The 71,883-nt window shown below is 43.5% G+C and overlaps 2 protein-coding genes across 2 annotated transcripts; one reads left to right on the forward strand and one right to left on the reverse strand.

Annotated features, from left to right (window-relative positions):
• The first annotated feature begins 15,476 nt into the window (after positions 1 to 15,476).
• Positions 15,477 to 49,843, forward strand: LOC125436714 (methylthioadenosine phosphorylase). The gene is made up of 8 exons (XM_048503943.1): positions 15,477 to 15,605; positions 28,084 to 28,170; positions 29,357 to 29,415; positions 31,973 to 32,140; positions 35,676 to 35,778; positions 40,206 to 40,445; positions 44,644 to 44,766; positions 48,419 to 49,843. The coding sequence occupies exons 1-8, from the start codon at positions 15,573 to 15,575 to the stop codon at positions 48,455 to 48,457; spliced, it is 852 nt and encodes a 283-aa protein (XP_048359900.1). The 5' UTR covers positions 15,477 to 15,572; the 3' UTR covers positions 48,458 to 49,843.
• Positions 49,844 to 59,534: 9,691 nt separating this feature from the next.
• On the reverse strand, positions 59,535 to 66,854 carry CDKN2B (cyclin dependent kinase inhibitor 2B). The gene is made up of 2 exons (XM_048504728.1): positions 66,735 to 66,854; positions 59,535 to 59,924 (listed from the first exon to the last, which is right to left on the reverse strand). Exons 1-2 carry the CDS (start codon positions 66,852 to 66,854, stop codon positions 59,658 to 59,660), a joined length of 387 nt encoding a protein of 128 aa, XP_048360685.1. The 3' UTR covers positions 59,535 to 59,657.
• Between the last annotated feature and the right edge of the window lie 5,029 nt (positions 66,855 to 71,883).

Below are 71,883 nucleotides of genomic sequence, written 5' to 3' on the forward strand. Positions count from 1 at the left end.
CATCCCCTTGGAGCTACGCTTCTGTCGTAGACCCATTCTCAAGGTTTTCCTAATCACTAAGACCACCCCTGATATCAATAAAAGGCCCTTTCAACATTTGGTACATAACAGATTAAATGTTCATGTTGAAGGGGATATGATCTAGGGTGGAATCTGTAGCAACAAGTTGATACTAGTGGGAAAGGTGAAATGTTAAAATGGTTAGGGGAAAGTACAATACATTTTATAAACAGCCCCAGACACTTGAACAAATAACATTAACATTTCACAGGCATTCCTATAATAGCATTTATACTGTACCTAGCAGTATGTGCGTTGTTCAGTTCATAAAACGATTCCCTGTGCATGCAGAAACTCTGATGCATGGACAAAGTGCCTCCAGGAATGAGTCAATGGAATAGAGAGCAGCATATTAGTGCACATCCCTTTGGGTTGCAGAGAAGGTTCCTCCCTACAAAATAAAAAAACCTGGAACTTGGGTTGTACCTGTGGAGATCTGAACTGGAATGACTGTTTTGCTCAAGACAGTCAGTTTCTGTATGAAGTGCAGATCCGTTTTATTGGCTTTGACCACTTTCAGAAAGAACAAGGATCTGTTGCTGAATAGTACTCATAAAACCATGAGTATTTTATCATCACAGTACTTTTATTAGGCATTTGTTACAAACACTGAAAAAACACATTTGTTACAAACACTGAATCTACAGTACTGTGTAGCTAGTCCCTTTTATATATGTATGTATTTATCTATCTTAAATAGATAACACAGTTTGATAACACAGTGTTCCTGTGTAGCTATGCGTGTTTTGCCGGAAATTTTTAAAAAGAGAAGTACTGTATACACTCGCATATAAGTCGAACTTTTCAGCACATTTTTGTGCTGAAAAAGCCCCCCTCGACTTATACACGAGTGAGGTGTATTTTTAAAAAATATTTTAGTGTTTTACTTTGTCAGCCACCAGGGGGCGCAGTTTTTAGGCTAGCAGCACCAAAATTTCAGAGATTTTTCAAGAGACTCTCCTGATGATACCAGCCAAGTTTGGTAAAGTTTGGTTTAGGGGGTTCAAAGTTATGGGCCCCCAAAGGGGGTGCCCCCATCCCCATTGTTTCCAATAGGAGCTAATCATAGATGGGGCTACATTTTGAGAATCCATAACTTTGGACCCTTTGAACCAAAGTTCACTAAACTTGGGTGGTATCATCAGGATAATCTCTTGCTGATACTAGCCAGATTTGGTGGTGTTTGGTTTAAGGGGTCCAAAGTTATGGATCCCCAAAGTGGGTGCACCAATCCCTCATTGTTTCCAATGGAAGCTAATGGTAGATGGGGCTACCCTTTTGAGGGTCCATAACTTTGGACCCCTTGAACCAAACTTCACCAAAACTGGGTGGTATCATAAGGAGGGTCTCCTAAAGATACTCTAAAATGTTGGTACTGCTAACATAAACATTCCTCCCCTGACCAAAAATCCAGTTTTGAAGGATTTTAACTCTTGTGTTTTTTCTTGGTTGCTGATTGAGCTAAGGTTTTTGTACTTTTAAAGAGTTATTTATTTGAGACCATATTGTTTTTAGTTTTGACCCTCTTTTCCACTTACATGTGGAGCTAGTGTACTGTTTTTCTTTGAAATAAATATTCAAAAACATTTAACCTACTGATGCCTCAATTAATGTAATTTTATTGGTATCTATTTTTATTTTTGAAATTTACCAGTAGCTGCTGCATGTCCCACCCTCGACTTATACGCGAGTCAATAAATTTTCCCAGTTTTTTGTGGTAAAATTAGGTGCCTCGACTTATATTCGCGTCGACTTATACACGAGTATATACGGGTATCTCTATGTGAAGGGGCGACAGCAACCCAGATTGTTTCCATGGGCTCCATTCACTTGCCTGCACAGGACGCCTGTGAATGGACAAACAGGAAAATTGATTCCTTCATCACAACTGTAACCAGTTATACATCAGCTTTGCAGAATTGGTTACAGCCCTATCCAATGAAGACTGTCATACTTTTGTAATGGGCTTTCACTGCCTTTTTGTGTGGGCCGGTGTTTCTGTCTCTCTAATCATTAGTCTCTTCCACATTGGAAATCCTCTGTAAATGACTACCTGCCACATTCCATTTGCTTTGATCTCTTGTTGCTCCCAGTTGTCATAGAGGAAACTGGACCCCATTTCTGAAAAGGGCATTAATTCCTCATCTAAAGCCCTGGGACACAATAAAAGCAGCTCTCTGTGTCTATTACAAAAGGTATGGATCAGGTCAGATTAGGTAAACTGATTTGTTAAAAGGCTGCCAGGTAGAATTCTTCTGTTAAATCCGAACCTTTTAGCATACTGAACTGCCAGGTTTTACAAAGACAAATGAATTACCAACAACAGATCCAATTACATAATGTGAAGCTGGCAACACAAAGGTAACAAAAGACAGGAAATGCAGATCAAGTCTGCATCCAGAGATGGGTTGTACAACATACGAGTGATATTTGCACAAGAATTGCTGCAGACCATGCTGCATCCTCACAACATTTTAAATTATTGTTTACTCATTTGTATAATCCATCACTGCTCTCAGTGCTTGTGTATTTTAAGTGCTGTCAAGTCACTTCCCATTTATGGCAACCCTATGGGTCAAGTCCTCCAAAACTCTCCTATAGTTAACAGCCTTGCTCAGTTCTTGCTCAGGAGCAGCAGCCTTGCTCAGTTCTTGCTCAGGAGCAGCAGTGGCATAGGAGGTTAAGAGCTCGTGTATCTAATCTGGAGGAAACGGGTTTGATTCCCCACTCTGCCGCCTGAGCTGTGGAGTCTTACCTGGGGAATTCAGATTAGCCTGTACACTCCCATACACGCCAGCTGGGTGGCCTTGGGCTAGTCACAGCTTCTTGGAGCTCTCTCAGCCCCACCTACCTCTCAGGGTATTTGTTGTGAGGGGGGAAGGGCAAGGAGATTGTAAGCCTCTTTGAGTCTCCTACAGGAGAGAAAGGGGGGATATAAATCCAACTCTTGTTCAATCCAACTCTTCTTCTTGCAGACTGACAGCTGAGGCTTTGGTGCTTCATAAAGTACAAAAAGATAGATCCCTTTTCTAAAGAACATACACTCCAAAATTTACTGGTGGTGGGGTGAGGCAGGCAGAGGTGGGGTTGAACAACAGAAAAATATAAAATGGTTCTGGTTTCAAAGGAAGATTGTGGGAACAAGCCTGAATGGATCTGTGTATGTGAAAGCACCCTCCATCCCGTCCTTCTCTCCCTCCCATCCAATTTGGCCCAAAGGCTTCTCCGCACCTTCCTGAGTTAGAGCCAGCTTGGTGTAGCTGGCAACAATGGTGGGGGGCAGGGGAGTTCATCAAAGGGACATGATGGGGGGCAGAAGGAACTTGGCTGGGGGCTGAACATGGGGGAAGAGAGGGAGAGGGTGGCCAAAATGTCGTCCCCCTGCATGTGACCCAGATGAATGCCGCCTGGGTCATATGCCACTTCTGGCTCCCTGGATACGCTATTGATTTCAGCATCTGTTGCTACCAGTTTCTGCTTTCTTACAACTTCTGCTTCATTTGTGTTTCAGCTAGAGGCAGTTATATGTGGTATAGAAAGTCTGCTTTGGGCAAGTCTGTAAAGTCCAACTGGAGTTGATTGGCATCTCTATTAATACTTTCCCAGCTAAAACTGCCATCAATTTCCTTGTGGGTTTTTTTTTCTTATGGTAAAATTTGCTGATAAACACTAAACCAGTTTCCACATATCTTCCATCCATACCCAACCCCTTTATCATAGGGTAATTGTACGTTACAGAGGATGGGACAGGGATCTCAACTGGTTAGAAAAACCTAACCTGTGCTACTGTTGTGCATTTAACTGCATCTTGATTTCCAGAAATATATACTGTATGAAAATACTCCAATTTTTTTTTGGCATGGAAAGAAGCATTATGACCTGCTGATTACTGCAGAGTCCTGATCTGGATAGCCGAGGCTAGCTTGATCTTGCCAGGTTTCAGAAGCTCAGAAGGGTCCGGCTAGTATTTGGAATGGAGATCTCTAAGGAATTGAAAAGTTGTGATATGCAGGCAGGCAATGGTCAACCCACCTCTAAATGTCTCTTGCCTGGAAAGCCCTTCTAGGGGTCACTATTAGTCAGATGTGACATGACAGAAACGCCCCCTGCAGAACCAGCTATTGCAAAAAGGCAGTGGAGCAGGGGCCAGTACAAAAAGTTGGCCCCCTTCGTTTGGAACGCTTTTCTTTGCGTGGCCATCCTCAAAGTACAAGATAACTATAGTTACAGTAGAATACAGGAACGAAGTCTTCTGCTGACCTATATATGCTGCCCAGAGTTCAGCTGGTAAACTTCATATATTTCTGCCAAAGCCCCACCCCCCCTCCACCTCCCTTTCAGGTAGTTTCAAACAATCCCTGTGAGTCAGTAGGGATTCAATCAATTCTGGTACTGACCTAAATACCTGCAGAAAACTGGCCTGCAAGAATGACCTATCTCGGGAGCCAGAGATTAAAGACTTTTTGAATGAGAAGGACAGAGTAGCATTTTCTTATTCTTGTGATGTCGCTCAATCTCTGGCAAATAATAAATGCTTCTTTTTAAGTCTCTTTGCTTCCTTGTAATCTGTCTAGTGATACTTCTGGAATACGGTATATCCTGTTATGGACAAGCCAAGATGTTGTGGTTTTGTTCTTCTGAGTTGTTTCCCTAAACTGTACTACATTGAATATTTTGGAACCTCATATTTACTTTTAAACATAACACTTTTCTATAAACATCTGTTCCTTCCAAAACATGTCTGTTTGCAGAATTTTGAAGTATTAAATTCTTTCTAATCTCTCCAAGCATATTTTTGCTTCCTATTTACTCCATTCATGAAGTCACTTCCAAAACATATTTTGTTAGCATCTCTGTTAGACTGTCATGACAAATATGCTGAACAATTTGAATCATAGGGTTGGAAGGGCCATCTAGTCCAGGGGTCGGCAACCTTTACCACCCAAAGAGCCATTTGGACCCTTTTTCCACAGCCCCGAAAATCTACCGAGCCGGAGAGGCAGCTCCACATGGAGCCACCTCTGGTTCAGCCCCTCCACTCACCTTTCCTTCCAGTGCTGCTTTGGAGGACTGGAGGGACACGCTCACACTACCCTCCAAGCTCCAGGCCACGCGGAGCCGCAGTATAAGGCTGAAAGAGCCGCATGCGGCTCCAGAGCCGCAGGTTGCAGACCCCTGATCTAGTCTAAAGTTCTGCTCAATGCAGGATCAACCTAGAAGAGCATCCTAGAACATCCCCGACAATTAAATCCTAGAACATCTCTGACAATTAAATCATTTGAAGCCTTCGCCAATCCATGTGATTTCCAGTGATGAAATGGAACTTTCCAGCCTCTGACCTCCCACTGATGTCCAGAAAATGCTGCTTTTGGGGATAGAGGTGGACCCTGAGGGATGACAAGAGGGGGACCATAATGGGAAGGGGGAGTTGGTAGAAATTGCCTATTTCATCCCAATCCAACTCCATACCACCATAAACAGCAAACCAGAATGTATGGCACTGGCTATCGTTGTCCGCAGTTTGCTCAGCAAATCTTCAGACTTAGAACAATTAGAACTATCCAGTCATTCTACTTGATTTTCTTTTTCAAATTATTTCCCAGTGTTTAAGGAATTATATATGTTCTTAGGCAGAACCTCTAATTTATTAAGATCTTGATTATGACTTGGGCTTTGTCAACTGACCCCTTATTGATTCTGATATCTATCTCCTCTATGATTTATCATTTACTCTTTTTTCAAGTGCTTTAAAATTGTATTCAGATGCTTTAAATTCAGACTTTTAAAAACTCATAAGACCTTCAGCAGAATAAGTTGTTTTTTTCTCTCCATAGAAACAGAAACACTTTGCCCCTTTTTGGGACCTAGTATTCATTCCCAGAAACACATTTCAGTAGCTAAACTGGATATCACAGTGTCCTCATATCAATTATGGGGATGCCATCACCTTAACACCATTTTAATGGGTGGTTTAAAAATGCTGTGAGGGTACAATCCTGGATGGGCTGGCAGCATAGGAGGAGGAGGAATACGCCTTCCCCCCTGCACTTTATCAAGTGCTGATATGGCCTCATTCTTTGGGTTTTTCCATTTGTTTGAGGGTCAAGTTCAGAATTAGTTATATGATTAGTGATGATGATTGTCTGAATAACTTTTAAAAGCAAATATCACACTCTGTTTTATACTGCTGATCTAGTTAACACTGAATATACACTGGATAATCATATATGGACAAACACATGTGGGTTTGTGTGTGTATACGTAACACCTACTTGAGTATTTGAGTATCAATAAAATAAAAATTACAATGCAAATAAAAAATTTCAAAAAAGTGAGAATGAGGGACACAAGCAGAAGGGCTACCTCAAAGACACAGAGAGAAGAACCAACTTGAGCGAACAAGTCAACGTATATGAGAGAGAGAGAGAGAGAGAGAGAGAGAGAGAGAGAGAGAGAGAGAGAGCAGATGCAACACAGAGTTGAGAAGACCGAAAAGGTTAATTTAAAAAAATCTTCTGTTTTATGTAATGTCAGACTGAGCCTCGAGTGGATCAACATCATGCACAACACACCCACAGGTTGAGGGGTGAGCATTTTCGTCATTATGAAGCCTTGCGGTTCTCCCACATCATTTTCACAGAGGGAAGGCCTTCCCCTGTTTCTGTTGCTGTTTTCCCAAAGGAAAGCATTTATTAAGATCTTGATTATGGCTTGGGCTTTGTCAAAATGAAAGTTAGACTCTCCTTTCCAGCCCTGCTGGAGCCTATGTGAAATGATAGCTTCCTGCCCGGAGCAGGTGAGTGAACAGACAGGCAGGGACAATAGAAGGGTGGAATTTTGGCTTCAAATCCAATTCCTTGCTGGCCAGCAAGGCTGAGTCAGCACATAAACTGGATTATCCCTGGAGCAAGGAAGAAACTGAAGACAAACGATGACTCAGTGGGTTAGTGTTAGTGTTTTTTTTATAAGGCCTTCCAGGGCTGCTTTGGGAGAATGCCATTTATGCATCATTCTTTGCTCAGGGTGATGCTTGGCTCTGGCAATGGGTTCCTCAACCGATTCAATAGATTGTGAACAGGTCATACTTCAGAAATTAACAGTTCAGGAACAATAGCTTGGTTTATTAACAAAGCAATACACATTGGAGCAGATCCTGGGATGTGTTGCTTGGTATTGAGCGAGCATTTTTTTTCTTAAGTTCTGTGGAACCTTATCAGAGAATCCAGATGCCTTTCAGGAGGAAAGATGCCAGATATTTATACTGAAAGAAAACAGGAAGGGCCTGTGTGAGAACAGCAACTGGCAAATATTCTAGCCTTGGTCAGCCATTGGTCAGCCAGGAACAGCAGTGGCGTAGTGGTTAAGAGCATGTGTACTCTAATCTGTAGGAACCGGGTTTGATTCCATGCTCCGCCACTTGAGCTGCAGAGGCTTATCTGGGGAATTCAGATTAGCCTGTACACTCCAACACACGCCAGCTGGGTGACCTTGGGCTAGTCACAGTTCTTCTGAGCTCTTTCTGAGCCCCACCTACCTCACAGGGTGTTTGTTGTGAGAGGGGGAAGGGTAAGGAGTTTGTCTCCTATAGGAGAGAAAGGGGGGGAGAGAAAGGGGGGATATAAATCCAACTCTTCTTCTTCTTCATTAGAATTTTTGTTCTCCCACCCAACATTACAGGAGAGTTTTTTGCATGAAGATAGCAATGCTTGTATTTTGCATGAAGATAGCAATGCTTGTATTTTGCATGAAGATAGCAATGCTTGTATTTGCAAACTTCAGTATGTATGAACACACACCTGCAACAAATCTGGGTCTGGACTGTGCATCCCAAAGTTGTAAGGTATGTGCCCTATTCAAACAAAATGGTGACCACATAAATCAAGAGGCTAGCACGGAACACACTGTCCCAGAACACAAGGCAGGAGTCCCAGGATTGTATTACAAGGTGTAAGGCTTAGTAAACTACTGTAAACCCTGATACAAAGTGTGATACAAATTCGAAGTTGTTTATTGTTACTGATGCTTCAAAGGCTGTGCTTTTACAGTGTGCAAGAGAAATAATTGAAAACCGCCTATTACGAAAATGAACAAACCACTAACAACCCTCATTCTCCTGCTTTTCATGATAGGGATCAAAGTAATCCCGTTTTACAAGTCTGATCAGAGCCCTAGGAGAGATGGCACATTGTTGGTCAGGATGGAGCAAGTGCTGGCAGAACCACATCATGAAGTTGCTGATGTCTGGCCTGAAAAGGTTTTAGAAACACTTTCAGAGAGACAGGTGGTGTCATGAATCTGGGCAGTGCAGTCATGAGATTAATTAACAGCTTGTGGAACCAAACTCACGTATGACTAAGAGCAAGGAGAAGGCCCAACAACCAACTTTACCTTGTATAAGCTGCCACTTAATCAGTCCCCAATAGCTAGGATATTTGGCGGCTGTTAGTGGTGATACTTGAGGACTGCAGAGGACACAAAATCATAGAACCATGAAGCCTGTGAGTCACCTAATCCAAACTTTGCTCTGAGATCGCTCGCAGAATAGACCTTGTCTAAGCAGAGGAGGTATACTGGATCAGAAACAAAAAGATAACTATGTGTGGGTGCAGATTCTCAGCTGGGGCAATTGATCAGTATGTTCTGCACAATGCCCTTGAATGATTATCTCCCGCTGACACTTAATGGTGAGATTCAGTCTGCAACTGCATTCCTGGTGTCTCAAGAGGGTCTCATTTTTCACAGTTCTGGGATGGGTAGAATAAGGCTGTTTCTGCATGGCACAATCATACCAGGTTACAATTGATATCTTACAATCCTGGTCTATTTTATCCTGGTTTCTCCCTTCGCATGGCTGTCCGTTACAGTAAAGGAACACAGTGAAGGCTGGGAGGAAATACTCCAGTTTGTTTCACATGAGCCTGAGTCTTTTGTATTTACACTGCAAGCATATCTGTGCATGTGCAAACATCCCCAGTGTCCTGCATATTTTGGGACAGCAACTGGGAAAAACACCCCCCCCCTTTTCCAGTTCTGGATAGGGTCTGGCGCAAGCCTCAACATGGCAAGCGGCAGCAAAAAACAATGTGGCACAGCATCACATCACATTCGGCCCCAAATGCACATCTTCCTAGCTATGCACTCTGAGCAACATGTACATGTACAGAAAAGAAAACAGGAACATTTTGGGACTCCACTCCTGATTAACCCAGGTGAAATGGCACCCGGTCGATATCATGAGCAGAAAATGTGCTTGGGGAAATGTTTCGGGAAGAGTGGACTGCAACCATCGGTGGCTCAACAGAGTTAAAAGCTGACGTGACATCAAGTGGGGAGATCAGGCAGCTGGGCTGAAAAAATAAACTGTTCATGCTCCCGTGGTGTTTTTGCATGGTAGTGGGTTCACCACAGGATTTTTTAAAAGAATCCCCAAATTGGCAATTTTTGAAAAACCCCGGGATGAGGAAAATATCGTGGAACAAACCCACTTTAGGACCAGGAACCATGTGAACCTCTTAGCCAGACCAGGATATTGCCCTTGCTCAACCCAGGATATTTGGACCATGCAGAAACAGCGTAAGAATGCATGATACATTTTATAAAGCAATATATTGGTTACTGAACATTTTGGTGTACTGACATTTATTCAGATCAGTTAGTAAATGGGAGTGGTGCCAGCCATTCCAGTTCTGTACACATCATCCAGTTTTCAGGGCAAAGCTAACATGTTGTCTATCCCAGGGCAGGTTTGATTGACAGCTGTTAAACAAACTGGTGAGGATAAAATATTTTCATACTTATCAGCTTTGTCTGCAGTCCAGAGAAAGATAGGCATACTTACCCCTTACCATCAGTGCAGACAATTTGCCTCCTTCTGTGTCCACTGAAGTTAATGAGCCTAAAAGGGTGTAAATCATTTCACAATACCATGCTAACTACCATTTATTCAACTGAATTTAAGCAGAATTAACAATGCAGTCCTAAGCCCATGCCTTCAACGGGAGGCACAATTTTGCTCAGGTTAGCACTATAAACTTCTTTTAATTCGGGTCTTTGCTGTAACTGAACTCACTGGGTTCACTGGAATGCTGTGTATTTTTCAGGCATTTTCAGCAAACTTGATTAGCATCTGGACCTGTGACCATTCTTGAGAATGATGTTGATCTGGATCAGGATGATGCTTCTTATGTTTTCAACCGTCTTGAGGAATCTTGTTCTCACTGCGTAGATATATCCTTTCTCCTATGCTCCTAATAGAGACTGCAACACAAGAACAACATCTGGATCATTTTCTACTTGCTCATATAACTCTGATCTCCAGTTTTTTAAACAGGTTTATACAGAGAAACTGGGAACTACAGGAATTTATGTAAAGGTAAGTCAGTCTGGCTTGTTTGCTCCAACACCCAAATAATTTTTTAAAATGCTTCTTTGCTCCCTCTTTTTCTCTCTTCAGAAATAAAAAAATTACTATGTGCATTCTTCCTTTGAACTAACCATCATGCGAGCAACTCACGATGCATGCTTAGGACAATTACATCTTCTCTCTGTGTTTTGGTTATGATAATCTATAAATAATAATATTAATAGTACTATTTGTTTCTTTCATCTTCAAAGACTTAGAGAGACATTTAGCTAGCTAATCTGTGCACTTTTGAAATATAAGGTGCACATTATTATTATCCTCACAGCTTCACAGGTGAGATCAGCGAAGGAAAGCGGACAGCAAGGATTTGCCCAAAGACTCCAGGTTGAAGAAAATCCATGTCAGCTGAGGGACTGGGCCATTCAGGTGTTCTGAAAGTAGTGCTGCAGCCAATGGGATTTGGGTTGCTGTGGGGGAGACTTAATAGCCAGTTTCAGACTATTTCCGTAAGGGTGAAAATCCTTGCATCTGCTTCTCTTTCTGGTAAGCCTTTGATACTCTGTGCAGAGCAGGCCTACACATGTTGTGTGGCTCACCAAGTCAAACACGAAAGACTAGCCACATATTGTGGCCTTCCCAATGAACTCAACAGTTCCTTTCGGCAATCCGAGGCAAACAGAAAAACAGGAAATGGTCGGCAAGGCTGGGATACTGCCATAAATGGCCAATATGCGGTGTTTCAATGGGGCACAAACTGTACAGACAATGAGAGAGAAAAGTCTTTTTATTGTGTGTGTGTTACCGGTATGTGCTCTGAAGTTGTTTCCAACTTTTGGTGATCCTACAAATTAATGACCTCCAAAACATCTTATCATGAACTGCCTTGCTCAAGTCTTGGCAACTGAAAGTGGTGACTTCCCATCTCATGTTGTGTCTTCTTTTTCTGCTGCCTTTAACTTTTTTTGGCATCATAGTCTTTTTCAGTGAGTCTTGTCCTCTCATGATATGACCAAAATACAGTAGCCTCAGTTTGGTCATTTTAGCTTCTGCGGAAAATTCATGCTTGATTTGATGTAGAACCTACTTATTTTTCTTCATGTCAATCCATGGTGTCTATAAAACTCTCCTGCAACTCCACACTTCAAATGTATACATTTTCTTCCTGTCAGCTTTTTTCATTGTCTAACTTTCACATCTATACACAATAAGTATTTTTATTCACAGCCAAAAAGAAGGAGGAACATCATGTTGATGACTGAAGGGAAACTCCTGCAATAAGAACGTGAACAAATGATAGCTGTTGAGCCATGTATGACTACTGTGGAATTGCCCACAGTCTTTCCACTGGTTCGCTGCAGTTCTGTGGTAGTGGTGGTGCTACAGGAAACAACAACTGTAGTTTATGCTTCTTGGGAAGCTTTCTGTACACATAAAGACACCTCCTTTTCCATCCTTGCCAGACATTTCACTCCCTTTCCTCAATAACCTCATATTTCTTTCTCCGTGTCTACCTGCAATGTTTCACCAAGGGGTCAAGCAGAGTGGATTTTACAGAAATCAGTTATAAAAACTGAGGGAAATATTTTCTTCCCCTCCCTTTATATATTTAATTAATCAATAAACAATTGTTTATTCTGCCTTTCTGCCCTCAAAGGGCCATCAAGGTAGGTGGCCTTTCCCATTCTCTGCATGGACTTAAACATATAGCTGTGTTTTCGCAAGTTCTTGCTAAATTATTGTTATAAATGTATTTACACTCAATACCATTGTGGTTTTGAAACACAGTAGTATGTCCTCCCTGAAAATGCAGGAGTCAATTTTCTCCTTAAAGGATTTATTCAGTAATAAATGTAAACAGAAAGAAGAAATCATCATCTCCATAGTAATTGTATAAAAGGTTATCTGAGAACACGTCAGTATACAAAAAAAATCCTGCTGTTTCAAACATTTTAATATGGCGGAGCACAGCTTTCTGAAAATCCAGATTGCTGAGTTAGACTTTCAAACCCTGCTGGTTGAAAAAAGGAGAATTACAAAAGCTGGAATCTGAACATTTTGATGCTCATTTGGAGGAGGGTTGTTCCAGTTCGCAAAATGCTTGTATCATATCTTTCATGTTACAAACGTGCTGCAGTTACGTAATATGGTGTTATATAATCAGATTGATGTAATTTTATGCTGCTTTCTGAAAATATAAATTATATTTATGGTTTATTCACTGGAAATATGTCATTAATCCATGAAGGTCCTTGTAGGTTACCAAATTCCATTCAACTCTATGGTAATTTTGTAATAATACCTGTTAAGTGCCACCAGAATTTCATTTGCAAAATATTAGAAAGAGAGTAAGTTACCAACAACTAAAGAATAGCTAAGGTCAAGTTCAATGTTTCAGTAGCCTCCCTGGGATCTGCTGGAAATGTGAAATAGAGCTGAGTGTCATCCACATATTGGGGACAATGCAGCCCAAATCACCAGATGATCTCACCCAGAAGTTTAGATGTTTAAGGGCGTACCTTGTGGGACCCTATAGGCCAAAGGGGAAGGGATTGAACAACACCACATCCTTCAGTCCACTTTATCACCATTACATTAATCATGCATGCACTGAAGCAATACTCTTCATCCTTTGTGAAACCTGGATCAGAGCATAGTGTACAGGAATTAAGGGGCTTTTAAAAAGAGAGTATCCCTCGGCAATTAAGAAAAAGAAAAATTTTAAAGAAAGCATTGGACAAATTTCTTCTGCAATAACAGTAACGCATGAATGTGCTGCCACCTGCAGGTTAGTCAGCTGTATGACTTAGTCTCAATTTGTATGTGTTGAAAATTCACTGAAGTCCCAGCTGACTTGGCAACCCAAGCAAGGGGTTGGTAATGAGAAACAGAGGTGGGTTGCCAATGCGCTCCTTTGCAGACTCTTCATTGGTGGTCTCCTTTCCAAGTACAGAATCTGCTTCGCTTCTGAGATCTGAGGAGATTGGGCTATACCATGTGGCTTTCCCTTTCTTTGTCAGTTCACAGGAGGAATACATTTTTGCTGTCTAGCCTATATGACAGAAAGAAGGACAATATGTTTCAGTGACTGAAGTAATTTTCTCAAAAGGACTTTAGGGTCAGAAAATAGATTTGGTCAAGTATCCATCAGGATTTGGAAGATGTGAGCCTCCAACCTAACTGGATGGAAGGAACAAATGGGTGATGGGGGGAAAAATCCCAGTTTTTTCATATTATTATTTTGAAAGAGTCAGGGAGAAAAACACAACCGCTGCTATGGCCAGTTCCGCAAGGGCCAATGTGATGTACGTCCAGCCAGATGTACCAGCTAGCAGCTTAGCTGCCTCATCCTTCACCAACTCCAGCTTCCAGATTGTCTTCAAGGGCAGTCCCACATAGAATGCATTATAGTAATCCAATCAGGAGATTAGCAGAGTGAGCAACACTGTAGCCCAGTGGCATATCTGCCTTGGGACGGGGGTACCATCTGTCCCTGGGCATCACTAATCTGGTCACGTGCAGGGCGCAAAATTGGCCCCTCACGTGACCAGGAAGACGGCAAGGCAGCCCTTTCGGCCCTCCCCTTCCTGATGCTGCCTCGTCATCTTCGGGTGCTCTCGGCCCCGCCTCTGTCATCATCAATGTGGGTGGGGCCAAAGAAGCCTGAGGACACCACCCACCAAGCCTTGCTCCCCCCGGCTCCTGGCCGGCAGTTGGCAGCCCTTTCTGCCCTCCCTTCTGGGAAGATCAAAAGCAACTGAAAGTCTCCGTCCTTGGCTCCTTTGCTTTTATAAGCACGGCTCTGCCCCTCTGGTGTGGTCCCACCCTCTGTGAATCTGAGGCTTTTCTCATGTTTCACATTGATAATTAAGTTTATTGATAAGCTACATGTCCCTAGTTTAAAAAGGTAAAATATTAGAACAGTCTAGTTATTAATTATTCTCAAAATCATGTACCAAAATGGTATTTTTGTGGATAGCTTGGAAATACCCAAATAAATAAAATTTGGGTATACACTTTAAATTCTCCTTTGGGTGAGGCTGTCCAAACACTTTTTCAGACTTTTGTAATAATCAAAGACTTTTGCTATGCATGCACCAAATATTGGGAAGCATATATATTTCCACTTGTAGTGCAAAACTTTAAGGATAGCAGTTTCTGGGCTGGTTTCCTTTGAAAAAGAAAGCATTGGAGTCTCACAACATTGTGATAAGATTCACTTCATTGAAAATTTGACAAACCAAACATTGGTGGAGAACACAATAGACAGTTCTTCAGGTTAGCCAATCTTTAGTATAAATTGATTTAGTGTAAATTGATTAGCGGGTTAATCAATTAGTGGTGCCATGGAGTGTGATGTGCTGGTGATTTTGGGATGACCAAGGAGATCAATCAGGAAAATTCATGAGGATCTGTGCTTTTTAACCACATTTTTGCACCACTGCTGTGCCATGGAGCATGTGATGTGTGATTGTTGTGGTCAGACATGTGGCTAAGGGCTTGAGCTGTGATGTGATGGTGATTTTGGGGTGACTTAGTCCAAAGATCGTGAGGATCCTTGTGGATCCGTTTTCCAAGCAGGTTTTTGTGTCACTGTGGCCCCACGGTGCGTGGGATGCCTGATCGTTTTGGTGCTGCCTGTAGACTAGCTCTATAGTTCCATGGTAGTTTCGTTTCATTCCAATTCAAAAAGCATATGAATTCACGAGGATCCATTTAAAATCATCTGGATCATCGTTTTACCCAGACCCAGAGTTTTGCGAGGGTTTGAAAATATCTCCTGTGGAATTTAGGGGAGTGAAAATGCAAGATGTCCAGAAACGGTTATTCTGGTCTCTTCAAATAAAATCAACCGAATTACAGCATTCAAAGGACATCACGCTGTTCAGGAGTGGACTGTCGACTATAAAGTGCCTGGGACACTGTTTGTAGTGGAAAGAGGGCTGGAGTTCAGGACTCCCGTGAAAAATAAAGTTGATTATGTAGATGTATGGAACCAGTTCGCCCTTTTTTGCCCTCCCCGAGTCGAGACTTGGCGGGAAAGCAGCTCCCTTTCTCTTCCAGGCGGATAGGGCGAGAGCACTCAGCCGGGCGAAGGACCGCCTTTCGCTTCTTTCTTCCTTCCTCCCTCCCTTGCCCGCTTCCGACAAACATGGCTACAGCCGCTGCCTCCACGCCTGTCAAGGTAAGAGCTCCCTTTCTTGCAAACATAGCGGGGCATGGAGTTTCCTGCACTTTCTTTCCCCGCTTCGGGGCGCCCCTTTCCCCGGGGTGAGGTCGGGAGGAGCTCTCTGCCGTGTCCCCCTCGGAGATGCTCTGTGGGGCGAACACACCCCAGGCCCCGACCACGAGGGAAGGGCGCGCGCGGCTCTGGAAGCCGAGCCTGCTCCAGTTTTACTGGCTCTTTAAATGTCCTCTGCCCGGGCGCATGGGACCATTTCTGGCTTGCATCTCTCAGCGTTGTTATTTATTTTTAATCATAAATACACAAAGGTGCAGGGACGCTAGCCATGCCGGCTGGCCTTTCCTGGGTGCTGTGATGAACGGAGCCTTGTGTGCTCAGAGGCATTGATTTCGCATCTTTGGCTTCTTGTTTTTGGAAACGGAGTTCCAAACCTGGCGCGTGCTAATCTTTGCTGTAAAACATCCTTTTTGCTGCTGGCTATTGAATCCCTCCCCACTTATGTCTACTTTGCTTTTTTTGAAGAAACTGGCGCCTTTTCCTTACATACCACACACAGATTGGTTAATCCGGAATAATTACCAGTGTCTGCCTTAAAATGATCTTTGAGAGATTCTTGCTTTTCATCACCTTTATTACCCCTTTTGCAGAGCAGTGCTGGTCAGAGTTACTTCAGCACATTCAAACCTTACATAGGATTGCACTATTAGACTACAATTCTAAAAACATGATTCGGTATCAAGCCCCATTGAACAAAATGGGACATTTCTGATTAGACCTGTTTAGGATTGCTCCCTTAATAATGCAAGCTGATATTCAGAAGTTGAGCAAAAATAACAAATCAGGATTATGTGGTCTTAAGCATGAGCCTTGTACCATCCATTGAAGTACCTAGTATTTTCCATCTGTTTGCATGCTGTGTTTATTCAGATGCAAAAACGGATTCCATCCCCCGCCCCCCAGTTATGCTGTAAAAAGAGTGGGGTGTCCCAAATTCACATACAAATTACAGCTGTGTATTATTATTTATTGGGTTTGGTGTACTGCCCAAACCCCAAAGGGTTCTGGACAGTGAACAATAAATAGCAGATGGCTTAAGAGTAAAAAATAAGATTAAAAGTCCCAAATTCACATACAAGTTACAGCTGTGTCCAACAATCAAAACTATTTCTGGGTGTAACATTGGGGGTGGGGGGTCATCTTACAACTTTGATTTGAATAAATACAGTTGCTCTGGAAGTTGTAAGAAGAAGAAGAAGAGTTTGGATTTATATCCCCCCTTTCTTTCCTGCAGGAGACTCAAAGGGGCTTACAATCTCCTTGCCCTTCCCCCCCACAACAAACACCCTGTGAGGTGGGTGGGGCTGAGAGAGCTCCGAGAAGCTGTGACTAGCCCAAGGTCACCCAGCTGGTGTGTGAGAGAGTGCACAGGCTAATCTGAATTCCCCAGATAAACCTCCACAGCTCAGGCGGCAAAGCCGGGAATCAAACCCGGTTCCTCCAGATTAGATACATGAGCTCTTAACCTCCTACGCCACTGCTGCTCCTGATGACCCTTCCCTTCTTAATATTATACCCAGAAAGATTTTTTTATTATTAGCTATAACTGTAATAGTCCTCTTGTACATAATTGTTGCTGTCCTCTTTTTCTTGCTTTTAAAGAACTAAGTTAAGACATCAGCAACAGGCGTGTTTCCTTGATACACCACAGAAGCTCAGTTGAAACTTGGCTTTTAAAGACTGTAGAATGGAAATTCACTTAAAAATGTGCGATTCCATTCGTAGCCCTACTAGAAGGGGCATGCTGCGTTTCCTCCCATTTAATTTGTTAAACCAGATTGCAACCAACCAGAAATTATAACAAACCACATATTGTTTATTGAATTCATAGGCCTGCCAGTGCTAGATATAAAAACTTAAAAATTAACAGATGCCCTCAGAGTAAAAAATTAAAAGTCTTTTAATAAAATATGGTGGAAGTTCAATATATTCCAGTATAAACTTGTGTGAGTCACGGCTCTCTTCTTCATATGCAAAGTGAGTTGTGATACAAGAAAGCAAATGCTGAAATAAATGGTGTTAGCCAGTGCCACTGAATGCTGGCATTCTGTAGTGGATGAAGTGTTAGACAGGGATACTGGAACACCTAGGTTCAAATCCTCAGAGGTTTCTTGTTTTGAGAGAATGGTGTTTGAGTCCCAGCTGGGGAGAATAGCAAGATTATAAATGCACATGCATGCATTACACTCCTGTTTAATTCTGCTACTACTACAGACTAAAATGGTCATCCAACCTAAATTATCTTAATAAACTAATATTGTAAAGGCAGCAGAGATTCCAAAATCAGAGCGGTGGTAAGCTGCCATAAGAAGCAAATTCACCATTCCTCCTTGTTGGGTCAGATGAAGAAGGAAAGTGGAGCCAATTTCACACAGTTTTGCCTGCTTACCAGCACTTTCCTGGTGTCTCAAGGAAAATGCTTCATATTCTCAGTGATCAGGATCCAGTCCTCTGGAATCTATTTGACAGAGTAGCTGTTTAGATTTGTCTATTTTGCACTTTTATTGTGAGCCTCACGTTGCATTATCTCTTTTTTAAGCATTTCTGGTTCAGCCACGGAGCCTTCCTTGCTTGCAATGTTGAGATGTGGAATGCACAGTTGACAATGAAGCAGTATGCCCTTTCTCACTTCATTTTGCAATTCAAGCTTGCTTGGTTTTTGTAACCCTGCAACCATTTAACATTCATTGCGTAATGATTTTCTCCTTTGTGTCGGGGCCCCTGGTAAAGGACTGCTGATACAGACTGCAAAATGCACAGTAAGCAATAGCAGCCATCTACTGCAGTTGTGGTGGTGAAGTCACTGGCATTGACTGGCTGTACTGGTGTGGCACTATGGAATGTCATCCGCATTCCAACTGCTCAGTTAACGACACAGTCTGTGGCCACTTCTGTTTCTCTCTGATAGGAATGAATTCTGCTTTCTGCCTTCCCTGCTTCTTCTTGTGTATAAAGCGCTGTTGAAGACTTGCTGATTTGGGAAGTCTTGAATCAAGCTCCCATTTGCTGTGATGTCTGAATGCATGCTTCTTAGCATCATGAAGTTTGCTTCCTCCTTACAAAACCAGTCCCAAATTTGTGGGGAGGAAGCAAACTTCAGTTTGCTCAGGTGCTTGCATTTGGACATTGTGGCAAATAGGAGTTTTGAGTAAACGCTGCCTAAACTAGAAAGTCTTCTAGCAGTGCTCTGCAGGAAAAGGAAGGAGAGTTGTGGAAGTGAGACAGAAGCATAGTACCAAACTTTGTTATGCATTTGTGCCCATCACAGACAGAGGTTTGTAGTAATATTGAAATGCAGCCATATTTGTGTGTTAATTTCACATCCTAACCAGTTAAAGAGAGTCAAGGAGGGTCTACAGGAGAGACATAAAATAGGCAATGAAATGAGAAAAGTTTTAGGGGGAAGGGAAGATAGAAAGCAGCTTGAGGAAAAGGCCAGAAGAGAGGCAAATATGTATTTACTTCATTTGTACCTCACTTTTTTCCCCAATGGGAACCCAAAATGGCTTATAACATTCTCCATTTTTCCAGTTTCTTCTCACAATAACCTTGTGAGGTAGGCTTTGCTGAGAGTTTGTGCCTGGGCCCCAGTCAACCATCAGGCTTACATGGTTGAGTAGGAATGTGAATCTGGGTCTCCCAGATTCTAGTCTGACTGCAGCACCCTGGCTCTGAAGATGCTCTGAAGAATCCTCAAAATAATTAAGGTCCAGCAAGGGGGGTATTCTTCTGTAGCAGGGAAGAAAGAAACTGGAAAGGGGGATAGGCTAAGAGAAATGAAGTAAAGTACGCTGTAGTCTGAAAAACAGAGCTGAGAACAGGTTCTGGAGGGTTTTCCGGGCTGTGTGACCGTGGTCAGACCGGAAAACCCTCCCGGAACCAGTTGAATCTGGCCGTGAAAGCCTTCGACAATACATAGAGCTGAGAACAGATTCTCTGGTGGGGGTACACCTTCAATTGAAGAAAGGAGATGCCAAGGAGAAAGACAAAAGCACATATAGGGAACGGTATAGGAGCACCGTTTTCTGTTAACAGAAAGGAAGCCAATAGACAAGAGCTCACTGGAGTGCAGGGGACTGAGGGTCAGGGATGGAGGGGAGGCCCTGATGACTTGAACACAGCATGGTAGGAGACTCCTGTTGTAACTTTACATAGTTACCACACTTTGTGATCTGGCAGTCCTAAAGATAGTGGATCAAGGTGAGTTTTAATTTCAGAAGCTGATCTGAACTATCTAACCAGCTCCTTGGCGTTCGGCTTCTAATTAACCTGTATTTGCATTGTTTTTTTGTTTAATGTAATAGCCTAGAATGTAGAAATTTAAGTGAAACTAGAGTTGTACAAGAGGCCATTTCCATTCCCCAGCTCTTTCTTCTTCCCTTCTCCCCCACCCCTTCTCTTACTTTCTTTCTGTTTGTCTACCTTGTTCTCCCTCCCCCAGTGCCTACTGACACACTCTTTCTCTGTCACTTGCCCCATCGCGCTTTCTTTCTCATTTTCCCTCTCCCAGTGCCTGTCATTTTTTCTCTTGTTGTCCCTGCCCCCAACGCTTGCTGTCAATCTCTCTCACAGGTTTTGTCTTTTTCTCTGCACCTCCACCCCATTGCTCTTTCTTGCTATCTTCTTCCTCGCCTCTAGTGCTACTGCTGGCTCCTCCTTCCTCACCTGCTGCACCACTCTGGAGAAACAGCGATAATGGCAGCACTTCTTTCTCCTTGCCCTCAGCACTGCTGCCTTCTCCCTGCACACAAATGTAGTTTTCTGCTGAGGAGCGCCAGCAATGGCAGGGCAGACAGTGTCAGCAGCGATTTTGCCCAAGCGTAGATAAGTTCCTTTCCGAGGGGTTTAACTCCCTCCCTTTTGAGTGAATTTATAGATTTTTTCTGCAAACTTTGGGGGGTCCCCTGAGTTTCCCTTCTTTCCCCTAGCCCCAATCTGCAGATTTAAGTATCCTCAGAGTCGGCCAGGTTGATATATTGGTTTGGTTGCTTACTCAGTGTCTGCAATGCAAACGCAGAACCAACACTGCTTAGAAGGGGCCTGCACAGCTCTCATGGAGGGTAGCCATGTTGAAAACTTGTCTCTTCCACTTCTGTGGTAGCCGAACTTCTGCATTCACAGTTCTGTCCTAAGCATTGAAATCACTGGTCTTTGATGGGTGTAACTGGTTAGGACTACACGGTCAGTTGTTTATGTGTGATAGATTCAAGACAGCTAAAAAGAAAGCTCCTTGCAACACTCACTCCTGTAGGATTTAATTAACAAGCAATTTTAAAGGGGGATTAGATCAATTCAATGAGGATAGGTCAATCAGTGATCATTTCAAATAAATTGAAGAATAAATAGAACCTCCGTGTTTAGGGATGATATGAGCCCCAGTGCTTAAGACCAATAGCAGTGCAAGGTTTGGGCTTCATTCTTCACTTACATCTCTTCCAGAGACTTGGTTGGCCCCTGTGGGGAAAAGTATTGGAGGAGATGGATCATTTGTCTGAGCCATTCTTCTGTATTCCTGCACAGAGTTGGGATCCTATAAAACCATTGACTTCTGTGGACTTAGCAGTCCATAACTCTGTGCTGGACTGTGACCAATTCTTACAGATTAATATATATGTAATTTGAGATCTTTACATTTTTGTCCTCTACTGTTTCTACCCTACTGGCATCGTTTTCCCTTACTGTGTAGGAATTAGTACTTAAAACACTTGCAGCAAAGATACACTAGTTACTGCTTCAGTAATAAAAGAGCTCAGCTGCAAGGCAGAGAATGAATTTGCAACTGAGACTCAGACGTTCAAGTCGATGGCTCTTTCTGCGATTCAGAATGCCTCGTAATTAGTAGCTAATGGCAAAGGAATAACTAGAATCACTGCTCTTGTGGCGATTCTGGAAAGGGGAAGGAAAACAGTAGGATTTCCTGCTGAGTAAACCAGCAGAGAATCAGCCTAGGGGTTCTGATCCAAGAGCTCAGTTTATGACTGATTCTGATTTGAATGTTAAAGAGAGCCAGCGTGGTATAATGGCTGCGATGCTCCCACACAGAGTTTTTCCCCTGTTTGGATAGAGGAATGACTGCTGTTTTGGGGAGCATCCACATGATGGATCTAGGCACAACTTGAGTGGCTCAAGCTATGATGAAGGGGGTTATTTTACATAATAAAAAAGCCAGAAATGTTTGGCACTCAAGAAGCTTTTTGACCATACAACTTAAAAATAGTTCTATTTGGCTGATTCCGCATGGGCCAAAAACAGTGGCGTGAAAACGGTGTGAAGACAGTATAAACCCTTTTACACCGTTTTAAACCCTTTTATGCCATTTTCACACTGTTTTCACACTGCTGTTTTTGGCCCATGCGGAATCAGCCTTTGTCTCTTTTAATGAGATTTAAAAGTCAGATTACCAATTCTTCAATAATAGGAAATGTAGATTGTTACAGAATAGCAGAACTGAGATGGCTGAGGTCAAGTGATATATAGTATTTCCAAATGTATCAAAGTGTTTCATGTACAAATGTTTGAATATTTTCAGCTGAGAGGGCTTTCTCTTGGCAGTCTGGTTTCTTCCTTAAACTTAAGTTTCTTTAATGCTTTCTTAAACATACCGTATATACTCGTGTATAAGTCAACTTGCATATAAGTTGAGGCACCTAATTTTACCACAAAAAACTGAGAAAATTTATTGACTCGCGTATAAGTCGAGGGTGGGAAATGCAGCATCTACTGGTAAATTTCAAAAATAAAAATAGATACCAATAAACTAGCTCTATAAGTGGAAAAGAGGGTCAACAAGAACAATATGGTATCAACAATAACTTTACAAGTACAAAAACCTTAGGTTTTTTATAAGGAAGGGTTTTAAACAATGGATCTTACAATAAAAACTGGAATGAACATGCCTGTTCACTGTGACTCAAAACTACCCTTCTTTTTAAAATAATAGTTCATTATTTTTAGTGTACATATTTTTAAAATTGCTCATGTCAGGTGTCATTTTAGAAGGGACATTCACACAACCTGTCAAGGGAGGAATGTTTATGTTAGCAGTACCAACATTTCAGAGTATCTTTAGGAGACTCTCCTAATGATATCACCCAGGTTTGGTGAAGTTTGGTTCAGGGGGTCCAAAGTTATGGACCTTCAAAAGGGTAGCCCCATCTACTATTAGCTTCCATTGGAAACAATGGGGGATGAGGCACCCCTTTGGGGGTCCATAACTTTGGATCCCCTGAACCAAACATCACCAAACCTGTCTGGTATCAGCAAGAGATTATCCTGATGAGACCACCCAGGTTTAGTGAAGTTTGGTTCAAGGGTTCCAAAGTTCTGGACACTCAAATTGTAGTGCTATCTGCTATTAGCTCCCATTGGAAATAATGGGGGATGGAGCACCCCCTTTGGGAGTCCATAACTTTGGACCCCTGAACCAAACTTTACCAAACTTGGCTAGTGTCATCAGGAGTGTCACCTGATGATACCCTGAAATTTTGGTGCTGACAGCTTAAAAATTGCACCCCCTGGAGGCTGACAAAGTAAAAACCCTAAAATATTTTTTAAAATACTGCTGACTTGTGTATAAGTCGAGGGGCTTTTTCAGCACAAAAAATGTGCTGAAAAACTTGACTTATACACAAGTATATACGGTAAGCTTTTTTCCCCCTTTTACTCAGTGATTCTTGTAGGAGTAAGAACATTAATACACTTCCCTAGTTTCTCTCTTAAACTGACCTGAGATCATTTGCTTCACAAGAGCTTATCTCACATTAAATTACTAGGAATCCCTGTGTAAACTTTAGAGCTATTTTCTTTTCCAACTGGTTATGGATCCTGTCCTGATCCCAAAACCCAGCTTGTGCTCCTTTTGACTCCTGAGAAGAAAATCCTCCACCAGACAGCTTACACGGCTGTTTCCAAGCTCTGTCTGTTAAGTTCTTTCTCAGTCAGCTGTCATTTCTTAGATTTATAACTGCCACTCTTGTATTTGAACTCCATGTCAGTCCCTGAAGTTCTGTGGCCGGGGAAACTCCTTGGAATGCAGCTGTTTATGATAAACCTCTTCAAATGTGGTTTATTATGGACACTGAGAGGTACTGTTAGAACATGCCAGGGAGGAACAAATGGAGATAACTCTGTCTTCAACATGATAGGGCTATACGCCATGCATTTCCTTTTCCCTCCTTTTTATAGTCATATTTTTTTCATTCACAGCTGACGTATGGTTTAGATTTGCATGAGGGAGTAGGGGTTGCCAGGAAGGGAGGGACCAAGGGCAATGAAATGGGGAGGGGCTTCCAGTGCTGTTTGTTGCTACTTCCACAACTGTGGCGCATCTTCCTAAGACAAGCCTTGACTCAATTTTTTCATCTCAGGGATCTGATGACCCCTAACCTAAGAAGTCAGTCCTGTGTTCAAATGTTGCCTCTACTATGAACACAATGGATAGCTGTATTCAAACTCATTCACCCCCACCCCCCAGTTCCCAGCCTGCTTTCCATGGATATTGTTTAGATTTCAGCAGCAAATCCCCAAAAACTTCACCTAAAAATATTTGGATCCATTATACTTTGGGGGAAGGAGATACCCTGATGAACATTGTACAGGCAGGGTTCAGCCTTCTGTTGACCTGGATTCAGTTTGGGCCGAACATTTAAATCCTTGTTGTAATTGTTGCATTTGCACTACTGAGCTCATGCCACAAGATGGCAGCAAATGTATAAAAATACTCATTTTTCTTTGAGCAGTTGGCAGGCCCATTCCCATGGTGTGAGTTTCAAACAGCACATTTGGCAGAAAATTAGGACCACACAGTCTTTGCTTATTGAAGGAAAGATTCCAATTATAAGCTAATGTAGTGGAGAATTATGTGGTTGCAAGTGAGATGTGGGAAATGCCATGAAAATTGGAATGGAGTGCTTTAAAGCTGCTATTGCTGTTTATCAAAACTATTTTGCAAGCATTTTTTGGAAAGGATTTTTGCAAGCACCAAACCATTTTGAAATACATTTTGCCTACTACTTTTGATCTTCCCCTGCAATGCACAGCTGCAATGAAGAATATAAGAAGAGCCCTGCTGGATCTAATCACGTGTCCGTCTAGACCAGCGTTCTGTCTCACACAGTGTCCATCCAATTATTCAGAGGGACCAACAACAGGGGATAGAGGCCGAGGCCTACCCCTGATGTTGCCTCTGGCACTGGCATTCAGAGGTTTATAGCACATGCATGTGGAGGTTCCCTTACACCCCCTGGGTTTTAGTTACTAATAGACCTATCCTCTATGAATCCGCCTAATCTCCTTCTAAAGCTATCATGCTTGTGGTCATCACTACAACTTCTGGCAGTGGATTTCATTTTTTAATCAACCATTGTATAAGGAAGTATTTCCTTTTGTCTATCCTGATCCTACTGCCCGTCAACTTAATTGAACGACCTTGAGTTCTAGTATTTTGGGGTGGGGAGAAAAAGTTATCTTTGTCCACTCTGTCTGCCCTAAGCATAATTTTATAATCCTCTGTTACGTTTCTGTCTTTTTTGTGAATCGAAAAGTCCCAAGTCCTTAAAAAGTATGTGGTATATCATAAGGGTGTTCTCTCATAGTTAACGGGAAGAAAGCAGTGAAGCCCATATGTAAAGAGTCTAAACTATAGAATATGTACCAGAATGCTCACCAACTTGCAGGGATTCCATATCAGATGGAGGAGTGATTCCCCAAAGACAGAAATGTTCAAACCTCTGTTATAACAATTTTGACCACTCATGCATTCATGATCAAAGCTACTAAATTGATTACATTTGCATTGTGTGTATTTCGTTTTACTTTGCATTCCCTGCATTTCATGAACACCTCGTGATTGATTCTGGTGGTTTCTCCCCTGCCCCTTCCCATCTCATACTTAAATGTCTGCCGAGTAGATTTCCAGTCAAGATGTATACAGTGCAGACTGCTGGAGATCTCGTTCCTTTTAATTTGTTTTAATTGGTTTTTAATCTGTTCATACGATAAGTTTTCTTCCTCGGGAAGCAAGAGACAGAATCTGGAAGACTGGAGGGTTCGCTTATGAGGAGAATGTTATGATTTGTTTACAATTCATTTTTATCTCCAGAGCGTCAGTGCAGGTTTAATTGAATGCTGTGAAGGTCTCATTATCTCCAGTCTGAAGATAACTGACTGGATTTTATCAGCCTGTGGGTAAGGGAACTAATACTGAATCCTGCAGTTTGAACTAAACAAAAGAAGAGTTGTTGCCAGCAAGGACTAGATGATTTATTCCCTCATTTCCTACACAGAGCAAAATTGGAGTTGCTGTTTTTTTGCCCTTGCAAACAATGCCTACAACGTATTGTACAATGCCTACAATATTCCAATCTCAATCCGCTAGTTAACAATGTCCAGACCTGTTGATACTTTGAGTGATGTTCTGCCCTTGGATTATAGTAAAGGAACATCTGCCGGGGTGTCAGTGAGGGACGCTGGTTATCCAAGTGCCCTATTGTTGGAGCACTATATTCAGACCACAAAAACAGTGGAGAGGATCTTTGGTCAGCTGTCTGTAGTGTTATTGAAGCTTGATCATCTTACTTATCTAGCAAATAAACTTTTCACTTAAAACCTCCGCATTATAGTCAGCTAAGATGCCTTCACTCATTCTGCATCTCAGGATGGTGCGACAGTTGAACAATGGGCCAAATGGGCTGTAATGCTTGCCCATGAACAGTGCTGAAGACTCTTATCAGGATTAGTAAAAAAGAAGATTAAATATTTGGGTATTACAATAACACATAGAAAGGAGAAGATGTTTAAATATAATTATGAAGCAAGGTGGAAAAATATTTAAACAAATAAAAGAATGGGATAAGAAGACCTTATCGATTACAGGAAAAATCAAAGCATTAAAAATGTGTATAATGCCGAAAATGTTTTATTTATTTCGAGCTCTTCCACTGGAAATTAAGAAGAAACAATTTGAGGAATGGAATAGAAAGCTGAAAGCTTGGGTCTTTAATAATAAAAAAACCAAGAATCATGAATAAGATCATATATATGACAAAAAAATTTCTAGGTTGGGAGATTCCAAAAATGCAAGAATATTACGAAGCATTCCAGATTAAGAGTCTGATGAGTATAAATGAGGATAATGTTGAAAAATGGGTTAAGTTTGAAAACGAAATAAACGAAGGAGTTGGTGCACATGGTATTTTCAATAAAGAGTTAAAGAAAGGAAATCAAAAAGCAATAGGACCAAGAAAGGTCTTGCTAGATATATGGGAAAAATGGAGAGGTAAATGGATGCCAGGCACCCTGGATGTGGCACCTTTGGGAAGTGTGGTTGGCAAAGAAGGGAAAAAAATGATAAAAATATTGAAAAGAAAAGGAATTCAAACTGTGGCAAATTTGATTAAGGAAGGAGGAGAAATTATGACATTACAAAATTTTATAGAGATAGGAGGAAATGAGAACTGGTTGGTTTTGAGAGGCATTTGGGAAAGGATAAAGGTTTCACGGATATAAGGAGAATGTAAAATGTCGAAATGTGTGGAACTATGTGGAAAATGTAAAGGGAAAATTCTAGGGCATATTTACAAGTATATGGTAGATGATAAGGAATTCATGATAAGAACATTGAAACAAAAATGGGAGAAGGAAGGATTTTTAGACATTGGTAATACTGAAAAATTAATAGTCAGTTGGAAAAATATAAAGATTGAGAAATATATGGAGAAGGAAAGAAAAGTGATATTAAAATGGTATAGAACACCAAAACAACTGGCATACATGATAAAAGGACTTAGTTCTAAATGCTGGCACTGTGGAGACCAAGAGGCATATTATAGCCATATGTGGATAGAATGTGCAGAAGTAAAAATTTTTTGGACAATTGTATTGTTATATATCAAGAAACTGGTGCAGATAAATATTGATTTAAATAATGACTTAATGTTCATGGGTGTAATGGAAGACAGAAGGGTGGATAACCAATATAGGTATATATATAAAATAATGATTAAAGCAATACATGCAACAATAGCCTTGGGCTGGAAAGAAAAGAAAAAATGGACACTTCAGAAATGTTAGAATATATCTGGGAACAAGTGACACTTGATATTTCCGATATATTAACCAAAAATATGACGTGGCAAGATAAACAGAATGAAATTTTGAAGATATGGATAATATACGTGGACTGGATGAAAGAAGCTCGAGTCAATGAAGAAATATGGGAGAAGAGGCAACAGAATGAACTTACTGCTGTTTGTGTGACAAAACTATGAAGAAGAAGTAATGGGGGGAGGGAGAAAAGGGGGAAAGTATCGTTTGAAAATGTATGAAGAAGGAAATTACTATAAACTGTAAAATTCAAATGATACAATTAAATTTTTTTTTTAAAAAAAGAGAGTTCTAATATGTATTTTTTTTTCTCTTTAAGATTGCGATTATTGGAGGGACCGGTCTGGATGACCCTGACATACTAGAAGGCAGAACAGAAAAATATGTCGATACTCCTTTTGGAAAGGTATGAATTAATAATTTGGTGCTTTTTGCTGATGGTCTTGTTTGTGTACTATATGTGGATATATGTGGCTTATGCTAGACAGAGACTTGTGAACAGTAGCCGTATATCCAAGAACTGCAATTCCGGCAGTCTTTCTCAAAGAGCAGCAAACAATGCTGTGTGACAACTATTGAAATTCAGTGGATTTTTAAAACAATTTGTGATAATGGTATGGGTGGGTTTGGGTGAGGTTGAGGATTCGATGGTGTCCCATTAGGTGCAATGAACATCTCTCTCATTCAGAATTGTGCCCATGTATGACCTTTTGGGTTTCCTTGCCACTTATTTGTGATCTCCTGACAATATCTCTCAGTAGACAGCATTCATGGATAAAACTTCTCTCCTGTTAGTGGGGCTATACCTGGAAGATCATAGGACACATGTACACAGGAGGTTGGATCTAGCTAACTTTTTCACTCAGTCTCATTCATTCCCTTCCTTGTTACAGTCCCTATTTCACTTGGCTTTTGACCCTGCATCCCCCATGATCCTTATCCTAATTTTTTTAATGATCAAAGAGGGACCCCCTTCCTTCCTTTTTCAACAGCAGAAAAGCCAGTTCCAGGCCAGAGCTGAATTTATGAATATGTTCCCTAAGTGTGTCAATCCTTTGCAGTCCATATGCACCTGGATTTCTGCCTGTACCAGTTATTTAACATTCATGTAGCTTTTGGGGACCCAAAAACTGGATTTGTACAAGTCATCTTCTAGTAACCCGTGTGACTCCATCAATAAAATACCTGCCTTTCCCATGGATGTGCTGTGCACTTCTGAATGGGCATCATAGGACCCTATCAGGAGCTACCACATAGCCATAAGCAAGACACTAATAGAAACTGTTCTGGAGTAGTCCTCATTGACATGAGTGGGAATTTTGGATGCTGACACAGCTCTGAGGGCCAGGCTGTCTTCCAGATTGGGCACCACCGAGGTCCATGACTCCTGCCTGACTTCCAGTTTACCCTAGCCAGCAGCGAAAGAGCAACTTACACCAGCAGGGCGGGCAAACACACAAGTGCAGGACTGTGCTGACCCCAACAGCCCATTCCACCACTCCGCCTAGAATTGGGCTGCCCATAGCAATTAAAATGTTGAGTTTGTGTATGGCATTTTATAATGCTTGTTAATTTTGTTTTGTTTACTCTAGCCATCAGATGCCTTGATTTTGGGAAAAATAAAAAATGTTGACTGTGTCCTCCTGGCCAGGTATGTGGATTCCTAAAAAAATGTTTTAGTTATATTAGAGCACAGGTGTCAAACTCGCAGCCCTCCAGATGTTATGGACTACAGTTCCCATCATCCCCTGCCAGAATCGTGCTGGCAGTGGATGATGGGAACTGTAGTCCATAACATCTGGAGGGCCGCAAGTTTGACACCTATGTATTAGAGAATGTAATTTGTATGAGGATCTGTTTGAGGGGCACAGGCTTCAATGGTATGATTCACCATTCACTCAAGATTCACATGCTATTGAAGGTCAGTTGATCATTTAGAAAGCTCTCCAGTTACTGTAGATACAAAATTGACGAAGTTGCTACACTTTTCTGTTTTTGATTTCTCTTTTAATATTTGCAAATTCAGTGAGCAGCTTTGTGCAAGACACTGGTTTTCTTCTAATCTTGCTTTACACGATTGATATGTGGAATGAAATGCAACCTGCTTTGAGTTATTGGGATATGGAAGTACATGGAATAGAGAGTTACACGCAGGAAAAACTTTCCTACCCAATTCATTGAATCCTAAGGAATATAGGGTTTCAGCCGGAACTTGCTTGCTTGCTTGCTTGCTTGCTTCATTTGTAGTCTCCTTTCTTGCTGACCTCAAGGTAGATTATACAATTGGAAACATTACAGTTAGGGCAGTATACTCCAAATAAGGGCTTGGATCCAGTGAGGTGCAAATGGAAATATAAACTGTGTTAGCGCAGTTCCCCTTGTGCAAGATTTTGTGCAACATCTAGTTCTTTCCTTCCTATATATTATGTGCCCAGAAATTAATTTCATAAATCTTGCCCAAGCGGAAATGCACATGAGAATGCAGTAAGTTTGACTTAGCAAAAGTGGTTGCCAGAGTCTTCCACTCCCCATTTCTGCATGTCCAAGAAGCACTTGCATAGTATTTTTGCCCTGGATCCAGTGGTGGGATTCAAATAATGTAACAATTGGTTGCGTACAAGCACCATTTTAACAACCGGTTCTGCTGAAGTGGTACGAACCTGCTGAATCCCACCACTGCCTGGATCCAACGCAAAGTTGGTACTATACAAACGACAGGCAGTGTATGAAACAAGATTGCAAGGTTAAGAACACACACTCCAAAGAGTGTAGAATGTGCAATGAACAGTATCATGAATTACTTAAAACTTCCCAGACATTGCTGCATCCCTATTCCCTTTGCATCCCCCTCCATGGTCATTCTGCTTTACACCTTTTGCAGAATGAGGTACGTGTGGGAGCCTTCTTGACCTCTTCAGGCAAGGAGTTCCACAACAAAGAATGCTTAGCTGGGGGCTGCTGTAGGTCTTACCCATTTCCAGGGGGACAACTTCAGAGGACTGCCACAAAACTACTCTGGGAGAACATGTCAAGAAAGTTGGTCCTGCAGCTAGGATCTAGGCTTGCAGTCAGCTTCAGTCTTCAGAAGGTACTGTGGCTCACTGCTCTTTTAGGGGATAGAAGAGAATTAAGGGAGGGCGATGCAACATCTATTCCTGATATTGGCATCCTTTGGATTGGCCAGGACTGAATGGATATAAACCTAGAAGAAGAGGAGTTGGAGCAGTTGGTTTTTATACCTCACTTTTCTCTACTGAAAGGAGTCTCACAGCCCAATCCAGATGAACAGTGTAGGCGGGGGTGGTGTTCCAGAGGCAGTACCATCCTGCCACCAACGAGCTTCTATTATGGTGTGGGGGAGAGGAGAAACTCAAAAACCCTTCCCACCACCACAACTCCCGCACTGGAGCCCTATGCATTTATGCCATCCAAAAGGATGGTGTATGTGCAGGGGCCAGGGCCACGGTGCAGCTGGTGCAAAATACAGGGTGGAAGCCAAGCAACATTGGCTCCTTCCCCGGGAACACCCTTCCATGCCCTACCATGCCGATGTGACTCAGAGTGGCACTGGAGCACCAACGTGGTGGGTGCCACAGCAGGACATAGCAGGGCACTGCAGTGGCTGGGCAGCAGCAGAAATGCCCTTCTGCCAGCGCAAGTGCCCAGGGAGGGCATTTCTGCCTGTGTAGGTCTGCGCTGCCTCCAGAGGGGGATTTGCCCTCCTTCTGGATAAAGCTGCCCAAGTGGCTTACAATCTCCTTCCTCTCTCTTCACAAAAGGCTCCTTGTGAGGTAGGTGGGACTGAGAGAACTGTAACTGGACCAGGGTAACTTAGCAGGCCATATAGGGGAATCTTATTTGGGTCTCTGAGTCCTCTGCTCAACTACTACACGATGCTGGCAAAAACCTGGTATTGTGCCAACAGAAGAGTGCCTCCTACCTTTGGTGTTCTAGCTCCAAATTCCAAGTTAAAGGCTCTAATCAGGGTTCCTAGGCTAGTAAAGAGCATCACCTGGTTTGGATTTGAGATTGGCCTCCCATATGTTGATGAATAAATGGAACAGTTGTGTTATGTAAACCCAGACAGTGATATTGCATGTGTCCGCACATGACTGCCCCCCCCCCCCCCCCCCCCCGCACTAGCCTATCAACGTTTTCTGTCTTGTGTTTTAACCTGAAGTGTTTCCCTGTATCTTATCTTTCTTTAGGCATGGCAGACATCACACTATTATGCCTTCAAATGTAAATTACCGTGCCAATTTGTGGGCATTAAGGGAAGAAGGTTGCTCTCATGTGTTGGCAACTACTGCCTGCGGCTCCCTAAGAGAAGAAATCCAGCCTGGAGACATTGTCATGATTGACCAGTTTATAGACAGGTAAGACAGAGTGTGAGGTCTAACAATAATAGATTTGGACCTACGGCAAAATGTTCTTTTTGACTCATGATGGACCAATAAAATGTACCCTAAATCCATCAGAGTGTATCTGTGGGATCTGAGCAGTGACTCAACTAGTCCAGTTTTACTAATCATTGGGGGGGAATGGGGTTACTCAGGAATCCTCAAACACATTTAGTCGCTCCATTCTGGTCATGGTGTGTTTTACAGTGCAGCCCAAAGCAAAATGATTCCTTTCAATGACATCAGCAGGTATAGAAGCAGGTAGCTCTGATTAGGATTGCGCTGCTGTTCTGTCAAGATCTGCATCCCCTTCTCACTGGAGGATGGGAGACGTTTTTGTGAGTTTTTTTTTTAAAAACTGTGCAGTTAGAGGTTAACAGTTGAAATGCTAACTGACTCACAGTGAAGGTTGCCAGATTCCATGCAAGTTTCCCAAAGGGATCACTAGCGACCTTACTGAGAGCAGAGCTTGGTTTGCCCTCACTCAAAGGTGGTGCCCATTTAGCCATTTCGAAGCAATGGGTAAAAAAATACAGCATCCAAGTTGGACTCCTTTTGTTACCAATGTTTCAACCTCCTTTTGAGAACTGATAACATCCTTTCAGGTTATTAAGAATCAATTTATGAATGTTACACCATACCAGATGACTTGCTCCATAACTAGGGAAATAATATTGAGTTGTGGGAGTGGATTTACAAAGAGCATACCACGTTCGGCACCGTGACAATCTCATAATCGTGATTTGCTCCATGGTACAAAATGATAGAAAGGGATCATATGAGAGGGTTCTACCTGGTATATATCTCAGTATCTAAGCTGAGTGGCCTTAACATCCCTAAGGTTCCAGACAGTGCCTTCCATTGTTCTTACAGGGTGATATAATCAAATGCCAAGTGATCACCATCTCTGTGGCCCTTTCCGCACGAGCCAAAAACGGTGGCCTGGGGACGGCAAAAATGCCGCCCCCAGGCCGCCGTTCGCACAGGCGGCGCTGCTGAAATGCAGCAGCGCCGACCTGGCTCCCCTTCCCCTCCCTCAGGGCATCAGGCCCGTCCTCAAAAACACCCCTTAAAAGGCACCGCCGGTTTCACGCATTTCCCCATCCCTCTCTTACTTACCTTGTTGCCGTCGTCGCCCTGCTGTCTTCCCTAAGCCCCGCCCACGCTGTCCTCCAACCCCTGGAGGACAGCAGGGCGACGACAGCGACGAGGTAAGAGAGGGACGGGGAAGAGGCGGCTCCATGTGGAGCCGCTTCTCCTGCGCCGGCCTCTGCTGGGGCCGCTTGCACGCTTGCGTGCGAACGGCCTCCACCCCCACGCCGGCAGAATTCTTGCCGGTGTGAGGGTGCCTGGAGGCCTGTGCGGAAAGGGCCTGTATTTGCAGGAACTTCATTGTGGAGGATCTCCCACATTATGTTCTAAATTGCCCCTTAAATGCAGAAGCCAGAAATAAATTTATTGAAATGCTAATATCAAGGATCCCTGAGAAACGAATCTATTTGTTCTCTGATGTTGATCCTTATGTATTGCGTTTTTTTCTCCTTCTGGCCAGAAAGATCAGAGCCAAAGCACTTGCAAGGGAAACGTGGCTGATCAATTTTATCTTTGTAATAGATTGTACTTTACTGTGAGTGTTTTAACTTGAGTTTTTGTTTTGTATTGTAATGACCTTTGGCTAATGCAATACATTTTATTACTAACTGAGAATTGTACATTATCAACAGCTGCTGGTCTGGTTTTTCGTTTTCTTTTTGACACAAAAATGTTTCTGGCTAAGAGTGAGGCAGTAGAAAGGAAATGAATGAAAGGAATTTTAAAAATACAGAGCATTGAATCATTGGAATTCATCAGTAGTTCTTCAAAAATGAGGAAGGGCAAGGGAACAAATTGAAATCATACTGTTATTATCCTTATATCCCCCCCCCCCCCCCCCCGCATTAAAGATTTCTTTTCAAGGTTTTCCCACTACTCAGTTATCTTCTCCAGTAATCTTCTCTACTGTATTTCCACTCAGCAGTAGGAATGTATATGGCAACTGCTAAATATAGGTATACAGCTGCTAAATGTAGGTATACAATGTAGGTATACATACGAAGGGTACACTTTCAGATATTTCTGATTGGAAACAGTGCCCAAAATGTCCTGTTTAGTTTCCAATCAGAACTACCTGAAATAAAACAGGGACTTTTGAGACACTGTTTCAGATTGGAAATATACAAATTAAACCCTCTAGTATGTGCCTGCTTTTGTCATTGATCAGTGTTGTTGGCGACTGGCTTTCCCAGTTAAGCAAGGTGTAGAATATTGCAGTGCTATTGTTTTCTGAAAACACTGGAAATACAAAGTGTCACACACCACATTCTGCATACATTTTTGTTAGGACAAAGCATTACAGTTGATTTACGCTATTTATAATCTAGAAGGCTCAGCCCATTTGTGTCTCTTCCTGAGATGACCCTTATTTTTATAATGATCATTGTTGATATTTCAATACAGAAAAAATGCACATTGATAGCATTGGGATTGCCACTGGCAACTTAAAAAGGGGGTATCCCCAGCTACTAATCCTTTCTGTTGATAGCCTCTGCAGAACTCAGGAGCCAGAAGACAGAACACTTATTTTCTCCATGTTCCTTGGGCATCTTTTTACATAGTGTGGCAAACCGTGAGTGTCCAGAAGGGCTTCCTAAGCTCTTGGGATGTGAGCAGCGGTGGGATTCAAAACATTTAACAACTGGTTCTGGTGGTGGGATTCAGATAATTTAGCAACTGGTTGTTTATAAGCACCATTTTAACAAACGGTTCTGCCGAAGTGGTGCGAACCTGCTGAATCCCACCACTGGATGTGAGAGTTCGGGAAGCACTGTTGCTCATTTGTGGCTTGATGTGCTGTGTTTAAAGAAGTTTGGAGAATGAGGAGGGGCTAGGGCTATCACAATGCCAGGCTTGGGAGAGCCATGCCTGTGTTGTAGATTCCAGGTTCTTTTCTCCAAATACCAGCTGAGTTCTCAACGATTTTATTGACAAGAAAACAGAAAACAATCAAATGTTCTAATACAGATATTTCTCAGCTAAATAGCATGATTCCTGCAGACTTGTCTCAGGCTCTGAGCTTTGAGATGCTGCCTCTAGCTCAGCCTGGATTAGAATCAACTTTCCGTTGTGCCATGCAGTTAGCTAGCCTCTTTGATGTATGCCCATTTGGCTATTAGCTTCCTTTTGAGTAATTTATTGAACCCATTTGGTTCCTTACCCGGAGATCAAAGCCCTTGTCAAACTAGTGTGACTTTTCCTGATACAGTTACAGAACAACGTCATCAGAAGAGTGTTCTGGCTCCGGAGTGGAATTGCAATGTGAGTGAGATCGAGGTTGCTCCCCAGAATCTACCACTATCTCACCTGGCTTCATTGTAGAGTTGGCCTTGGCTTAGGTACCTTCATATTCCTTCTCAGACCCTGGGGTGTTCCCTCTAAGAGTGTATTCCCTTCTTTCTTATTGTCTTTGCTTCAGGACAACCAAAAGGCATGTCACTTTCTATGATGGGAACCATTCGTGCCTTCCTGGAGTATGTCACGTTTCGATGGCAGAACCATTCTGTGCCAAAACCAGAGAGGTTAGTGGATCATGCCTTCACTTGTGTGGTCAAGGTCTGATTTTTTGTTTTCATTGCCATTTCATGCAGTGTTGAATGCTTCTCTGGGTGAGATCCTGTTCTTCAAGAAGGCTTTTTAAAAATGAAAAAAGCCAAGAAGTTCATAAATGTAATATCGTGTGTGGCCTTTTGAACTCTAGCCTGTGTTTTTTATGTACTGAAAATGACTCAACCAAGTACAGAGAGTCATAAACTGCTGTAATCACAGTACACCTGCTAAGTCGAGAAAGTCACTTTCTCAAAAGATAGTCATTCTGCCCATTAAGCTGTGCCTGTTGTGACTTCCAGCATGTGTCTTCTCAAGTATTCAGGGGCAAGCGTCTGTGTTTCCAGCTTCACACGCTGACACCAGTGCAGTTCAGCTGCCGTGTGAAGCAGTTTGCTCATGCTAATTTTGCTGACGCTAATTTATTTTTAGCTGCAGCAGCATTTCAATACATTTGTTGGGTAACTGAGGTTGTGCGTTAGCATCCAAAAAACTTAATTAGGTACAAAGAGCCATAATACACGTCTGCAAACCTGCTTTCTACATCTCTTTAAGAATTTTTAAAGGCAGCTTTACTGGTGCCATTTATTTTAAATACCTCAGCAGATGTTTAAATCCTTCTGCATCTTCTTTTGCGTCTTAAAATTAGGAAAAGAGATATTAAAAATAATGTAGAAATGCATTTTTAAGAATCTACAAAGTCGTCAAACTGAAAAGGTGCAAATGGACATAGAGATAAGGGCTTTAACAGGGATTGTAGGATCCTGAAATCCCAAACCAGGGAGGTCTGTTATGCTTTTAAGACTAGGAACAAAGCTAATCTGCCCACGGAATGCTTCACCCTCAAAAGGCGTTTTATCACAACTGATGCAAGGACTTAGATGTAAAGTTTCAGGAGTGCTTGCCTTGTTTGGGTGGTTTTATTTTTTTAATATCTGCTCATTCTGTGGCTTGGGAGTCACGTGGGTTTCTTCTGAGCTCTGTTCCTCAGTGTGGCACCCACTCCAGGTTCCAGGAAGGCAAGCAGGTTCTCTGGAAAGCAAAGCCTTTATTGGCATAGACAGCAGTACAACAATAATAAAAACAGATTAAAAAGCATATACAATACAGGATATACATGTTAGGACGAAGGAAATCTACTGGCATTTAGTAATTTCCAGGAGAAAGTCTGCCACTATCATACAGAGAGAAGGATCAGGGTTGTCCAACAAGTAGTGTAATCTAATTAAATCGGGGAGATCAGGTAAATGTAAAGGAGTGAGATTCACATACTTGGATCTGATTTCCTTGAATCTGAGACAGTGAAGTAATTGGTGGGCCAGAGATTTAACTGAGCCATCGTCCTACAGGATTGTGTTGGGTAGCTAATTCCCATCTTGAAATAGCAGCCACCACAGGGATTGAAGAACAGGTAAACTGTGACCACTATGAGCTGCAGGTAATTGGAATGGCTACAGGGAAGCTAGAAGCCAGGGTTGCTTTTATCCCCTTCCACCTATTATGTCCTCTGCCTCCCCTCATGGCAGCTGCCAAACCCTCTCACCTTTTCCCCTGTTCTTTCTCTCCTTCCCACTTACTAACCAATCTTTCTCTTTTTTTTCCTGTCCCGAGCCAGCCATCAGCTTTATTTACTTCTTTTATACCCCATCTTCCTCTCTAGTAGGATCCCAAAGTGGCTTTCATAATTTTTCTCTTCTTTATTTTTATCTTTACAACAACCCTGTGAAGTAGCTTCGGCAGAGAGAGAGAGAGAGAGAGAGAGAGAGAGAGAGAGAGAGAGAGAGAGAGAGAGAGAGAGAGGATAAAGGTCACCCAGGAAGCTTCCATGGCAGAACAGGGATTTGAACCTGGGTCTCCAAGATCCTACTCTGGTACTAATGACTACACCACACTGGTTTTCAGCATTCCCTCCTTCCTTCCCCCTGGTAGCCTCTCCCTGGGAAAAGTCTGATTTACTGTACTAAGTTGTGCAGTAGCAGGTGAATTGTGCTGAGCTCAGCCAAGTTGCTCAGGTTGCGCAGAGGCTACTGCTGGGACGAGGTGTGTTGTGTGACATTAAGTCATCTGGAATCCACCTTCACCTGGATGAATCAGGCAGATTGCAAGGTCTGAAGACTGGCAGTATGGAAGTGGTTGGCGAGCAACCCCCACCTTGGGCCACTGAGAGTATGTTTTTCTCTTGAAGACACAAACACTGCTTCTGTTATTTGGGGGAGGGAGTTAAACCCCCATTTTTTCAGATTTTGGATTTTTCCACAAACCTGGAGCTTTTCTCAGGTTTTTAGAAGGATCTGTCTTATCTGTTTGAGGCTCCAGCCTCCAGTATCCACAGTTGGGGCCATGTTGGGAATTGGATATATTGATAGTTGCATATTGGATATTAAGAGTTATGTCTTATAAAACTGCATGTGTGTCTTTTGGTGGGGTGTAGTGAGGTGCAGTGGATGCAGGAAGCATGTGGTTCTTTGAACTGATATTGGTTCTCAGCATGTCATGCAGTGTCATGAGCAGCCCTGTATCAGTGTGGCAGAATGAGTCATCATCAGATGGTGACGTACCTGTTCCTAACACTCACACTGGCAGACGTTCCCTTAAGGTAGGCCCCAGCACAAGAGAACCTCTTCCTGGAAGGGGCCCGTCACTATTACCAGTCCCTGAGTTAGAAAGGTCTTTAAGACTGGAGGCATCAGTATGAGGGGACCCATTTGCAGACCCACCACAATCTCCTCCAGTAACTCAGGAAACGATAATGCAAAGATTCAGGACAGAGGCCCTGAGCAGAATAGGAGTGTGTGCCTGGCAGCCCACAGCTTGTCTACCCTTGTAGGAGCAGGAGACGGCAGTGATGGCAGGGGCTGATGGGAATTGTAGTCCATGAACATCTGGAGAGCCGCAGGTTGCAGACCCCTGATCTAGACCCTGCTGCTCCTCAGGAGAAGGAGGATGGCTTAGCTAAAGAGCACTGATCCTAATGACTGGACGCAGTGGCACATGAAAGAGAAACTAGCTACTTAGATTGGCTGTGAGACCAAGATCTGTGTGGAATCAACGTCTGCATGCTAGTGGATGAGTGGATGAGCTGGGCCCCTGAATCTGAGTACCTGTTTCCTGACCTTGGACCAGACCTGGACTCTGCTTCTTGGATCCATCCCTGACTGTACAGTCTGCTCATGAGTGGGAACTTTTGACGTGTCTTTTGAACCTTGCATTCTGGGACAGACCCACACTGCCTATCTGTTTCCAGGGCCGTAGGTTAAAGTGAGGGTTCTAGACCTGCCCCTGCTTGGTAAGCAGGACATGGAAGCCGAGAACACTGGCTCTTTATTTTACTAGGCTAAATAGGAGTCGAAGAAAGCCAAAGCAAAGAGTTTCAAGGAGGCAAAAAATAGGGATTTGAACACTTATCACCCAGGTCCTAGCCTGATCTTCTGATCACTTTAGAGAAAACAGGGAGATCCTCTGAAGAGGGATAAATCCAACAAACAGCAGTACAATCAGATTTCTGTTTCAGGCTATGTTTGTGTCTCTCTTTCCCAGCTTTTGTTCAAATATCTCATGTTTGTAGAACCTCTGCATCCCAAAACTGAGCTGTTTTCCCATATCACCTCCAAGTTTTCTTCTCCTGTTTTCCTCAGAAAGGAAAAACAAAACAAAGAAGCCCAGATTCCTCTTTTAGACTCCACCCTTTCTGCATGGTGGAAAATGACAAGCCAGCTGCCAGAAGTTTCTGTGAGATTTAGTTGATAATTTGCCAATTCTGGGGCCACAGGAAAAGGTTTTTTTTTCTTCCCCACATCAGTGCATGAACTGGCATCTTGCTAGCCTGGCAGGCTGAAGCCTAGATAGTTTGCCTCCCTTTAATGCTATTTTTTCAGCTTAATTTCTGAGCATTAGAAATTAACAGTGCACTGTTTTAAACATATACCTCACAACGTTAGATTTGAGTCCAGTAGCATCTTAGAAACCAACAATATTTTTGGGGTATAATGGCACTTTAGAAGATCCCAATTCATCCCAAATTTCTCGGGTATTGCCAGAAGAACAGATTCGGTTGAAAACTTCTGCCCAAAACGCATAGACTGATGTCTACGAATACTTACTGGAACTTCAGTCTAGCATTCCCCAAACGGCATGAACCAACCAGCTACTCCCTAAAAGCTACCTTACCCAAATTGTATATTTTTTATTCTAGAGTACTTGTAGAAGTGGAAGTGCCACAATCAATAATATTGTTGAAGTGCACGTCAACAATGTTGATTAACTCTGTGTGTGCATTGCTAACTTGTTATGTTTTTTTGATGAATTCTGTAAACCAGCTTGAGTGTGACAGATGGTAGTAAAGCAGAGTGAGTCTTATGAATAATTTGTTGTTCTTGCTGTGTGTTCATGTGTGTTTTAAAAGGTTCTTATGGATATTGCAAAGAAGCTTGGGATCAAATGCCACTCAAAAGGAACGATGATCACAATTGAAGGGCCTCGGTTCAGTTCCCGGGCAGAAAGTCTGATGTTTCGCAGCTGGGGGGGAGACGTCATCAACATGACTACCATTCCTGAAGTCATTCTGGCAAAGGAGGCTGGGCTCTGCTATGCAAGTATCGCTATGGCAACAGACTATGATTGCTGGAAAGAACATGAAGAAGCTGTGAGTAAGAGCTCTAAATTTTATTTGGGGCTGTCTGTTTTTTCTGAGTGGTACTTTATAGATTGTTTACAGACAGTAAATACACAAGCAGAGCTTTCAAGATAATTCACAGTTCTTGATCCAATAGGGAAGCCATCATATGCCAATGGAGTCTCATTTACACCAGAAGTTGCTAATTATAGAAGTGCAGAGTTCATGTTACAGGAAAAGGCAGTCTGTAGATATTTTAAATATGTATTATTCATGGCTGATCATAAAACACTTTCAAAGGCTACTGTAGCAGGATGCCCTAGTCCAAGGACATCCTGTTAAAGAGGAGGCATAGAACAAAACACCTGAAACCCTGAAGTCTGAATTCACAAATGCCAACTTGGTAGTAGCTGACACCAGCTCCTTTAGCTTTCCCAACTATTAGAAATCAAGGGGCAAACTCCCAACCTTCCTGTGAGTTTCACAAAACAAATTAACCTGGTGATATGTAGCTATCAAGGTTTAGGACTGGATTTAGTTAGAAGCTACCTGAAGACAAAACACCACAAATTAAAATTAAAGGAAATTTATTAAAAGTGTGCAAGAGTACAATCAAGAAAACATGAGCAGTGAGGAATAAAATAATAAAAGCTAAACCAAAATGAAGTTGTTTTTATGTGTGACTTCTTTCTCCCATGCCCCATTTTATATATCAATCAGTGCATTTTTTTAAAGTGTCTTGTCTACTGTTGGGCCATTCCAAATGAGTTACGAATGGCATCTTAGGAAATAAAGGTAAGGAGGAATAGAGCTTAACAAAGATGAGATTATATCCAACAGAACAAAGAAAGATTGTATGCAATTTTTCAAGACGCTGCTTAGCTGGTAGCTTCAGTTTTGGTGTTTTTACTTAACCATGTGCTGTTTCTAGGACAAAACAAAACTTGGTAACCAGAGAGGGGCAGGAGTGTAGCTTGGGATATTGTTCATTACTCAGTAATAATTAAAGCTCTCATTAAAGAATAATTAAATTATGGTCATGGCATGACAGGGTATAGCAGGCCTCCTTGCTTATTTGTTTAAGGTCTTCCATAGCTGTCTACTTAAAGCAAATTTGCAGAGGGAGATTTGTGCCTTCCCCTCAATCACTCTTTTCTGCCAGCAGGTGAAGACTTATGGCACTCCTTCACTGTGTTTCTTTAATTGTCTACGTGTTTTGTTAAAATTTTGTTTTTAATTTTTTTTATAATATTTATCTTTAAAGGTTCTTTTAGAGGGCTTTTTTGTTTTTTGTTTTGTTTTGTTTTTTGCTGCCTTGGGTACCTGAAGTGGTGGACGGAGATTGTGGAACCATATCTGTACCATTTGATAGGTCTTGTATTTATGGTGCCTAATAAATGCGAGCTCTAGGTTGGGTATCAGTAGATGCCCAATGACTTAGGACCTGTTTGTTGAGCTTTGATGGGTAAGGCCGCGTATGTAAGTATGGCTAGTCAGCAATCCTGAGCCTCTGATGGTGTGGAACTTCCTATGTTTCCTATGTTTCTTTTCTCCAAAAAACAAATTCTATTCAGACTTGTTTTAAACAATGTTTTTAATTTTTAAAAGAAACATAGGAATCCATTTTCTAGCATTTTTGTGGGTTTTGTGCTATGTTCTCAATTGCTATGCTGTATTCTTTTCACTCTTCTGGGTTGGGGGTACTGGATTTAGCCTGTGAAACTAGCAGGAGATGACTCTATTCAGTGGCCTCTGCTTCTAGCCATAAAGGTTGCTTAATATGATCCAAGCCATTGTGAATCTTAAGTTTTTGCAGAAAAATGGCTATGATGCTTTTCCTGTCATTTGACACTGTGCATATTTTGGAGCTTAGCCCAGAATGAGTGTTCCACTTCCTCTTTTCGTAGGAATGAGATGTAAAAATATGTGCATGCAGCATGCTTGCTCAGTTCTGCAGCTGACCTTTGTCACCACAGAAAATGGCTGTAGAAGCAGAGATAATATGAGGAACATGTCGCCCTCTGGATAGCTTGCCTAGTGCCAATGTGATGCCTTCATCTGTTTTGAAAAAATATATAGAAAGAGTCATTCTTGAATTAACTACTTTGGATTGGATCCTATTCATTTTTTTTTTTTGCTCAATCTCGCTCAGCGTTGCCTTCTCAACACAGCTATTACCTTATCTGGGTTTTGTCTGACTAGGTCCCGTAATCCTGGCACAGCCTTCTCAGTGCCCTGGCAGGGGGGCTCTTTCCTCTTTTGCCATTAGAAAACTGGATAGGAACCACCCTGTAATCTGGGTACAGGCATTCCTGGGTACAGGCATTTTTATCAGGAAAATATGTGCGTTTATTACTTGTCCCACAAACTACTTACATCATGGATGTGGAAACAATGAAGTTGTCAGGCAGCAACTAAAAATGAAAGTATTGTAAAATCCTAATCTAGAGTTCTGGCTGAAGCAGAGGAGGAATTGACCTTGTAATTTAGATTTCAGAGAAGAAATTTGTATTGGAAAAACCCCAACATCAGTTCTTCCTACCATTATTCAACTAGTTAGTTTTACAAGAAAAAGTGAAAGAGAAATAGAGGGGCAGCTGTAGAACCCTCTTTGAGCCTTTTTTGCTAGCCTGTACAATGAAGAGGGAAGGTGTTCCAGATTGCACCCGTCTGAAAGGATGGGACATAAATTGGGACTGTGAACTGGTAGAGATGATGTTTGGAGCAGCATCCCACAGTAGTCTTCCACTCCCATCCCAGAGGATGATAGCTTCTACAGCTGGGCCATATAGATATACTTAATCACCACTCCCTCATAAAGAAAATTGCCCTTCCTGACATCTTGACTGCAGGGTATATTAATTTAACAAATTGCTAGAGGGTTTACTACTACTACTGAAGAAATACTTTTGCAGTTTTTTAAATTTAAAAATTACTTGTGACTGACAATGCACAAGGTGTTTGCAGAACTTCAGGGGCAAAAGTCTGTTACAGCAAGATTTCTTGAATGGATATATTTCCTTTCACTTTCAATTCTCTTTGCAGCAAGCAAAACCACTTCTAGTGTCACTTTAATTTTCTTCGCCACTAGAGGGGGCAGATTTGTCAGTGACCACAGCTTCCCCCCCCCCCACACACACTCATCTTTCCTCCACACAGGGCCACCCCACCTCCCTGCTCCACTTCCGCCCTCCCCAATGATCGAGAGGGCTTTTAAAAACTTTATTTCAACTTAAAGCATTTGTGCCATATTAGATCTATTGGGATAATGAGAGATCTAATACAGGAACATTGAAATAACAGGCCTTTCTTTTCTCCTGTGGCAGCAGCAGAGCATGGAACTCTGGAGGGAGAAAATATCACTTCCAGGACGTGGTCCCCTTGCTTTGCCTCTTTCATTGAGGGGGATTATTTCTAGAAAGGGGGCTCAATTTCAATATAGCTGCAAGAACAGCAGTATTGATGTAATTATGATTTAAAGGGCTTTAATGCAGCTGGCCATCTTGAGACTACTGGGTGGAATGAGATCTGTGCTTTTAAGAGAGAGTTGATGGGTGATGTTAAGAGAAAAGCAGGCCTGGGAGAGTTTAGCACACAAACTGCGCAGCAAGGAGTGAGTGCCTCCTCTCGGGTAAACAGAGAAATATGAAGATACCCCACTACAAGCCCACTGCGCAGTGAAGTTCCCCGAGGTAAGTGTTCCATACGTAATGGGCCTGCAAAACTAGTAATGTGTGTGCTAATCAAGTCTGTGAGTGGCGATAGGCGACCCTATGTGGTTTTCCTGAGCAAGAGACATTGTTCAGATCGCGGGTTTGCTATTAGCCCTACTACACTGTAATGAGCTCAGAGAATTCTGAGAGACCCACAACTGGTCCAAGGTTACCCAGCAGGCTTCATGTGGAGGAGTGAGGAGTCAAACCCAGTTTGACAGATTAGAGTCCACTGCTCTTAACCGTTATGCCATTCTGACTCTCAAAAACAAACAAAAAACCACCTTGCTTACTACAACGATAAACAATGTTTTCACTTTGAATCTGTGTAAATAACTTTTTCCCAATCAATTAGCCTAAACCTTCGCTCAGAATGTACTTTTGCTTTGAACCCATGTAGCCTGACATTACTGCTATTTCAAGGAAAATGTTATGCCTGTATATGTTTGGAGGAAGAAAAACCTATTGTTATAAAACATGGACGTGAATTGACTGACTTCTGGTTGTATTTGCAGGTTTCGGTGGATAAGGTGTTAAAGACACTGAAGGAAAACGCGAACAAAGCAACCAGCTTACTGCTTACTGCCATTCCTCAGATTGGTTCCATGGACTGGACAGAAACCCAGCACAACTTAAAAGTATGGTGATGGCGGTGGTGGTTGCATGTGGCTATGTAGTATCCTCAAATGTACATAGAAAGCTTGCAAGGGGCATGTCTCTAAACATCCGTACATGTATGTATACACATTTAGTTTATAAATGGTATGAAATATAAGATTGCCAGGGATTCTTGGGCAGCTTCTGAGGTCCAGCACCCCAGCAAGGCCCACCTCCAAGGAGCTACCATTACTGCTGCCTGGTCCCAAAAGCATCCTTTACTTTCTGTTCCTGTCTCCAAGGAAGCAGCAAAGTAACCACCCATGAGGTTTCTCCTCACCTTGTCCTCATGTTGCCATCAGCTCCTCCTCCCCACCCAGAAGGAAGAGGGTAGGTGTTGGCTATCACTTGCTTGCATACCTTCATGCTGGCTGGTGACTCCTTCTCCATTTCTGCTATTCAGAACAACCTTACTTTTCTTCCCTACCACTAGCTGTTTGCTTGCCAACTTTCCCAGGCAGAATCACAGCAGCCTCCTCAACCCCTGTCCCTCACAGTGCCTGCCACCAGCTGCCTACTCCCTAGTTCATTGTGTCTGCTGTGTGGCATAGCAATAAAGATGTAAAACTCAAACACTAGTTAGTAAAAATAAAAGCTACGGCTAGATATATCAGGCGTTAAGAATTTTTTAATTGAAATGAATGCAAATTCTTATGCAGGATTCCAGTATATTTGTTTTCATGCTAATTTTAGTGAAGGGTTCACAAGTCTGTCACTCTGTGAAGTCAGTTTCTCCCTTTGATGATCCAGTGGCTCAGAGTTACTTTTTTTCCGCTAATGGTAGGATCTCTGTTTGGAACCTCTTAGAAGCCCCTAGATGGAGATCTCTGGCTTGAAGTAGGAATGAAAGCCATGTGTGTTTATTACCTTTCCTATCCAGTTAAATAACCACAATATATCTTTATGAACAATCTTTATGAACGGTTTATGAAGTATCTGTTGAAAATTACCTCAAGACTAACTACTTATACTACTCTATTTGCCTTGTATCCCTATATATACAGTCCTTGTTTTTTAGGCTTGGCTGGCCTCATATCTTTCAGTATTAGTAAAGCCAGCCGCAGTTTATTCTTCACTAGATATCTGATTCTGAACATGGGTCCAGAACACAGATCAAAAAATATGCACAATGGGGCCATGTATAGAGAAGGACGATTTTCCTACCAACCTGGGACAGCTCCCAGGTTTGCATAAAAACCTGAAAAGAAAAATATGATTCTGTGTATGGAAGGGGCTAAAATCCCCAATAAATGGCAAATGCCAACCAAGCTCTTGCAAAAACACAGTTGGGGATGGGAGGCTGTTGGTCTGGAAAAAGAATGCACCTGAAAACTTTCTAACAGCTCTGACAGAGTGAAAAAGAAGGAAACAAAAAAAAAGTGATAAGGAGGCCCAGAAGGGGTGAATTTAGAAAAGCTGAGGGGGGTGCAGGAAGGGGAGAGCCAAAAGTGGTGGTGGGCAGAAAAAAGGGCAGAAGGGAGCAGAGGGGAGTGGGAAGCGGATTGGACTTCCCTCGTTCAAGTCTTTATTCAGTTTTATTTTTAAAACGTTTATGCCGACTTTCCCAAATCAGAGAGCCTGTGGTGGAAAACATGAAAACATTTCAGCAATTAAGCAAACACCGGTGTCCAAATGAAACTTTTCCAGTTTTGAATCACAATAAATATTTAATAAAAGCACATATTGCAATAAAGTTTGCTTTATTGAACAGAACATATCCAAAAGTTTATGTTTACATACAGTTATTCAAATCCCATTTCTGTATGAACCCTTGGCGCCTAGAGTGATTGATCTCCACCGGGTCTGCTGTAGTCCTCACGTTTTGTCAAGCGTTATAAGCTTGCATCCTCCCTTTATTACCGAAAACAGCATCAGTGAGTCTCTTCTCTGTTTTCTAGGAAGTAGAAGCACATGAGTTAAAAACAATTAAAAACCGCAATAAAAACATCAATAAAATATAACAATTAAAACTACAATAAAACAGCCTTAAAATAACCCCAACCCTAACTCCCTTAAAATAACCCCAACCCTAATTCCCTCGACCTGTGGAGGAGAGTTCCCAGGGAGGCTAACCAAATGTCTGGGCAAAGAGGAAGGTCTTCGCCATGGACCTAAACCCATAAAGGGTAGGCGCATGTGAATCTTCAAGGAGACACTATTCCAGAATCTGGAGGCAATCATGGAAAAGCCCTCCCACATGCCTCCTGTACCTCGGTGGGGGGAGGTACTACCAGGAGCACCTCCTGTTGTGACCTCAGTGCCCGGGCAGGTACATATGGGTGCAAGCACTCCTTCTGGTAGACAGGGCCCAAGCCATGTTGTACGTCAGTGTCAACACTTGAATTGGGCCTGGGAGTAAATCGGGAGCCAGTGCAGTTCCTTAAGGACCGGTGTGATGTGTGTCCAACCAGATGTACCAGCTAACAGCCTAGCTACCCCATGCTTTACCAACTTCAGCTTCTAGACCATCTTCAAGGACAGTCCCACATAGAGTACTTGTAGTATTTGGAGGCTATACTCATTCAAAATTGTAAAGGTTTCACATGGACATTCTTTATATAAAATATTTAAAACAGTTAAATAAAGCACACAAATACATAACGAGGAAAGACTGCCAACTGCAATCCAAAGTGAGGCACTGGGGCGGGGGGTGCACTGAGACTACATTAGAAGCAGTAGAAGGGTGGCAAAATGGCATGGATGCTAGAGCAGAGAAACTTTCCTGGTGTCAGATCACAAATGTGCTGAAACCAAGAAGGGTTCTTCAATGCTGTAACTTTAATCATCTCTTTCAATGGTGCAAACCTTTGCCACTAAAAAGAGGTGGGGGTGAATGTTGTTTTTCTCCTGTGGGTTTTCACAGGGGAGAAAGGAGTTTCTCCTCCCTTAGTGCCTCTGCTGATGAATTCCTCTTTGGAGGCAGGGCAATGGTGCTATCCCCAGCCACCACTCTGTTGCCCCCCTTTGGATTGGGCTGTAAGAGTGAAAGAGGGAACTCCAAACCAAACAGTAGTCTTCACCCACTAGCAAAAGATAACATTAAAGGGAGACAAATGAATCTCCTTGAGAAAGGAGTTCCAACGTTTTGGTGCCATGACAGAAAGCTCTTTCTTGGGTTGCCACCCATCTAACCTCAGATTGTGAGGGCACCCAAAGAAAAGGACCCCTGAAGATGACCAGAGTTGATGAGCAGATTCATATGGAAGTAGGTAGGCCTTCAGGTATGCTGGCCCTAAGCCATGTAGAGCTTCGAAGGTCAAAGCCTGCATCTTAAATTGGGCCTGGAAATAAAGTGGGAGCCAGTGAAGATGGAGCAAGATTAGAGTGGTATGTTTCATATGACCCATTTCAGTCAGCATTCAGGCCATAGCATTCTGTACCAGCTATGACTTTTGGATCGTCTTCAAGAGTAGCCCAATGTGTGTGTATGTGTGTGTGTATATAATATACATATATACATGTACACATCATTAGTATCACTTCACCACAGCAATCAACTTCACTATTTTTGATAGTGTAGTAGTGTCATGGGCATATTCAATATTGTGTCATTGGTCTTTCTAACATTTATCTGAATGATGAGGTTTTTGTTGCAATATCCTGTATAGATTTCGGTTCTGATTTGCCTTTCAGAGTGCTGTACAGTTGTCCATTTTATTACCAAAACATTGAAAACAGGAAGATTTTCTGAAGCAAGAAGGTCAATATTCTGAGAACTGACAAGTACCCTGAAAGACTACAGTTAAAACCTGCAACATTTTCATTCTTGTCTGCTAATAAATTCCTCATTTGGGAAGCAAAGATCTTGTGGAGGTTTGAAGAGGCTGATAATGAAAGCTGATAAATGGAATTGGATACCAAATATTGAATTATTGTGCTTGATACACTTTGGTAAACAAATCAAGATGCCAAGGACTACAGTTCTGGTTCGCATAGCCTCTCATCACTCAGTCTAAAGATGTCAAGGTAAAGGCAAGGTTAATGTGTGTGTTCTGCACTACTCTAAACAGAGTAAATCTCAGAAAACAGGTCAGATGAGTTGCAGTGTTTTTCAACGTCATTAAACACAAAATAGAGGAATGTTTTTTGAGAGGAGATGAATGTCCTTTTCTTCCATCATGTTTAATTTTTATATATTTTGTAATCTTTTTTGGGGGGGCAGGGGGGTTAACAGAAAAATATTTTTCTTCTGCTTATTTTCATTTGAAATTGGCAGAACAAAGGGGCATAATTCTGTGTGCTGGGTGTGTAGGTATTAAGATGTGGAGCGGTTCTGTGTGAGCCTCTACATAAGCCCACTTTCACATTGTTATGCTAGTTGCTGGTTCTGCACACACTCAGACACTCTTTCACACACTCAGTCACAACCCAGCTGCTCACTTGAAGAGAAGACCCTTTCATGCTAATTCAGTGCCTGCCTTTCCACAGGCCCCCCAAGTCCACAAACTTTTCTCACAGAAGTGGCTGTTCACAAGGCATCCAGGTGGGGTGCACTTGCTGATTGCTGTTCTGAGGTGTCAGAGGGCATGTTCCAACTACCTGTGAGCTCTTACAGGGAGTCCTGACAGTCAGCTGGCAACATGGCACAGTGGGGAGGGGGAACCATATTAGTCTCTAATGGAAGCAGTTGGTCCTAATTTTCACATGTAAGATTGTGCAACATTTTATTCCAAGCCTATGGTTGCCAGATATGCTCTCATGACTTAGTTGTCAATGTAGTGTACTAAGCTCAGTCCCTGCTGTTACTCAAAGCGGTTGTACAGGTGCCAGGCTTAGAACGATATTGCTCAGAATTAACAAAATTCAGTACCAAACTCATTTGAGCCTCATTCTGGCGTCCTCTGTTGAGAAATACCGGATGATGATCTGATGCATCTCTGGGGACAGTTTTGGTTTCCATCTGACTTTTAAAGAACAGCTGGGATAATCATATCTAATATACGCACAGATGTATTCATGCAGTTTATTTCTGTACCCTGTATGCTGAATGCCCACGTTTGCCTTCAAGAAAAAGAATGTGTTGCTGCTTAATATCAAATAAAACCAAATGTAACCTCCTCTTGCGCATCCTGTTTATTTGAATCAGCATGATGTAGTAGTTAAGAGCAGTTGTACTCTAATCTGAAGACAAGTTTGATTTCCCACTCTACATAAGTGGCAGACTAGAATCTGGTGAACCAGGTTTGTTTCCCTGCTCCTCTGCGTGAAGCCTGCTGCAGGGTGTCGTTGGGCTAGTCACAGTTCTCTCAGAACTTTCTCAGACCCTCCCACCTCACAAAGTGTCTGTTGTGGAGAGAGGAAGAGAAGGCAACTGTAAGCCGCTCTGAGTCTCTTAAACTCTTCTTGTCTTGCTCTTCCTATTTATTTTAATCCAGGTTTGTTTGTTTTGAATTGTTGTTCAGCTCTCTCTGGTTAAGCTGAGAAACTCATGAGATGTTAGTAAAGGACAGCTTAAACGGTTAGATCGGATGTTAGATCAGATGACTCATTTCTGGACACAAGTTATAGGAAGTTATTTTAATTGATATTCACCCTACGCCTACTCCAAGAAACAAAGCACAAAGACTGAAGTGAGCTAGTAAGAACCTCTAGGAAGGGAAAGTGCCTTTTTGCCTTATGCGTTTCCTTTAGTTGTGTTACATCTGTCAGCTCCCTTTGTTGCTGGCCCCATTATGCATCCAGTTTGCAGAAACCATATAGGTGTGCTGTATATAGTGGGGGAATTAGATGATGTGTGCATCACTTGTTGCCTGTCTCATGCTCAGTGTGTGTGTGTGTGTGTGTGTGTGTGTGTGTGTGTTTATACACACAAACATATACATACATACATACATATATATATATCTATCTCTCTCTCTCTCTCCTCTTGCTTTCTCTATCAATTGAACTCAAAGCAACTGGCATAATTAAAGCCAGTAAAATCTCATTTTCTAATACACAATACTTACAACAAGAAGAAAGCAAGCTAGTTACCCCATCCTAGTGAATGTGTCTATGCACAAACCACCAAAATCCGCTTCGACAAGCTCAGCCTTTCAGAGCCTGCAAAATCTGTTCCAGATTGGGGCCTTCTTTCTATCCTCCTGAACAACCATCAAGGAAGGCCAAGCCTGAACATTAATCTGAATTGAAAAACTGTCGTACATCTATGGTCTGACGAGCATACCTATGGGTAGAAACAGTCCTGCAAATAGCTTCTCCTGAATAACCAATAGTGGGATCACCAGGACAAACACTCATGCAGCTGTGACATCAAGTAGATGCATAAACACATGAAGCTGCCTTGTAATGAATTGTACCTTTAGCCTATCAGGGCAGTATTAGTTACCCTGACTGACAGTGGCCCTTTCCACACATGCAGAATAATGCACATTCAATTCACTTTCACAATTGTTTGAAAGTGGACTTTGCTATTCTGCACAGTATAATCCAGCTTCAAAGTGCATTGAAAGTGCATTATTCTGCATGTGTGGAAGGGGCCAGTGAGTCTCTCAGGTTTTGGGTAGTGGTCTTTTATATGACCAACTGACAGCGCAATCCAGATTTCTTTTTGGGGGGGGAAGCGGGGCTGTGTCCAGAGATGGTATGGCAAAAGGGGCACCATGCCACCTCCAAAGGGGCTCTGGGCAATGCAGGCAAGAGGGAAAATTCAAAATCTCTCCTGTCACCCAAACAGCCTGACAGAGAAAACAGACTTACATCACTGTATTCTTGGCATAAGTCTGAGGGCTGTACCATGGATGTTCTCGGCACAAAAACCAGTGGAAGCCATCTAAAATCAGCTCCACTCACAGGAGCTGCACCGGCCTACAGCTTTAGTCTGTGTGGCTTTGAGGGATGCAGGCTCTTCAGGGTGAGGTGCTGTGGAGCTCTCCAGCACCTAACTGTCACCCAGTTTGCCCTCCCTGTGGCAGGCCAGTGAGGTCCCATGCCAACTCCAAGAGCTGATTCGTTTCCCCCTCTGGATTGGGCTCCCGGCCTTTTGATTGGAATTAATGGGGATTGGTTTTGAGATCAACTGGATGTAAAACAGAGGCTCCAGTGCTCAGCTGTGGCCCCTTGCACTAGAACTATTGCTCTAATTTTGTATTGAATATGTGCTCCACATCTCAGTGAAACATTTTTGGTGTGGATTACAAACTCATAAAATAAAGCTATAGAATATTAAATAGAGAAACTAACAATATAAAACCAAAGAGACACGAATGAAACAAACAGCCCAGAAGCAAATAATGTGTTGATAAATCCATAAATAGGCAAAATAAAACCTGTTTTATTTTGCCTAAAAATATGTGACCAAAGCAAAAACATCAGCAAGGCTGGGGGAAGCAGGCTTTGTAAAAGGGAGGCTAATCAGCTTAAAACCTTAGGTGGTGAAATATCTTTGCCTGTGCCTTAGGAGACATGAATGTGGGTGGCATGGGGAGTTTTCTGAGGAGAACATTTCCGAGTTTTGGAGCTGTGGCCGAAAAATAACAACGGATAATCTCAACAGTTATGTTGCAACCCTTCCAGTCACAAAGCACCAATCAACACAAGACATCAGCATCACACCATATTCCACACCCTCCCCCGTGCAAGCACATCACAAGAAAAGCCCAAGGCACTTTCTCCAGCTCAAAGACTGGCATTGCTCACAGCTCAGGTGAAGCCCATAAGCTCCACATATTTAAATTACTGGCAGCAGGAACATAGACTTCAGCAGAACAGCCGCTTTCCGACCTAGAAGAAAGCTGGGGTCACATGGGGTTCTACAGCTTGCCTTTCTGATAGCAGCAGACTGCCAAGATCGAAACTCCCAGTAGCTGGAAGGAAATCTATATGTGAAAGCCATAAGTAAATGTCCTTCACAGGCTAATATTTCTTGCTGTGGGACCATTGTAACTTGTAAATTATACCAATACAGTATTGTCTGTACTGGTGTCCTTATCAGGGGCCTTTATATTTACCAGGAGCCTGATGAGGGTTGTGTCTCCTTCCTACTCCCCCCAACTGCATGCATGGCCCTATTCCAGCCATATGTGCCTTGTTCATGTTTTACAGGGAATGCACATACTACCTGCTTGCACATCCATATACCTGTAGAAGTCAATACTCACTCACTTTACAAAAGAAACTGGGAGCCAATGCCTGGATTAACAGGGCTTTAAAATCACATGTTCAGCTCTTCATATGTTGCAAGTAACACAAGAATTTGCAGAAGGCTATAAAGCAAACGATTGTTACCTGTGCACGGACACCGCCACACATGTATTGTACCTGTACAGCAGGGCTATCGCTGTAGCCTGAATTGATATGTAGATAAAGGGAGCCTCACGTCTGGAACCTAGAAGTTTACAGTAGGAAGGAACTTGGTTTTACGGCGAGAGGCCAGAATTTCCCTCTGGTCCGTATGCCGAGCGGCGCCGCCTGGAAGGGGAAAAGGGGCCACTGGAAAAAGGGACAGCTGGACATATCCATGGCAGTATACTGATATCAATCTGCCAATCAGAGAGGACACGTACCAGTGATTTTGCTCAAGGATCCATTTGCTTTCCCATGTTCACTTCCTAATGGTCAGTATCTGCTAGTCATTTTCCCAGTAAGAATGTCTGAACACAGGCAGGTTCAAAGCACATCATGATCTCCCGCAGCCAGAATATTCCGCCCGCAAATTGAAGATTTTACATCCCTCAATTTCCTGCCATCTCCGAGAGGAAAGAAATATTCAAGCGCTCAATACTTATTGCTAAAGCATGGGCGAAATTAAAGAGCATAATCACCAAGGAAATTAATTGAGTATTTTAAAATCATTTTCTACAACCCACTGGGTTGTAGGTGAAATGCCGCACACAGCTTTCCTCATTTTAAGAGCAGAAAGAATACATTTAGCTGCAGAGAAGACATAATAAACTTGTAAACACTCATAATGTGGGTTGCAAATATAATAATGGGATAGATTGGGAGAACACCGATTTGCGCCGCCCTACCTCAAACACCAAAGTCAGGAACCGTAAGCACAGTAAGATTACTGTACTGGCTGCGCTTATGAAGGCCTATGAGTTGGATGGAAAGGCAGCATGAAGCTAGGAAGGAGTTTGGGACATTTGCTGCCATAATGTGCTAATCTCTAATCCTGGCATCTCTATTTACCTCCTCATTTTATTGTCCATCTCCATCCTTTCCCTATGTCTGCCTCAGTTTCAAGGCATGAACTATGGAAAAAGGAATTCCGAAGAATAATAAGTCCAGCTACGCTTCCTGGTGTTTCCAGGAGAACCCACTCGCATGGAGGGGCGTTGTTGCAGTCTCTTTGCACTGGTGGGATGCAGTGGAGAAACATTTGTGCCCTCTCTGGTTGAGCTCTGCACTCTCCTGGGTGTCAACACTTTGGGTCTCACCTGTTATTGGAGACAGTACAGTCACTGATGGTGATCCACCCATCCTATACAGGATGTTGTACAGGATATGCCTGCAGTTCTTGTTTTGTTTGGTGTATCCCCTGGTTCTTGGTCTGCAACAGAGAATTCATGTGGACCAACATGGGTAAAAGGTAAAGCAGGATGATGTGGTTTCACTAGCAAAGGTGTCTGTGCTCCCCATTGCTATTCATTCACCAGTGCAGGCTTGGATCTTACCTGCATTTCAACCTTCATCACCAACCCTGCTCCCTTTCTGCACTTTGTGAAAGAATAATATTTTACCTGTAATATTACATCGTTTGCTGGTGCAAGGAAGCAATAAAGGATTTCCCACCCTGTTGGAGGATTCCTAGCTTGAGGGGTCGAAGTTCTATTCAAGACATGACAAACAAAACATCTGTTCTCAAGACATGATGAACAAAATATCTCAATGCATGTAGTATGAAGCTACTTAGCTGGGCACAAAGTAGCCTCGTACTATGTGCCTTTAAAAGTGATGTTTTGTTTATTTCCAGGGTGAGGATATTATAATGCCAGTGGCATGTCATGATTGGTTGCTGAACTTGTTAAAATCCTATCCAACATGGAAAATGAAGTTCTGTGTAGGTAAGTATAAGTAGGTAAGTGTATGATAATCCACAAAAGAACAAAAATCTCAGTTTCAGCTAATGGAGTCTGAACTTGCTGGGACTGAGAGGAAAAGAGACCAGGGGATCATACTGGATAGTTCAATGAAAATGTCAATCCAGCATGCTACAGCAGTTCAAAAGGCAGTCTCTGTGCTAGGGATTAATAGGAAAGGGGCTGAAAATTACAAAGCCAATATTGCAGCCCCCCTTGTACAGATTTATGGTACAGCCTTACATGAAATACTATTGTGAAGTTCTGATCACTGAATCCCCAAAATAATATTGCAGAGCTGGAAGAAGTACCAAAGAGGACAACCAGGATGATTGGAGGGGTAGAATACATTTCCTATGAGGAAAAGCTGGAGAGTTTGGACCTTTTCAGTTTAGAAAAGAGGCAGCTAAGGGAGGAGGCATGTTGAGGTTTATACAATTATGTAAGTAGGGGACATGAACAGAGATAACTTTTTCTCCCTCTCCCCAAATGCTACAACCCAAGGAAATCCAGTTAAGCTGATAGATTCAAGACAGACAAAAAGAAATACTTCTTTACGCAGTGAGTAATTAAAATGTGGAGTTGGCTGCCACAAAATGTAGTGATGACCACAGGCATATATATTTTTAAAGGGGGGTAAGACAGATTCATGGAGGATAAGTCTATCAGTGGTTAGCCATGGTGACTAAAGGGAACCTCCACGTTTAGAGGCAGACAGTGTCTGAATACCAATGCCAGGAGGAAATATCATAGGAAAGCCTCACCCTTGTTGGCCCTCCGGAGGAACTGGTTGGCTAGTACCGACACAGGGTGCTGGACTAGATGGGCCACTGGTCTGATTTAGCAGGGCTTTTATTTACCTCAGAATGTTACTTTAATCACTCACATTATTCCCTGATTTCATTTATTTACTAATTTTACTCTCCACAAGGACAGTAAAGTTAAATCTCATGACATACCGAACAATGTCTTTTAAAAATCATTGGCATCAGATTCACTCTCTGTGCTTTCACCAGATTGGGGATGGGGGTGGAGTAAAACGTTAATTATGGAGGACTGTTTTTAACCAAAACAGATCGCTATTTTAACTACTAATGCCCAGTGCTTATTTGTACCCTCTCTTAAGCTGCTACTCGGTATCTATTTGTCAACAGCAGGAACTTAATCTTTCTTCTTCTTTTGTACAGTAGGAGATCGGCTCTCTGGATTTCCCCTAAATATTTTGTGTTGCACAATACAGCACATGCTTCGGCACTGGATGCTTCTGCATATGGCTTGTGAATCCCCTTTGATGTCACTCCTAAAACAAACATGACTTTTCACTAAGAAACTTCAAACTCACATTTCCCAGAGAATCACACCACATTTCTTCAATCACACTATTATCCAATTGGCAGAATTCTCGTGTGTCTTCCCTGATGATCATCCTTTTTTAATCACGTGGATAACAGCTTTCCCCCACCCAACTAGAGTATGTGTATAAACAATGCCAAGGGTTTTTAAGTCCTGTGGAATGTGTGTGTGTGTGTTGTTCTTGGATCCTTACAGAAACACTGCACAGCTTGGCTTGGTAAGAGAAAAGAGGCTTCCTTGAAAGATGATTTGTTCACAGCTGTCGATCTTGTCCTGTAGTATGCAGGAAAGTGACAAAGCGGGCTTAGATACCTCTTTCCATTCTCATGAAGCAAAAATGAGACCCCAACATAAAAGAGAAGCCTAACTATGACCCCCCCCCCCCCTTGTCTTCTCAACAACTCTGTAAAGTAGGATGTGACAAAGTGACTGGCCGGAGGTTACTTGCCATTTTGAGCATTATAATCCCTCCTTCCAATTAAGGCTTGCAGAACCCTCTGCTAACAAGAGGATTCTGACAGTGTATTGTGTGTTATCTCCCCTCCTCTTTCCCTTAGGTAAGGGATTCCCTTAGGTAAGGAAACCCATGGCACCCTAATCAGTTCTAACATAAGAGGGCAGGTGTAAAGGGTGGCCAGCTCTGTCTTTTCCATCAGGCCCTGAGCAGGCAGGGCTCCACTCATGGACCCTGCACACAGATTCCACATAACCAGCCCCCCACCCAAAGCAGAGAATGTGTATAATGGAGGGCCTGGGGATGTGAACGCCCACGTGCTGCTCATTTCATTCATTCGTTGAGATATTGAAACAGATATTTCTGTTTTTCTCTTCAACAGGGATCCAAAGCAGATTAAACTTCTTTCTCCCCTTCTCCCCTTTATCCTCTGGACAACAACCTTGTGAAGTAGGTTAAGCTGAGAGAAAGAGTGAGAGAGAGGAAGCTTCCATGGCAGAGTGGGGATTTGAACCTGAGACCCCAGATCCTAGTCTAATATCTCTTCCCCCACTTATGGACCAGTGTGTGGGCTTATGTCTTTTCTGTGCATGGTAGGAGAGAATGTATTAGCCTGAGACTCATTGTCATGGCGCCAACGCTTCCTGGTCAGTCAAATGCATGCTGAGTATTTCTGTTTGTGGTGGGATTGTCTGGTATGAACTGTGCTCTCTTTTCAAATACTTGGATCTTTAAGCCCCCACAATCAGTGGTGTAGGAGGTTAAGAGTTCGTGTATCTAATCTGGAGGAACTGGGTTTGATTCCCAGCTCTGCCGCCTGAGCTGTGGAGGCTTATCTGGGGAATTCAGATTAGCCTGTGCACTCCCACACACACCAGCTGAGTGACCTCAGGCTAGTCACAGCTTCTCGGAGCTCTCTCAGCCCCACCCACCTCACAGGGTGTTTTTTGTGAGGGGGGAAGGGCAAGGAGATTGTAAGCCCCTTTGAGTCTCCTGCAGGAGAGAAAGGGGGATATAAATCGAAACTCTTCCTCCTCCTCCTTCTTCTTCTAAAAACCACCCCCTCACAGCAGTGGTTTCAGCCACACAAAGCTCAGCTTGCAAGGTGTGTAATTTCCTCATGAACGAGTCCTTGAACAGCAGCCTGATCCAGCAATTGTACCCCTCCCAACCAAGAAGTCTAGAGGATGAAGCACATCTCCTATAAGGAAAAGCTGAAGAGTCTGAGACTTTTCTGTTTAGAAAAAGGATGACTGAGGGGCACTTGGCCCTGACCTGGATATCCCAGGCTAGCCTGATCATGTCAGACCTCAGAAATTAAATAGGGTTGGCCCTGGTTAGCACTGGGATGGGAGACCACTGATTCACTGGGTCATAAGCAATTGGCTCAAGCAACTATACCTGAGGCAGTTACCTACCTTCACTGAACAATAGAAGGCCATGATAGCACATACAGACATACAGTGGGCATACTCCTCTGTGGATGCCCACTCAGGGTTTTCAGGAGATGTTGTTCAGTACTTTAATTTTCTTCAGCTTCTTCCACGGAATACACCTTTGGTTCCTGACCAGGATAACCTGTTTTTGTCACATCTCTGAAGCTAAGCAGGGTCAGTCTGGATCAGCTCTCTCTCTCTCTCTCTCTCTCTCTCTCTCTCTCTCTCTCTCACACACACACACACACACACACACACACACACACACACACACAGAGAGAGAGAGAGAGAGAGAGAGAGAGAGAGAGTTGGTGTGTTGCCAGGTCATACAAATGTCTTCTGTCTTCGGGCTGTGTCATCCCTCTTAATTCTTTAGTCCTCTGCGGTTGTACAATCCACAGTTATGTCTGTAAAAGGAGGGGTGGGGTAAGTAATCGAGGGTTGCTACGGGCAATTCCTGGCGCGTGCTGGCTTCCCCTCAGAAATTCCGCGTGTCGAGGGGGCGCGAGAGAAGCAGCGTCGGGCCGGCTGCGTTCTCGCCGCCCCTGAAGTGGGGAGGGCAGCTGAACCCCGCGCTACTTTAGGAGAGTAGCGCGGGGCTTAAGGAAAGTGGGGAAAGGGCCTGAAGCAAGGGGTCAAAGTAGAGGGCGGGGGAGAGATATTCTTCCACCCTCATCTGCCCAGGATATGGGAAGGGGGAGGTCTTTATCCTTTCTGGAATCTCAGCCAAGCCTGTCAGCATCCAAAAGCAAAAAGCAAGGAGCCCTATCCCGAGACTCAAGTTGGCTTAAAATATTCCCCCCCTCCAAAGCCAAGTCCCCCTTCCACGAATATGCCTGTTCATCGCACCCCATTGAGGGATAGTTTTTTAAACCCCCACCCCCACACAAACACTATTAAACTTAAGTAATCTCCAGTGCTTCACTGCTAACACTTATTTTGGTGAAGCAGAACTGGTGCACTTGTTTTGTGGGAAAAGGCTTTGCCTGGTTGAGGAGGGTGAGGTTTAACGACAAAACCCGCCTTGAAGTGGATTGAAGATCACAATAGCGACCAATGCCACAGGAAGAATCCCTCTTTGGCCTTGGGGGTGGGGGTGGGGGGGTGGGGAGCAGACTCTTCTGGCCCCCACAAAGGCGAGCACATTTATTCCGGCCAGAACTGTTATCAGAACTCACTGACATCACCAGTGGAAGACGACGAAAGGCCGATGGAGACCAGGCAGATCTGGACGGATGCCCAATTGAGGTCAACTACCGTTTTAGAGCCTCGGGTCTTGCTTTCTTGGTTTGTTTACTGAATTGCCATTTATGACAATGCGACGGGCCATTTCTGCTTGCTCGACTTTAGGGCCTCAGCTTGTCCTAACCAGAACTTGAACACGGGACACGATCAAGGCGATAGTCCTTAAAATAGGCCAGCAGGTTCTCGGAAACACACACACACACACCCCTCTTAAATCCCCGAAGTAACAAAAGGCAGAGCAGAGTACAACAAATGTCATTTTATTTGGAGTAGCGATCACTTTTAGAAATGGTCAGCGACTCTCAGGGGCCAGGCGGGTGCCCCCTTCTCTTCGGGCTAAGAGCCGGGCCAGCAGGGCCGTTTCAGGGGTGGCCCCTTGGCCGGCTTTGAAGGAAACGGACCACGTGACGGTGCCCGGCCTCTTGGGCCAGGTCGATGGGCAGTCTCCCGGAGGCATCCGACGCATCCAGGCGAGCCCCGCCGGCGCTCAGCACCAGCAGCGTGTCCAGGAAGCCCTGGCGGGCCGCGTCATGAGCCGGGAGCGCGCCGGTGGTGGGATCCGGACGGTTGGGATCGGCTCCTCCCTCCAGCAGGATCTCCGCCACTTTGGGACTTCCCATCATCATGACCTGGAGGAGATGACAAGGGGAGAAGGGGTCAGCCAGTTTCCGAGCAGTGCCTGGGAGATTTGACCGCTTTCTGCATCCTGGCTGCTACCCTCCCCTTTGCCCGAATTAAGAGCGCGATCCTATGTGAAATCACGCCAGTTTCTCCAGTGGCCGGACTGGTTTGAATCTGTAGATGGCGGGGCAGTAGAGAAAATGCCAGTCTTAATTCAGAGCCAGCTGGACTGGGGTGAATTCGGAGCGACTTCGGATCTTCCTACAGTACAACCCTGTGCAGTGGAAACGCGGGATGCGGTGCTGGAGTAGTTGTGCATAGGGCTGCACTCTCTAAGGGTACAGTGTCCGGAGTCCAAGTGAATCGCCACTACAATTTCACGCTGCTGGTTCTGAGGTTAGAATGAGAATTTAAATGTCCGGCAACGCACTGTCATCTATAAACACTTAATGCAAAGAGCGACCTGGTGTACTTCCCTTGCAAGATCTGAAAACAGGCCCTGAGTTTCTGATCAGTAATTCCTAGCATTTACTCATAGTAGCCTCTGTTACAAGATTCTACGAATTACAAAGATGTAGACCAAAACAAAAGCGTACAACCTCCCCCTGGCCCCGCCCACACAGTTGCAGGAACCTAAATTAGATAAAAAAGAGCAGCAAACCATAGCACAATTTTGGTATTAAAACAACTACGCAAAGTTCAGCATTCTTAAAAACACTAACATAATGTGACCCGCAATCTACTCGAAAGGCAATCGTGTCTTCATTGAGGTTTATTCTCGAATCATCTAGATCCCGTTTGTGCAAAGAAGGTCTCGGTAGATTTCGCTTGCAAGATATAAAAAAGGGCCACTGAAGGCGATTTTATTCAGCTCCAAAACAGCCTCAAAAGGTGGGCTAGGAAGCCAGATTTTTGAAGCCAGAATATAAGCTTTAGAGTAGACTGTCTGTCTGTCATTTGTCCGTCCGTCCATCCTTTTGCTAGAGCTTGCCTAGGATCAGGTTGTAAGTCTCTCTGCTTACAAGAAGAAAGTTAAATTAACTTTCAATTCGGGTTAATTGCAGAGAGCCCTCAGCCACAATATAGGGCGGTGGTACCACGTGCCTGTACTGAAGGATCTTGAAATTGGTAGTTTGTTTTTTAGACCCTTCATAAGAAGACGAAAATTAGAACAGGAAACACCCTGTGAAAGCTCTGAAGCTGTCCTGATTCAACACACCTATACATCCCCCAAGGGGTGCCAGTCAGATCTGGGAAGCTGAGATACACACAAAAAAGGAGACCACCAAGGAAGATTTTACAGAGGAAGGCAATGGCAAACTACCTCTGCTTGCTTTCAAAACCGTGTGGGGTCACCATAAATTGGCTGTGATTTGGCGGCACTTTACACCCACGCAAACAGCAATGTACCAACTGGCAACTGGTCGTCCATGAGACAATCTAATTGCGTGAAACGGATGTACTGTTACAAATAATCCATGCTGGACTGGGAGAAATCCCGTCCGCATATTTGTATGTGTATGGGGCTGGAAATGGGTTAGCAGATCTCCCTCAGCAGAGGGAAATCCACAGGCTGTCAAGGGCTTGAGAACATTACCAAGACGTTTCTTGGGGATCTGGGAGACGGAAGTGTGGCAGGGATCGGCAGGAAGCTGCTGGAAGCTGCTAGGCATATGTACACTGCAGTAATTGGCAGGAAAATAAGCGTTGGCCGCAGGGACTTCAGTGATGGGTACTTCACTGGTATATAGATAAATAAGTTACCAACCTGAGCATTTCATGGGTAAGAACTCAGGTGGGGAGAGGAGAGAAGGAGGCAGCTCTCTCCCATAACCGTTGTTGTAACCAACCTTGAGACCTTCGGGTATAGGGTGGGCTAAAAATACTTACAAATAAATAAATTCCCCACATGGTCTCTTCACAAAACAATGTGTGGCCGTGACAATGACTGTTATATTGATGAATTGCCCTTTCCCCCACTTTGTAGCGCGGGGTTCAGCTCCCTTCCCCACTTCAGGGGCGGGGAAATGGCGCCTTTTGACGACAAGCCATTGCACGCGCTGGGAATTGCCCACAGCAAACCTCGGGCAAAGGTGAGTGGGGAAAGGCCCTTTCCCCACTCCCTTCCATCCCCCCTATGCCGCGAGGGAGGAGGAACCCCGCGAGCACTACTCTCTCCTCAAGTAGCGCGGGGCAGAGGCAGCAACGGAAATCTCTTGACTAAGAAGAGTTAGAACTGCTGCTACAAAGAAAAGATTTCTTGAACATTCTGTGGGGCAATGTAAAAGGTCTTGGTGCTAAAGAAATTTGCTTATGATCACCATGGTAAAGCTACCATCTAAATGGAAAGCAAGCTGAAAGGTGAGTGTACAAATATTTATTTATTATTTATTATTTATTTATTTAATTTTTAAACCACCCACCCCTGAAGGGCTCTGGGCGGTGTTCACCAGGCCAAACAACATTACACACAGTGGCTGAAAACAACATTATACATCATAAAATAACTTAAATTAAGCTAAAAACTGTTTACAGAATTCACAAAACCTAGCAGCATCAGAACAGCCATGCTTCTGTAAGAAAGCTGGTCTGCAAATTTACATCCAATAAATAAAATACATAAATAAGGGAAAGAATGGATAAAAATAACATATTTACTGAAAAACTGACTTTATTTTTTGGAACAATAGAAATTGGATGGATTCAAATATGAATGTATATTGTGCTATTTTTCCCCCTGTCCTGGCAGGATAATCCAGGAAGTGAATGACTACAATACTGGTACTGTGGATCCTACCCTGGATAGAAAATGAATTTATAAAAATGTTGCTGTAATAAAGCTCATGGGTGTTGCTTCTCCATTTTACTGTCACCATGCCTACACGGAGGATAGGTGCTCCGTGCATCCGTCTCCATCCAGCTAGATTAGAATAGATTAGTGAACCTATCTACCTACCTTTCTATCCAGAACTGAGTTCACTAATAAATACTCTTTTTATTAGATTATAAACTACAACTGACTCCACGTTTTCTTTGTGCAACGTAAAATCTCTGAGAGGAGATTTTTACCAACAATGGGGAATTAACCCATCTGATATTAATGGGTATCTAACATGCTTTGTTAATTTTCTGTATCTTGAATCAAAATGAAAATTACATTAAAATTTAAAAAGTCCTCAACTGATGTTATCTATAGGTATCATCAAGTCTATACTGTTGTTTTATAAAGTGGATGTCAAAGTTTGTAGAGCTTGTTACCCACTCATCATCAGCCCTATGCAGCAACCCATTAGTAGCTTGAAAAACATCCTGTCTTTGCTGCTCAGAAGATTTCAAAAACAGAGATTGTGTAACAGCTAGGGTTGCCTGGCAAACAGTGAGAGGCTTGTGGATGGGAACACTGAGGGACAGTTGCAGTGCTACATCACTTCTGGTAAAAAAAATCTGGAGTGGCATAGGATTAGAGTAGCTCTTGGAAAAATTGAAAACTCTGTGTCACAGAGTTCATCATAGAGTCTATGATGAAACCCTAGCATTTCCTGTGATTCCTAGAGCTACTATATGCCATAGAGCTACTACATGCCACTTCTGAGTTTTTTTACTAGAAGTGATGTAGTTCTGCATGCAACTGTCATTTAATGTGTGTCCCACCACCCCTTCGAGTAGCAGCAGGCAACAAAAGCTGGCAAGATACAATATACAAACTGTGGACAGTTTTCTTGGTTGGAATTAAATCGTTGCTCGTTCTGAGACACATTTCTTTGTGACTGCTTTTCATCTCCAATCTGTATGAGCTGTCCTTAAATTCTAGGAAGCCCTGATTAGTTAATGTTCATGTCTAGTTTCTTTTTTCCATTTGGATCCTTCCTGCTCTCATACATTTCTTTCACAAAGTGAAAAGCAATTTCACAAAGCAAAATGAATTGCCATCCATCATGATCTGTTCAAAGATTTGTCCACATGATAGAGCACAAAAGCCTTAATTCAGTCAATACAATTCGACAATGTACTTATTCTCATCTCAGTTATATCATTTATCTCCTCAAGTAGCAGGCCTCCTGTCATGAATATTTGGTGCCTGGTGTTCATTTAAAGGGATGTCCTACTCTGGCCATGCCAGCAGGGGCTGATGGGAATTGTAGTCCATGAACATCTGAAGCACCAGAGTTGGACACCTCTGATTTATAACATAGCCAGGATTTGACCTGTTAAGGTCTAAACACTTTTGAAATGTTGTAACTACAAGCATATTTCTCCCTGTACTTATATGGAAATTCTTACTTTGAACCCACTGTGTCGATTTTTAGCCCAATAATCCTGTTTTCGCACACCAGAGAACAAAAGGCATAGGATAACTGGTGAAAAGAAAGTGTTAATTATAATTTCTTTATTATTTTATAAGTTATTTCAGCAGAGAACTTATTCACGCCCCCCCCCCCCCAGTTGTGATGACTTTGCTAAAAGGTAAGAAGGAAGAAATATCCATCACTTCCTCAGCAGTAATTCATAGACTCTTATTTACCTAGTATCTGGAGAAATATGATTGTGATGTCAATTTAAAAATGCTACATAGTTGATCATCCAAGGTGTTTTGAAATAAACTGATTATGAGAATGGTCTAACAACAGAATAAATTTTAGTACCATGATGTGCAATGGGGTAGTATTTACTGAGAGCACCTGTGGTAGTCTGTTGTCTACAGAATGATGAAGCGACATGTTTGGTTCAGTGCCGTGCAAGCCAAATGTCCAAGGATTGATCCTTGGTTTCCAGATTGAAATAACAGGTGGGAAATCCTTTCTCTCCATGAGAGCCTAAGAAACTGCTTCAATTGTAGGAAATTTTGAACTAGATGGACCATTTGTCTGCTGTGACATAATACAGGGTCATAGGTTCATTTAAAAATAACTGTGACATAGGTTTTTGGAAGATTATTCCCTATATCATCAGAGATATGAGTGAATTCACTTTCCTAAGACTGATATTATCACAAGACTGAGGATGAAATGAGAAGCCCCTGCCCTCTCCTCCAACCAAGACCCCTTTGGATAATAGGGTTTCCTCTTACGTTGAACTGAGTTGTTTTCATTGGCACCTCATGTAGAGCCTCTGTGCCCGGGGATCTGAACCTTAGGGACTCTCATAAAGGGGTCTGGAATTAGCCACGACACTGGTAAATCCCTGGAAGGAGGGGAAGGGAGTGCTGGAATTAAAACCGGATTAAATACCCCCCAGCTCTGTGGCATAATTTGCTCAAGGACACAAAGAAAACAAAAAACTACCCGTTCAAAGTTAAAGAAATTACCCAATATCCTGACACACCTGGAGGAGTGGGGTCGCTGTAAATCGGTTGTGACTTGTGTAAGCCTTCCCTGGAAATCAGTAAGAGTCCAATGCTCAATTCAGACTATTTTACACTATTTTTTCACGGAACTGTACTTCTGAGTATTGGGTGGATGGGTGGGAGATGGAAGCAAGCGAAAGAAACATATTTAAAAGCCATTTCCTTGAGAAACTACTGGCATGGGATCCATGGATCGTTGAAGGTCCAGTATAAAGACGGCTCCCTGACCGGGACAGCCCCTGATCTCAGAAGCTAAGCAGAGTCCTGAAGCGGAGGCAGGTATCAGCAAAGTCACTATCTTGGCGACTCGACCGCCAAAAGATCGAATAAAGAGTAATTCGTTCGTTGCCTGAAGAATTCTGGTTTACAATTTTTAAGCGGGCGAATTCCGGTGTACCTTTTCTCCCCCTGAAAAGAATTCAAGTATACTTCCTCCCCCTCCCCTAATCCAGAAACCGCTGAATCGAGGTCTGTCGGTAAGGGAGGTTATGGATCGAGGGGTGGGCTCAATGACCGCGCGGTCCGCACCTGTCTTTTGGGATTCGCAACCCATCGGTTTCCATTTTTATGTTGCTCATCCCAACGACACTTCGATCCAGCACATAAGCCAAGCTGGGGGAAGGGCTCCGAGAACGAAAGAGATTCCCCCGTCCCGTCCCCTCGCTGTACCGTTTAGCAAAATGGACGTAGCTCCCTATACGAGTCCTAACGATCAAAGACCCCCCTCTTCACACCGCTTCCGTTAAGAGACGGACCAGGGGGATTATTATCGCTTTTAAAAAAAACCATTTTAAAGACAATTAGAAACCTTCCTGCAAAGAGATTCGAAATTGTTTAGTTTTAACAGGAAAGGACCCCGCCCTTCTCTCCTTGGTGTCTGGCTAGGAGGGGGGGTGGGTGGGGGAACCTGAAAGGGGAACAAGTGAAGAGATCCCGTCGATATTTCAGAGAACTGGTTGGATGCGATCCTCAGTTCACCTTCTAATTCGGGGGCGAAGCGGGGCAGGGCGGGGGAAGGACAGTGAAGGGATAGAAACTCTAAAGGGGGGAAATCACAAAGCAGCGCGCCCCCAAACCAAACGACCTGCTTGGCTTCCAGTGCTATTTTTTCTCCCTTCTGTCCATAAGAGTGAAAATTTGCGCCTGCGCCCCTTTCTGCTGTCTATCCTGGAAGGCGCCTTTCCGAGGACTGCAGACCCTGGGTCACGCGTGTATGAGTTTCAGTTGAGTCCGGGCCTAGCGTGGGGAGTGCTCCCTGCACTTCCCTCCCTCTGAACAAAGGACCGCTGTCAATCCCCTCGCGGGATTTCACACCTCCTGCCGGTGATGGGCTGGTGGGTGGGTGGGGGGCCCGTGAGGGTGGGGATCCAGTATAGGTTCCGAACACCCCCTGCTGCCCAGCGAGAGCGTGGGATGCAACGGGAGGCCAGCCCCGCTCACCCCCGTAGTGCCAGGGGGCCCCGTCGGGTTCTACCTGGATGGGGGTCCTGCCACATGAGTTCAGACCGTTGGGATCGGCGCCCTCCTGCAGCAGCCTGCGCACCCCCGCCAGATCTCCCGCGGCTGCGGCGCTGGCCAGCCGGTTCGCCTGCATGGCCCCAGCAGCAGCTCCCCGGAGGGCACCCACGCACGCGCGCTGCAGGCTGCCCCCCCCCCCGACCCAACCCGCCGGGCCTCGAGCAGCCAGCCCTCTCTGCTCCCCCCCCCGCCTCATCTCCATACTCCGCTCCGATTGGACACCTTTTTTGCCAACCGAGTGGCTTTTTCCTTTGCCAACATCTACAGCTCGATCAAGCCAGGACGTGCGAGCCGCGTGCTGGGGCCGCCCCCGCCCTCCCAAGGGCCTGGGAGTTGAAACCTTTTGCAGCATTCGCAGCAGCACCCCCTCCCCCATGGAAAATGGGCATCTGTCCGGCCCCTCCTACCCGGATCTGTCTTCAGGGCGTCAGGAGGCCACCGGTCTCTTCCCCCCTCTCCCCAGGACGTCAGGGCTGCGCTGCATACAACCCCCATCGCAATTTTAGCTGCCCAACAACCACGACTCTATCAGGTGGGTTAGATAGGTTGAGAGAGTAACTGGCCACAGCAAGTTGCCAGGGCAGCAGATCGCCTTAGATCACCCTCTAAGCGCCATCCCAGGCTGGCTCTCCTTTCTGACCAAGGTGCAGAGCGGGCGAAGAAGAAAGCGGTAGCCGGGATTCTCTTCCTCATCCTACTAAGAGAGGTTGAGATCAACAGTGTCCCGTTTCCCTGTGGCACTCAGTCGGAATAGAGGTTGGCGATCCAGTGGTTTCGTATGAGATGTATTTATAATCAATCATCTAATCTTTGTGGTCCTGAGGAGAAGGGCGGAGGCAGAACAGGCTGATGCTGATCTAGTCTAACAGCTGGAGTCTCTGAAAATTTACATAGAAGTAAATCTTAATTTCCGAGGAGTTTACCTCCTAGTTCGGCTGCAGTACCTAACCATAGATTTAAAAGCTGTCGCCATTTTAATCAGATTGCAACTTGTTTGTAAAAAAGATGTCAGATAACTACGTCTGCTTTTTATTTAGAAGAAGTAGCCGTCCTTTCTCTTTTACATTTGTGTGCCTTCATACCTTCAAACATCATCTGTAAATAAAGGAAAGTTTTCCAGCACAGTTCTTTAAAATTTGCATACCGAATTGATTAGCAGCACCCATACCATTGATGACAGATTCGCTTTTGAGTGACAGCCCAACTTTTACTACACTGTGTCCCAGCATTTCAGCTTAGGTCCAAGACACATAGAGCAAGCGACGGTGCGATTCCAAACAGAATTCCACCCCCGTAAATCAAAGGGTTTTAAAGTTGCAACTCAGTTTAGGATTGTTCTGTGCAGTGATGCTGAACGAGGGCCGTTCAGGCCCAATCCATCTACAATCCCGCAGGGCATTCCTAATTTATGGGGGCTCCTTGCCGATCTGGTTTGTTCGCATTCGTGTCTCTATCCTTAGATGGCTGTCACATCAATTAATGACCAGCGTGTGTAAAGCACCACTTCCATTTCAACAATGCCCTTGGCCTCCTAGGATCATTTCTAAAGCAATGCTTCTGAAATATAGTTACAAAGTCGGCCGCCGGTGTAGAATAATCAGAGGAACTCACACACTACACGTGCGAACGCACTCCTGCAAACACGTGCCTTCTCTATGAAGGGAAATCCCAGCATCCAGCTCTTCGTAGTCACATGGAAGGAGTCTGTGGATTGGATCCCGGGGATGGGGGTCCATGTATTGAATGCGGTGTTTGGGATTCTTGCAAGTCTCCCAGCGCGGTGGAGCCTGACTTAAAGAGCGACCAGAGGGCTCCTCCGCTTTTTGCAGCTGCGTGCAGGAATTCTGATGATCAGGGCCGAGATTTCGGTGCATCTGAAAAGGCCTGCTTGGCTTTACCACCGCGGTGGTCACTACAGCCTTGTCCAATCCACTGCCAGAAGTTCAGACCTCATTTTCCCTCCCTCCGTTCGCTATCGTAAAAGGCTACTAAGCAACCGGTGCGGACTGAAGCTGTAGAGCCCCAACGGTGTATTTATATTTATATTCAGCAATGTTAATTTCCCGGGGTCAGGACGGGTAGAATGTTGGTAGTCTAGAAAGGAAAATAAATGGCTGGTTTCTTTGTCCGGATTGCGGCCCCATGAAGGACGGAGGCAGTCAGTTTCCACTGGCAGAGCCTTGTTAGGGTCTGGAACAGTGGCGAGCTCTCACCTGCCCGCAGGCAATCCTTTGTGGCCTAAGCAAGCCGTCCAACCCCTTCACTTACCAATAGGGAAACTGGTTTGCACCCTTCGGCCAGGAAGGAGCGTCACTGGTTTGCAAAGGAGTAACCCGCAAATTGCCTGCCAGTTGCCGGCAGACACCTGATCAGCACTATGGCCAGAGCTTCGTTTGAGGGAGCGCCTGCTCCTTGTTGGAAAACGCCGAGGTTAAAACTTGTGTATCTGAGCACGTGCAGAGTTTCCTCTCCCCCTTGCCGAGCCAGGCTTCCAGGAATCTCGGTTGGAGGCTCCGAGATCCCACCTAAGGCGCCTCTGTTGTTCATAGGTGGGAAAGAGGAAGACCCCGAACTAGAAATGGGGTCCATTATACCAAAATGGGCATTTTAAAACCAATTTCGCAGGGACCGGAAAAGGCTCCAGGCAGAGGAAGCTCCAGCCAGTAAACTCCCAGAGTTCAGACGGAAGGATGATTACTCAGGAGTAAGTCCCATTGCATTCTAGAGGACATATTTCCAACTAATTTTGCTGTGTGGGGGAGGGGGTCGGGTTACACGTCTAAAACTTGGCCTCCCTTTTCAACCCCCCCCCCCTTTTCCAAACTTGTGTTCTGTATTTTTCTCCTTCGTGACCTACCGCCGCCTGGGATGCAGCTAGGAAGGCAGGGAAGGAGATTTTTCACAGCTGAAAGCCCTGAGTGATCCGGGACCAGCTTCTCTTCTTCTTGGAGGAAGATCAGAATACGAGCGTGGTTTAAAACATAAGTCCGCTCCTTCGCCAGTGAGTAGGGAACCTCCCCCCTCTTTTCTGGACAGCTGTGGTGGCCAACAAAGCTCGCAGGGAAGGTCCGGAAACAATGCCCCTGGAACCCAGGCTGGCCGATCTTTTGGGGAATCTTTGTGCTGACGGCATGCTGACACTTAAGGGACCAGTTTGCCAACAGGCCTGAAAAAGAAAATTCTTTCCATTTAACAGAGGCTTAATATGTAAAGTTCAAACTTTCCATGACAGGGAGGTAGGCAACATCCCATAAATGGACTGAACTTTTCCCCCCTCCAGGCCTGTGGGCAACTCTTACAAAAATAATTGACAGAATAAACACATACATTGGGGAGGTAGTTAAAAAAAAACTTGAAAGGAGCCCAATTTGTCCTGGTAAAAGATGCTAGTCTGTTTTGCCCTTCCATCCTTCCTTTTCCTTTGTAGTGACCAGGCCAAGCCAGGTATTTCCTTCCAGTCAAGTTGTAATCCGATTTGGCCAGACAGAAGTTCACTGATGTCCATGGGAATTGAGTGCTGGTTTTACATCTCAGCAGGCCAATTCGAAATTGCATGTTGAAAGACCCCAGTGATGGAACAGCAGTGCAGTGGAAATCAACTGATTGTTTCTACAGGTCTGTTTTATCTGTTGATCTGTTTAGGGGAAACGCTTATGGCTTATGGCCTTTCTTCATTATCTCATCATAGATAGGAGCTGTCTCTTCCCTTGACTGACAGTCCTTTTCAAGGTGACAGAGTCTGACAGCTGTGGATGCCTGAGCTTCATTACAGAACAGGCAAGGAGGGCTCTGAGGAGGGATACAGAGGAGGCCCCAAGGAGTATTGCCAAGTTTTGCTGCCTAACAGATCCATTCTAAATCCACTAGATTCTTGTAAAGGTCATGCTGCTTAGTTAGCCCCTGCTATGGTGTCCAAAATTTTCCTAGGCTGCAGGAGCCTATTTCCTCAAATACAGTCATGCATATAGAAGAGGAGATAGGCAAACAGTCCTGAGTTTTGCATTGAAGTCTCAACCCCTCTGCCCTTACACCCAGTGTATGTGGAACTGCTGACTGCAACTTCACCTCTGGAGAAATGGGCTCATGAAAGACACCCCACCTTTGGTGTGATTACTTGCATTAATGAATAATCCCTCCATGCTAAGCAAGAGGGGAAGGTACACACAAAAGTGAAAATGAAGAAAACTTGTACCCACAGGCTAACAATGAAGACTTCATTGTTAGCCTGTGGGTACAAGTTTTCTTCATTTTCAATTAATGAATAATCCCAGCAGTTGTCAAAGGGAATCCCGATCTACCATTTTCAAGCATAGGCATGGCTGACTTGAGACCTCTGATCTGCGGGGATGGGGTGGTCATTATTGTGGGTCACAGTATTAGAATGAGCCTGGAGAACTGCTCATCAGAATGTGTTCTGTGATATTTCCTTATGTTACCTTGACTCACAGACTGCCTTTCTGGCCAAAAATATGAGCCTGAAGCATTGGCCTCTCTCAAGCTGGGGTGAATGTAGGACACCATATCCCTTTGCAAGGAGTTTGCCATTTCTGGTGCTGGATCTGGGAAAGGGAGGAGAGGCACCTACTCTGTTGTGACTGGGAGAATTCAAGTGATTTGCCTTCTGGCCCTCTCTTCTGGCCCTTGTCAATGCCAGGGCACCAGGGTCAGCTACAGATAACCAAAGCAAAGTGGGAAGTTTAGTTTCCTGCTGCAGATTGCCGGGATTTGCAAATGCAGGCCTTTGGTTCAACTGGGTCCAGATCTGCAAGGGAAGTTTCATACTGTTGGAGAGCACCTGGCACCTCTTGCTTGCAGCCACCAAGCAAGGCTTCAGTCATGTGGTTTCTTACATGGGAGTAAGACCCACTGAAATTAGTGGCACAGACTGCTCAGGATAGGGTTGCCTGTCTCAGGATGGGGAGGGGATCTCAGGAATAAGTAATATCAATCAAAGCGTTAAAGGCTTACCTATATGTTGTTTTCCTCCATGTCATGGGTGTGGCAGCTGCAGCTTTTCATGGCATGGGTGTTAAAAAAACATACAAATAAGCCTTTATTAAATGCACAGGACATATTTTTTTATGTCCAGACAGTCAGCAATCCTA

The sequence above is a fragment of the Sphaerodactylus townsendi genome, linkage group LG07, assembly GCF_021028975.2.
Source record: "Sphaerodactylus townsendi isolate TG3544 linkage group LG07, MPM_Stown_v2.3, whole genome shotgun sequence".
NCBI classification, from domain to species: domain Eukaryota; kingdom Metazoa; phylum Chordata; class Lepidosauria; order Squamata; family Sphaerodactylidae; genus Sphaerodactylus; species Sphaerodactylus townsendi.

What these genes read in the sequence shown, in the direction of transcription:
- LOC125436714 (XM_048503943.1), top strand. Translation starts at nt 15,573, where the DNA reads ATGGCTACAGCCGCTGCCTCCACGCCTGTCAAG. An exon ending in TCGATACTCCTTTTGGAAAG is followed by an intron (nt 28,171 to 29,356) that starts GTATGAATTAAT and finishes TGTTTACTCTAG; the next exon opens with CCATCAGATGCCTTGATTTT. An exon ending in TCTGTGCCAAAACCAGAGAG is followed by an intron (nt 35,779 to 40,205) that starts GTTAGTGGATCA and finishes GTGTTTTAAAAG; the next exon opens with GTTCTTATGGATATTGCAAA.
- CDKN2B (XM_048504728.1), bottom strand. Translation starts at nt 66,854, where the DNA reads ATGCAGGCGAACCGGCTGGCCAGCGCCGCAGCCGCGGGAGATCTGGCG. An exon ending in GTGGCAGGACCCCCATCCAG is followed by an intron (nt 59,925 to 66,734) that starts GTAGAACCCGAC and finishes CATCTCCTCCAG; the next exon opens with GTCATGATGATGGGAAGTCC.